Source organism: Pelobates fuscus, chromosome 3 (genome assembly GCF_036172605.1).
Source record: "Pelobates fuscus isolate aPelFus1 chromosome 3, aPelFus1.pri, whole genome shotgun sequence".
Taxonomy (NCBI): domain Eukaryota; kingdom Metazoa; phylum Chordata; class Amphibia; order Anura; family Pelobatidae; genus Pelobates; species Pelobates fuscus.
Genome location: NC_086319.1, coordinates 314,955,244 through 315,027,332, shown reverse-complemented (window position 1 = coordinate 315,027,332; position 72,089 = coordinate 314,955,244). Strand labels below are relative to the sequence as shown.

General features: G+C 42.1%; 2 protein-coding genes across 2 annotated transcripts; one reads left to right on the top strand and one right to left on the bottom strand.

Annotated features, from left to right (window-relative positions):
• Positions 1 to 16,542: 16,542 nt before the first annotated feature.
• Positions 16,543 to 54,082, bottom strand: MRPS11 (mitochondrial ribosomal protein S11). The gene is made up of 6 exons (XM_063445632.1): positions 53,979 to 54,082; positions 50,982 to 51,083; positions 49,069 to 49,167; positions 36,497 to 36,626; positions 25,543 to 25,608; positions 16,543 to 16,923 (listed from the first exon to the last, which is right to left on the bottom strand). The coding sequence occupies exons 1-6, from the start codon at positions 54,041 to 54,043 to the stop codon at positions 16,816 to 16,818; spliced, it is 570 nt and encodes a 189-aa protein (XP_063301702.1). The 5' UTR covers positions 54,044 to 54,082; the 3' UTR covers positions 16,543 to 16,815.
• A 447-nt stretch (positions 54,083 to 54,529) lies between these two features.
• On the top strand, positions 54,530 to 62,293 carry MRPL46 (mitochondrial ribosomal protein L46). Its single transcript, XM_063445631.1, has 4 exons — positions 54,530 to 54,756; positions 58,785 to 58,980; positions 60,330 to 60,503; positions 61,996 to 62,293. The coding sequence occupies exons 1-4, from the start codon at positions 54,547 to 54,549 to the stop codon at positions 62,244 to 62,246; spliced, it is 831 nt and encodes a 276-aa protein (XP_063301701.1). The 5' UTR covers positions 54,530 to 54,546; the 3' UTR covers positions 62,247 to 62,293.
• The last annotated feature ends 9,796 nt before the right edge of the window (positions 62,294 to 72,089 follow it).

Genomic DNA, 72,089 nt, shown 5'->3' with positions numbered 1-72,089 from the left:
TTAAGAGACGATAAATCATAAAGTAACTCCTTTAATCTCTCAAGGTCATGTCAGGAGGTATAATCCTTTCGCTGATCTTTGTAACAAGTCCCCTGATCGTTAGCTGAAGACAGCGTGTTATGCTATCCATTGACCTTATTTGTGAATCCTTGAAATATAGTCACAGGTTGCAGCCACCATTTTCAGAGTAACATGCTTGACTTATCTCTCTACTTGCTAATGAAGGGAAAATGACAAAGACAAAAACAAGAAAAACTACTGGTAAAAGCAATACATATAAAATGATTGCAAAAAAAATAAAATAAATACATTCGTTTTATATTTCTATAATTTGTTCTTCACTATAGTAACTTTGAAATGCCTTTAAGATTTATTTTTTAATTAAATAAATGGAATTACTTTAAGTGCTTGGATGTGCCATTCAGCTGAGTTTGTTGCCCATTAAAAAGCATAATAAATGGACCTTTTCCTAAATGATTTCACTGTGCAGTTTGGCGGCAGGAATAAAGGCGTAAAGGAAGCACGTTCAAACACTTCTCTGTTAAATATTGGTGTACCAAAACCCACACCATAGATAAAAAATACAGCATAAATGTTGCAGAAAATTTGGATTAAAATAACCAAACTGAGCGTAATATGTAATAAAGAAGCATCTGCAGATAACACGCAAGACGCCGATGTCTCTAGGACTGAGTTTCTTCCAAAGAAGGGTTCTGCCCCCTGCCAGTGAAAGAATCCATCAGACGCAGCACACCATGTCATAATCACTGATTTAGGAGGGTTAACGTAGGATATCAAAGGTTGCTTGTACTGTGATACATAACAATGAAGTGCACATAAATTAGGTCAGTTTTTTCTTACTTCCACTTGAAAAAGCCTTTTAAGGTGAAATGCATTGTGGTTTTTGTCTGGATATTTTATTATGTATGAATAGAGGTATTTTGGTTACTTCCTGTGCTATTTTACACTTTTCAATTCTACATTTTATTTTTGATACCATTTTATTATTTTTATCCTGTACTGCCTGGCACCTGATTTTATTTCCAGTGAATATCACTTCCAAGCAATATCCTCTGTGGGGATTATTCCACCCAAGCAGTTTGCCTGCTCTGGAACAAGTGAGTAAAATATTCGCTATCCATATTCTTGGTATTTTAAACTGTGAGCACTGTTTGTTGTTTATTTTTATATTTTATGGTCCTCACCCAACTGAAAAGCTATATTCACGTATCCTTTAAAGTGGGGATTGTACCACTGTACGCTATGTATACTGGAGCTAGTTCTAGCTCCATAAAACGTGAGTAGGACTATATCTATTATATATTTTATACCCTCACTGCCAGTACATACTGCACCATCATCTCCTTTCTTTTTCCATATATGGATCCACTGCTGATCCTCTTTGACATCCCCATAGAAGAATCCTTCTCAAACCTCCGGATACCACCCCTGGCTAATGTACATTTGCATCGATATTGGAATACTAGTTTTGGACTTTTCCTACCTCCGGACATTTTCGTATATATAACCATTTATTTATTTATATATTTTTTTCCTATCTAAGTTGTTTCCCACTGTACCTTAGGTACTTCTACTCTGTGGCGCTATCCCTTCTGTTGTTTTTACTTTAGTTTATCCTGCATCACCCGAAGACCATGCTTGATGCCCTTGCGAAGATCTCTGCCACTGTGAGCCATATAGGAGACCATGGTCTGATTAAAGTCCAGGGTTTGGCTTACCTTACTCTAAGAAAATTGCGGACCTCTATGCCTAGTGATTTCCTTAACCATAACTTTTGTTGCAGACATAATTAGGAGTAATTCCACTTGCCATACAGGGAGTGCAGAATTATTAGGCAAATGAGTATTTTGACCACATCATCCTCTTTATGCATGTTGTCTTACTCCAAGCTGTATAGGCTCGAAAACCTACTACCAATTAAGCATATTAGGTGATGTGCATCTCTGTAATGAGAAGGGGGTGTGGTCTAATGACATCAACACCCTATATCAGGTGTGCATAATTATTAGGCAACTTCCTTTCCTTTGGCAAAATGGGTCAAAAGAAGGACTTGACAGGCTCAGAAAAGTCAAAAATAGTGAGATATCTTGCAGAGGGTTGCAGCACTCTTAAAATTGCAAAGCTTCTGAAGCGTGATCATCGAACAATCAAGCGTTTCATTCAAAATAGTCAACAGGGTCGCAAGAAGCGTGTGGAGAAACCAAGGCGCAAACTAACTGCCCACGAACTGAGAAAAGTCAAGCGTGCAGCTGCCAAGATGCCACTTGCCACCAGTTTGGCCATATTTCAGAGCTGCAACATCACTGGAGTGCCCAAAAGCACAAGGTGTGCAATACTCAGAGACATGGCCAAGGTAAGAAAGGCTGAAAGACGACCACCACTGAACAAGACACACAAGCTGAAACGTCAAGACTGGGCCAAGAAATATCTCAAGACTGATTTTTCTAAGGTTTTATGGACTGATGAAATGAGAGTGAGTCTTGATGGGCCAGATGGATGGATTGGTAAAGGGCAGAGAGCTCCAGTCCGACTCAGACGCCAGCAAGGTGGAGGTGGAGTACTGGTTTGGGCTGGTATCATCAAAGATGCTTGTGGGGCCTTTTCGGGTTGAGGATGGAGTCAAGCTCAACTCCCAGTCCTACTGCCAGTTTCTGGAAGACACCTTCTTCAAGCAGTGGTACAGGAAGAAGTCTGCATCCTTCAAGAAAAACATGATTTTCATGCAGGACAATGCTCCATCACACGCGTCCAAGTACTCCACAGCGTGGCTGGCAAGAAAGGGTATAAAAGAAGAAAATCTAATGACATGGCCTCCTTGTTCACCTGATCTGAACCCCATTGAGAACCTGTGGTCCATCATCAAATGTGAGATTTACAAGGAGGGAAAACAGTACACCTCTCTGAACAGTGTCTGGGAGGCTGTGGTTGCTTCTGCACGCAATGTTGATGGTGAACAGATCAAAACACTGACAGAATCCATGGATGGCAGGCTTTTGAGTGTCCTTGCAAAGAAAGGTGGCTATATTGGTCACTGATTTGTTTTTGTTTTGTTTTTGAATGTCAGAAATGTATATTTGTGAATGTTGAGATGTTATATTGGTTTCACTGGTAAAAATAAATAATTGAAATGGGTATATATTTGTTTTTTGTTAAGTTGCCTAATAATCATGCACAGTAATAGTCACCTGCACCCACAGATATCCCCCTAAAATAGCTAAAACTAAAAACAAACTAAAAACTACTTCCAAAAATATTCAGCTTTGATATTAATGAGTTTTTTGGGTTCATTGAGAACATGGTTGTTGTTCAATAATAAAATTAATCCTCAAAAATACAACTTGCCTAATAATTCTGCACTGCCTGTATATCTAGTAGCACCAAGGTGGGGGGCAAGTTATCATCTCCTTCTTTCAAGGGCAATGGGTGTCTCAGGTCATTGAAACTGTTTGTTTCTTGGCCAGTATTTTTATTTTGACACAGATTTAGAATTGCCCTTCCAATGCTTGTTCCTTTTTGAGGGGCATGTGTGAGCTCTTTAAGAAGAACATCAGAGTCTTCATGACTGTCAGAGTTAAACACAATGGTGGAAATTGCTACAAAGTATCAAATGGGCTTAACAAGCTCCTGGGTGGTCTCTGGTTTGTGAGGCTGTTCGGTTCCTGAACCATATAATCCCAACTGCACGAACAGAGCCTTTTTAAGGTATATTAGCCAAGATCTATTGCAGGGGCCATAGTCCTGAGGCAGGAGGCTGGCAAGCAGGCTCCTCCAGGAGCCTGTGGCAAGATTCTGTTCGCCACATATCCTCCGCCCCCAAGGTAAGACTAACCAGGTACCTGACCTGCTGCCGGTCGGTACCGGAGTCAGTCGGGCGGCCCACTCAACAACAAGTAGCTGACTTGGTAACCTCCAGTGTCAGGCTCTGTCCTATCTGTCCCAGGTTGCTGTGTGGGTGTCCGTCACCCCCGGTCTCTCCTTTGTTCCTAGTCTTGGCGCGATCTGGGCTTAGTGGGCAGAGGACAGTGGCGCTCTGTCCCGTAGTCAGCGCTTCTGCTGCATTGGCCTGTTTGTGATCAGGCCCTTGACAATGAAGAAAGGGAGGGCAGTGGCAAACTGAGCTCTGCCCGGATGCCAGCTCTTCCACTGGAAGGGGTTTAGTAGAGACTGCCGTCCCATCCACTATCTCCAGAGCTGGGTTGGGCGTCTGCTGCTGGAGAGAGGGACCGATTATGCTGCCGTTGAGGAGTAGGACCGACTGTCCTCCCTCCTGGTACTTCCAGCTGGGGTGGGAAGGGGGACTGGTTGTCCTCCCCTCCAGTAACATTAGCTGCAGTTGGGGATCTGGGCCCTGTAGGGCCAGTGGAGAGACCTAGGTCCCATCTCCACCTGCCAATTGGGTTTCCTCCCAGGACCAGTCTAGAAGACCCCCATGTAGTTGGGACGATTGACCAGCTGTTCCCTCTTTCTGTATCTCCAGCAGCCGCTGGGGAGTAGGACAAACTGTCCACCCTCCCTGTACTTCCAGCTGTGGTTGGGAAGGGGGACCAGTTGTCCTCCCTTCCAGAGAGATTAGCTGCTGTTGGGGATCTGGGTCGGCTACCCAGCATCCCTGTAAGGCTGGTGCAGAGATCGCGGTCACATCTGCACCGGCCAACTGGCTGTCCTTCCAGAACCAGTCTATGAGGTTTTCTATTTCTGGAGTTGGTTGGGAAATAGGAGTTGCCGCAGCCAATTCTTCCCACCCGGAGTGTGCTAGGTCTGGGTCAGCCACCCAGCTATCCTGCTCCCCCTGCAGGAGATACGGTGGCCGAACCGAGCTGTGCAGGTGTTGGTAATACTGATCCAACTCCCATTCCATGGTGGCCAAATGGATCAGGTCTGGCCCTAGGTCGTCAGATCTAGGAAGATCCATCAGGGCTTCCCTGGTATTGTGGATTTCCCAGAGCCGAAATTCTGCCGAGCTGCCAAAGTCAATGTCTTTATCAAAGGCCTCCCACAATAAGCCTGGGCCATTATAGTCCTCTCCCTCTGGCATAATGTCTTCAGCCATTTACTGGTCTCGCCGAGCTGAATACTATACCAGCGCCCGGTAAGCCTCGTCTAGGAACAACTCCTTCCTGAACAGGCTCTCAAGCTCAGTCAGTCAGTCCTCCAGGGGCTGCTCTCCCAGGAGAGGCAGCTATTTGGCAACTAATACCTGGAGCCGCCGTCCTTTGCTTGAAAGGCTCTCTCTCCGCCGCTGTTGCACACCCTCCAGGGCCTCTTGCCAATGCTCCTTCCTAGTGGCATCTCACCAGTCCAGTAGGCTCTCTTCAGATACAGGGCCCCCCACTGTAGTCTCCAGAGGAACTCCTCCTCATATGGGGACGCCGTCCGGGGGCTAGCTCGCTCCATCCTCCTAAGTTCCTCTGCAGCCAGGGACGCTGAACGGATGCTAGCAGTGTCCCTCTATTTGTAATACACGATTCTGGTGCCTCCAGGATGTTTCTCCACTCACTAGGAAGCCATCCCACCGCTGCCACCAGATGTGGTGGACCGCCTGGCACCCCGACTGGGTATCTCCACCAATCGCTGCTTCCTAGTGCTCACTGAGTAGTCCAAGCACTCCACCAGACATCATAAGCACTGTAGACCCTTAGCTGCTGCAGGTTGGCTGGAGTCTCGCTGTCCTCCACCCAGCCTGGACCCAAGTCAGGGATCCAGCTTCCAGTGGGTAGACCTCTCCTACTCCAGAGAGTATAGCAGGATAGCTCTTACAAGAGCTAGTGATATAGCCTGTATAGTCTTCTCCCACAGACATGAGACAAGGCTCTATGCTGGGGATGAACTTGAACTGGTTTAATGGAAGCCACATGCGGCCTTTTATGCAACTCCCCATGCAGAAGCTTTCCTTAATCACATTCCAGAGGCATTCCCCACTAGACCTGAGAGGAGGCTAGTTAAAAGCAAACATTCCACACACTTCTTCCCGTGTGCCTGAGAGATAATTACTTGAGCACACAAACATATAATTAAATTATCTCTCAGGTACAAAAACATACAATAAAAAAAAAGGGTCCCCAAAGCACATGAGAACCCCACAAAAGTCACATCCCCTAATAGCCTCGATCTGGGTGACCAACATATCAAAAAATCACCCAGATCGGTTCAGAGGTTCGGGGTTTTCATGGAAGTCACTTATTTGACCGACCATGTACATGGTCCTATGCCAAAACAGTTCCAGGGAATCAGGGCTAACGGTTAGTCTCTTTTCGGGAGCACAAAAGTACATAAAACAGCGAACGGAATACTTAAATTTCTTGTGTAGCCTGTTCCCCTTGTTTCACCGAACAGTGCCTTTCTAAGTGGGGTAGAACTGAACGCAGGCGATGATGGAAGTACAGCGGTGTTCAAGAGTTTCTGTGTCCGATTTTAGTTCCATGAGATTCATACGCAAACACCATTACCTGCATTCATGGGAACAAGATGACCACCACCTCGTGGTCGTTCATACGAAATGCGGCCACCCAGACGAACACTTAGAACAATGTGGTGGAAATTGTTACAAAGTAATTACAAAGTATAATTTGGGCTTAAAAAGCTCCCGGGTGGTCTCTGGTTCTTGAGGCTGTTTGGTTCCTGAACGATATAATCCCAATTGCACGAACAGAGCCTTTTTTTTTTAAGTATATTAGCCAAGATATATTGCAGGGGCCATAGTCCTGGGGCAGGAGGCTGGCAAGCAGGCTCCTCCAGGAACCCGTGGCGAGGTTCTGTTCGCCACAGTAGGTATAAAGACAGAATGAGGAGACAACAATACCCTGATCAGTTTTCTGGTAGGAAGCAGCAATGAAAAAAGAGGTCCTTCCTGTGAGGAGGCATTTTATACTCTGTTTTTCTTGTTTCTGATTGACTAATGTTCTTGCTGCTTGGAGATGCAGTAAAGAGAGTAAAGCAAATATGAAGCCTCCTGTCATGTAAAATTCTTAAAAATTGATGGTTGCTTATGCTTATTTACATATTCAGTATGGCATTCTGGAAGAATCATGGCCTCTTCTTATATCTGATATTTTATTTTTTACAATCTCTATATTTTTTTTTGGTTGTCTTTATTCTGGGGGGGGGGCTACAAACATCTTTGTCCATCTGTGGCATGATCAATATTAAAATGCAGTCAGTCCATCAATGTGTGTGTAATACACTTAGCCCAGCATGTAATAATTGCTGCTATACAGCTTAATGTCAAAGCTTTGTGTGAAGTGACCTAGTCAGCTAACCAGTTTAACAATTTAACGAGAGATCATTTTTTTTTAACCTTTCTTATATTATCTAAAGTGCTTTAAAAACAAGACCAAGTATAGAAGATAATATACAATAGAATGGGGCAGAATTAGGCCAGATGATGGCAGATAAACTGCAAAAAGTCTGTTGTCATACATGTTTTTAAATAATATCATCATGTTCAACCACTAAAGAGCGTATGTCCTGAGTTTGTTTAATTTTCATCCGGCAAGGCAGGTTGCACAGAACCGAAATGCAAATATCTTGCTGACCTCTTACTTTTCTATTTAACAACAATAAAACCACTCTCTGCAGGTGAAATATTCGTCCTCAAGTATGATGCAAGATATACAGTTTGTGAACTTAAGATATAATTGAAAAATAGCTTCATATTTTTCACGTATACTAGAGCTGCAGAGCTACATTATCATATATAGACATGTTCATATGGTGAATTCAATGGCTTCACTGACAAGTTCAATGTATCAATTTGTTTTATGCACCACCTGAAATGTTTTCCATTTGGCAGTGAAGACAGACTAATTTTTCACATAAGAATACAGTGGGACCTCGGTTTACGAATTTAATGTGTTCTCTGTGACGTTTCTTATTGCGAAAAATTTGTAAACCGAAAAGCGGTTTCCCATAGGAATGCATTGAAAACCAATTAATCCGTTCTTAAAGGTCAGAAAAAAAATCAAAATGAGCTGTCATGGAAACCAACCCACAATGCAGAACACACAATAAAAGGCATGCAAACAACGAAGTTCAGCTCCCTACCTTTCCACAACTTGAGAAATGCACCAAAATGTCCCAAAACAACTGCAAACTATTTCCAGAATGGCTCCAAAACTCGATGCAAAAGTCGCTCCAACACCTCCACACTTTACACCACTTGCTACCCACAGGCTCCAGCATGCATGGGGGCGGTGCTATAAACCTCCCAGGTGCAACGCATCCTGGGGAAACTTGCTTTGTATTGCGAAAACATTTTGTAAACCGAGGCATTATTTTCAATGGATTTTCATTTGTAAACCGAAAATTATGTTAACCGAGGCGTTTGTAAACCGAGGTCCCACTGTACTCAAATTACACTCTGCTGGGCCATTCTCATAGAGTCACACTACATTTTCAGAAGAAAAAAAAGGCAGTTAGTAGTTTAAGTTACTTTCAATAGAATGGTGCAAGAATGCAAGGCCACCAGCCATTGGTTTAGGTGTTCGGGATTGAAGTCACTTATTTGACCAGGAGTAAAAGCACAAGAAAATAGCTTTAAAGTCAAACACATTAAGATTCTAATACAACGTGGATCAAAGTTAGGGGAGACCTACAGCTGCTTCTGTAAAACAAATCTCAGCCAATCCAATGCTTTCTCATACGAAAACATTGAGAGGCTATTGCGTACGTGCGGCATTATGCCTTGTTTGCCTTTATATAAATAGAAAAACACTTTGTATGAAATTATATCGTTATATTTTATGGCATTAAGAATTCTTTTTTTTTTAATGTATTTTGTTACTATTATCAGCCTTTGGGGGACTGCCTAACAACCCAGGCATGTCCTTGGTCTGCTATTGTGACTTTGGCAGAGTGATCTCATGGCCGGGGGCGGAGGGGCCTTATTTACCTGAAGGGGCTGTCGGGCAGTCACCCAGAAGTGGAGCATGGAGTAGTTAAGTAACCCAGAGCTCATGGGGCTGAAAGCTGTTACAGAGTTCTATGCCACCACCACCTTAAGGACCAAACTTCTGGAATAAAAGGGAATCGTGACATGTCACACATGTCATGTGTCCTTAAGGGGTTAAAGCTTGTTAAAATGCGGTTGACTTAGAATGCCATAACGGCATTAATCTGTAGTTGTTCTGGTGACTATAGTGTCCCTTTAAACTAGTGTTGCGTCCAACCATGTTTTATAAAAAACTGATACTGAACAGCGACCATTTTTTCTTTAACCCTTCAGAATGATCTGCAATAGATAGTTCAATCATGAATGGAGAGTCCTTTCTTTCAGAACATGCTACCATTTATTATTCTTCCTCATCTACATGGTTATATACTAAAGTGAGAATAGTCTGGAATTCAAAGTAAATTTTTAATTTTTGACGATAAAAGGCTGAACTGGAAGCTTAACTGACTTGGATACTTTATCCAATTCAGTTACTTTGTCTGAAATTAATTTGAATTCACTTAGAATACTAGACAATTCTCACTTTTATAAATAACCCTACTAGTGTTCAGCACAGTGATCAAACCTTTGGGGTTCAGAAGGTTAAAATAAAAACCACGAAATAAATTATATTATCTAAATCAGGGTTAGGTTTTATGTTTTAGAGGTCTAGAACAGTTCCCTCTCAGGCTCTAATGGCAACTCTTGAAAGCGCTACAAGCTTAACAGCAGCGAGGGCTTCATGCATAAGCATATAAAAAATCCAACTGCACTGCTGCCTATAATGAGGTCTTGAGTGAGTTAAATACAGAGTGGTTACCATGGCACCTCATCTCTCTCTTTCTCTTAAAGAGACAAAGTACAATTAGGTAATTATTAATAACAGAGCAGTGGACTAAGCCAAAGCTAATAACAGCTTACAAATATATCCGAGAGCACATGCACCAATGCTCTTCTGTTTGAGGCCACTTTTACGCACACAGAATATAATCCTAGGATTACTACAAGGGGGGGAAAAAAGGAAAGGAAAAATAAGGGTTTGTTTATTTGACAAATGCAGAGAATGACAAATATATAGACCTGTGTTACATGTATTATTGAAAACCTAATTCTTGCGATTTAAAGATTAGAGAAAGGTTTTCCATGAATTGTACACATTCTCTTTTATATACTATGGCGTTTTTATTTAGAATTGTGTTCCTAGCTGCAAATTATCCGATCCCCTTAGATACACCTTGTTTATGTGTGCATTGCTCCCCCCCCCCCCCCCCCGCTTTTGCTTTTATCTGCAATGCTGCACGACCTTTATGAGACCTTAATCTACAATCACAATATAAAAGTACTTAAGAGCTAAAATATCAAGGCAAAAAGTCCAGCTAAAAGGTTAACGCCCTCCCGATTCTTTTTTTTTTTTGGTCCCCCTCTGTAGAGGCGAGTCGCTTATTCTTGATTTTTAGATTCAGGAAAAAGTCTAAATGTTAAATATATACTTTAAAATGCATATAGAAATTTTTTTTTTTAAATAATTTTAAAAAATCTTCCATGCACTTGAAATGCATTTAGTCACATTTTGTTAAAAACTACAAAGGTACAAAGATAATTCGTATGTACAAAAATGCAGAAAATTAGTGATGAATTAAAAAGAAGGGCCCGAATATATTTTACAAAAAGAATATGCAAGGCTATAATAAATATGTAGGTGAACAGGTTGCTGATCCAAGGACAAATCTGATTGCCATTATTGAGACAAGACGGATATCTTCATTTTTTGTGGAATAATTGAAAATCACTAGTTGTTTTTTTGCCTTCTTTTTGACCAACAGCATAAAGTAACAGGTTTTAAATATTGAAGATGAACTTGAGCCTGTTTTCAACCGAGATTACTAGTTAACTTTTCTTTTGTGGTTATCATGGTTACATAGTTAGCTAGTTCTGCTACACCTGGAACTCTTATTATGGCCTTAAATTTTAAAACAGGGTTGTGATTTAACTACAATTTATTGTTTAGAGCAGTGGTTCCCAAACCTTTTAGGTTCAAGGCGCCCTTAATATTTCAATATTTTTCCAAGGCACCCCAAGTCAAAATCTCTAGGTTGTATATCTGTACAGTGTTGCGGCATTTACCAACACTATAGTGTAATGTGTGAAGGGGTGCTTGTATATTACTACTCATATTTATATAGCGACAGCATATTCCGTAGCACTTTACAATATTATCAAAGGGGGAGATTTAACAATAAATGAGACAATTACAAAAACTTCCAGGAACAATAGGTTGAAGAGGGTCCTGCTCAAACGAGCTTACAGTCTATAGTTTTAGTGTATTAATACAGGGTTTGTGTTTGTATGTAATGTTCACTTTTAAATGCGGATGTACATTAGCGTGAAGTATTTGTGTTTGAGTGAAGGGGTGTGTTTGTATATCCTTTTGGAGTTTGAACGCAGGTGTGTGATTGTATGTAATATTTGTGTTCTATATGCACATACACTACTACATACATACGTACACAGATATACATGCACACAAATTCATGTAGACACCAACATATACACACACTTAAACACACTGACCTACACAAACACTGATACATGCATACACTAGGATGCAGATACACACTGACCTAAAACACAGCCTGACACAGATGCACTCTTGATATAGGTATACATATATATACATATACAGGGAGTGCAGAATTATTAGGCAAATTAGTATTTTGACCACATCATCCTCTTTATGCATGTTGTCTTACTCCAAGCTGTATAGGCTCGAAAGCCTACTACCAATTAAGCATATTAGGTGATGTGCATCTCTGTAATGAGAAGGGGTGTGGTCTAATGACATCAACACCCTATATCAGGTGTGCATAATTATTAGGCAACTTCCTTTCCTTTGGCAAAATGGGTCAAAAGAAGGACTTGACAGGCTCAGAAAAGTCAAAAATAGTGAGATATCTTGCAGAGGGATGCAGCACTCTTAAAATTGCAAAGCTTCTGAAGCGTGATCATCGAACAATCAAGCGTTTCATTCAAAATAGTCAACAGGGTCGCAAGAAGCGTGTGGAAAAACCAAGGCGCAAAATAACTGCCCATGAACTGAGAAAAGTCAAGCGTGCAGCTGCCAAGATGCCACTTGCCACCAGTTTGGCCATATTTCAGAGCTGCAACATCACTGGAGTGCCCAAAAGCACAAGGTGTGCAATACTCAGAGACATGGCCAAGGTAAGAAAGGCTGAAAGACGACCACCACTGAACAAGACACACAAGCTGAAACGTCAAGACTGGGCCAAGAAATATCTCAAGACTGATTTTTCTAAGGTTTTATGGACTGATGAAATGAGAGTGAGTCTTGATGGGCCAGATGGATGGGCCCGTGGCTGGATTGGTAAAGGGCAGAGAGCTCCAGTCCGACTCAGACGCCAGCAAGGTGGAGGTGGAGTACTGGTTTGGGCTGGTATCATCAAAGATGAGCTTGTGGGGCCTTTTCGGGTTGAGGATGGAGTCAAGCTCAACTCCCAGTCCTACTGCCAGTTTCTGGAAGACACCTTCTTCAAGCAGTGGTACAGGAAGAAGTCTGCATCCTTCAAGAAAAACATGATTTTCATGCAGGACAATGCTCCATCACACGCGTCCAAGTACTCCACAGCGTGGCTGGCAAGAAAGGGTATAAAAGAAGAAAATCTAATGACATGGCCTCCTTGTTCACCTGATCTGAACCCCATTGAGAACCTGTGGTCCATCATCAAATGTGAGATTTACAAGGAGGGAAAACAGTACACCTCTCTGAACAGTGTCTGGGAGGCTGTGGTTGCTTCTGCACGCAATGTTGATGGTGAACAGATCAAAACACTGACAGAATCCATGGATGGCAGGCTTTTGAGTGTCCTTGCAAAGAAAGGTGCCTATATTGGTCACTGATTTGTTTTTGTTTTTGAATGTCAGAAATGTATATTTGTGAATGTTGAGATGTTATATTGGTTTCACTGGTAAAAATAAATAATTGAAATGGGTATATATTTGTTTTTTGTTAAGTTGCCTAATAATTATGCACAGTAATAGTCACCTGCACCCACAGATATCCCCCTAAAATAGCTAAAACTAAAAACAAACTAAAAACTACTTCCAAAAATATTCAGCTTTGATATTAATTAGTTTTTTGGGTTCATTGAGAACATGGTTGTTGTTCAATAATAAAATGAATCCTCAAAAATACAACTTGCCTAATAATTCTGCACTCCCTGTGTGTGTATATATATATATACACACAAAAATAGGTAAGCAAGGCACTCCTCCTGAAATTCCTCTGTAGTAAATCAAATGCCTAGGTGCAATCCCGCGTCCAAGTATACATCAATCAATAAGGGGAGCACACCAGGACTTCAATATAGTGGAAAAAAGGTATTTACTGTATCAAAAACATGGTACAAATTCTGTGCAAAAGAAATCAATTTCTTTTGCACAGAATTTGTACCATGTTTTTGATACAGTAAATACATTTTTTCCACTATATTGAAGTCCTGGTGTGCACCCCTTATTGAGATATATATATATATATATATATATATATATATATATATACACACACACACACGATATTTTTTATTATCTCCAGGAGGGTGGCTTGGAGTCCTGTTCCTGATGGTGGCAGTAAGGGGTCTGGAGCAGCTCTGGAGTGCTCCTCTCCCCTCATGCTGCTACTGCCTCTCTCTCTCCCACGCTGTCTCCCTGCACGATGCTGGGAGGAAGTGACAAGCTGACATTACAGGGGCCCAGTCGCAGTCTTAAAGGACCGCGGTACCCATCTGGGCCCCTGTTCAACAGTAATGTATGATAATAGCACTTGGGTAACATTACGCGGCACGTATTTTAGGAACCGCTGGTTTAGAGGATATACAGTGGTGTATTCCAAACTATTTCACATTGTAGCTTACACTTAAAAGCATGCCATTTTTATTTTTTCCTTAAAGCAAAGATTAAGATATCTGCACTCGCCTGCTTTACTCAAGATATATTGTTTAAGTCTACATGCAATTACCTCTCTGATAGAAAATATAGTGAGACAGTAACTCCTTATAGTCATAGAATGCTGTGTTGACTAATGTTCCAAAGTGCCGCTAATGTGGTGAATCCTTATTTAAACGTCTAAACAGCATGATTTAAGATCCATATATACTGATTTACTGAGAATCTTCTCTGAAGTCGACTTCTGTTTGGATGTTCTAGGATTTCTTGCTAAACCAAAAATTGTGCAGATTGGACAATGGAATTTTAAAGAAAATGTTGTGAAGCAAATGTAAAGAAACACTTTAGGGTTAGGAATACAAATATATATTTTTAAACACAAACCTGATTGCAGCATCTTGGCATCGGGTCGCACTCCTCCGCAGATATGGGGCCTAACCAGCATATGCGGCAAGCGCTGTGTGCACATCAGGCCTTCCCCATAAGAAAGCATTGTCTCAATGCTTTCCTAAGGGGTTTTACTTGACGCTTAATGTTCTCATGCACAGTGTGAGGACATCTAGTGTATTTCACAGAGTAAAACGGTTAAGCAGACACTAGAGGCAGTCTGAACACTGTAGTTTCTCTAAAACTGCAAGGTTTTACATTGCAGAATTAAGAGAACCAGGGACACTGCACCCAGACGACTTCTATGAGATGAAGTTGTCAGGGTGCCTTTAAACCCAAAAAGGTGAAGCAATAGAACAGCTGAGTTGGATACGTGGTTTTCGAATGAGCCACTTGTGTTGAATTGACAAATTGCAAATTTTACACCCAAGTCCTGGTTTAATGAATGAACCCTTTTGTCTTGTTAAAGAACCACTACAGACACCATGACCACTTTATCTCAATGAAATGGTCTGAATGTAGTGGCACTTTAGTTTAACATACTATATATAGGGTGAGGTAAAAAAATGCCTACAAATTGCAAGGTATAATCAAAGAAAATTAGACCTCTGCTGCAGATACTCCACACTAATGTCCCAAACATTTCGGGCAGCGGCCCTTTCTCAATGCTAACACTGCTGCCCAGAACGTATGCTGCTTTAACTTTGTCCTCAAATAAGTTGTGGTAGCACCTGGGTGTGCACACCTATACTGGATGCGCAGGACTCTGGTTTGTGTTTTTTAGTTTAAAATACTGCGATTTTGCAGAAACTGCAGTGCTTTCATTGCAAGATTAAAAACATCTCTGAACTAGAGGCTTTCTTCATGTGAGAACCGAGTCAATCTTGGCTCTCAATTACCTGACCGCTCCTAGAGCAATATTTGCTTGGCGCAACATGGTGATTTGCTGCACTTTCGCCCTAGCCTCCCACTGCTTCCATATGGAGATTGGCCATCATTGGGTCTTTCCTGCTTGTGTACAGGAAATAAAGCAGAGAAGACTATAGAGACTGTGTTTTCAAACACTATCTGACCCAACGTGCATGTATACGGCTAAAGGATCCAGTCTTATATTAAAGGTTGGGGATAGATTTTTCTCATAAAAAAAATAAATAAATCTTTTTCTCAGAAATGGCATGGTCTACATTTGGCTGAAAACATGCCTTATGGCTGTCAGCCAGGCAGCTACTGGAGCAGATTTCCCTTTAAGACCTTTGATTTTCGAATGTCTTTAGGTTTGCTGAGCAATGACGCTGAATGTGGCTAATGCTTCTCATAGGGGAACACTGCACTGGATTTGGTGAATGTGACGTATATCATGTGTGCACCATAGATATGATATGTCTCTCTATAAGAAACACCAGATTGTGGACCAGAGTTAATCAAACATGATATTCTGATCATGAGTAAATCTGGCTGCTGAGCAGAAACTCTCCGAGTGCTGGATTACAGGTAAATTTAATGGGGTCTTTTTCCCTTTTCTTACAAGGAGGTGTAAAGCTAAACTAAAAAATAAATCTACTATTTTTTTTAAAATAGATCAATTTTAATATCAGAGTTATTTTAATTCAATAATTAATTCATATTAGGAACGGGAACATTAGAAAGCTGACTAAATAACGGGTTGTATGCAGATAAACAAAAAAATATATATATTCAATCAGCTCAAAACAGGTTATCACCACATTGAGCTACACACACACACAGTATATATATATATATATATATATATATATATATATATATATATATATATATATATATACGCGCCATGTGATGGTTATTTAAAGCTGGTATTTAGAATGATAAATACTCCTGAATATTTATCACTTTCTAACATTGCTATTTTACAATGGCTTAAATACAGGATATTTCCTTGCACTTTATAAAGGTACAATGCAAAAGCTTTAAAAGGTATGCAAATTAGTAAAAATGGTAATCTGAAATACACTGAAAAGATTCGTCTTTAGTGTCGTACATTCAACTCTACTAGTCCCCCCACCCCCCCTTTCGTTCTTGCTATATTTACAATGGATTTTTCTGTAGTATGTTGCCAGGGAATAACCCATTGTTTGTAAAAGCAAAAGCAATTTGATTTATATTACCTGTAATTTTTGAAGAGAATACAATTCTTGTGTACTTTTCAAGGACATCGAAGAAAGGGAGAAATGTGTGTGAGGCGTGAACTACACAAAAGGTGAGCTCAAACATTTTCTGACATTTTCATTTTATTAAAGGCATCTTAAAAGCAAAAAAAAAAAAAAAAAAGAAAAAATCAACACAAAATTGTCTTGACAAAATCTCTTTTCGTCATTTTCATGTTAACCACTTCATGGAATGAGACTGTACCAGCAGAGCCTCTCTGAGCTGTGCACGGCAGGCTTTGTAATGGGTCTGAATGCAGAGTGGCAGCTTTCAAGGATGGAGTCTATGGATAGATTTTGTTGCCGATTCTCCGCAGCCGGGTTCCCCTGTAGTAGGCTTCACATTCTGCGTGCTTTACGTGGTCGACATCCATTGTGTGGTATGGGCGTGTTGTCTGTAATTGAAATCACTTCAAGTCCTCCCATTGTTAACCCTTTGATGGCAGACTGGAGGAAAAAAAATGTTAAAGTAGTACTATGAATGCAAGTTCAGGAACATACACAGGATTTCTTATTTTACTTCCCATAAAGAGATGTATACACTTAATTTACTCCTATTAAAGGATTACAAGTCTCTGAGTAAACATTTATAAGGAAGAGGGACTACATTCAGTTCAATCATTAACATAATATTACAGGTTTGTCAAGTCCCTTTTAATAATACTTCTTATGACATTTTACTCAATGCTAGCTTGAAGAAAGTGCATTGATTTGTTCTAAATAAAATAAAAAATACACACACATAAGCACGTTGCTTGTTAGACATTTCCTTTTCATCTGAGTGAAATCATTCATGCATACATTAAAAAATATAGCCTGCTTGGTAATCGTAAACCACCTCCATAAAACAAGCGTTTTATTTTCCCTGGCAGAGTAGCAAACCGATGTACATGAATAACAGATTAAACTGACCATACACTTTGCTCAATATGAAGAGTCAAGATGGACTAAACTTATACTTTAAAGCATTGTATTGCAGGTTACAGAGCATGCATTTCAAATGACAAAAAACTGTTGTCATTTGACAAAACTGTTCCAATTTTCTGTCTGATGTAAACAGAGCATTTAGAGAAGTTCAATTTTTCAATAGTTGTGCCATTATTATGCTTTGATGACTGTTCCGTTTAATCATTTTCCCGTGATTACATTATATATAATGCTGTATATTAATACAGCCATCTTTATTGGAATTTCTATAGTATCTGATCCTATTGCAAACACAGGGTTTAAACTGTGACTTGAAAAATCAGGTTTGCAAAATGTATGCCAAAATAGCAAAAGTCTTCAAATTCCATTTTTGCTTTCAAATCACTGCTTAATGTATAAACCCTAATGAAACCGTTTAAGGGCCAAGACATGCCATGGACAGGAGTGGAAAAATAGCCAACATACATAAACAATCTACAAGCAATATTTAAGCGATACCAGCAGACACTGATGTACAAGTTTAAATAATAAGGGAGGGGGGGGGGGGGGCATCTAAAATTAAAGTCACACTGAGCAGCAAATTAACTGAAGGTTCTTTCTTGCTTGCATGCCAATTACACTGTTATCAAGCCTGATCTATTTCTTTACAAAAGCTGTTATAGTCCAATAGTCTGTTGTGACTGTAGGTTAATGGCAGCAAAATTACATTGACTAGCCCTTGTCTGAGAATATTTGAGGTATATCACTTGTTTCAGAACACATTGAATACAATATTTCTCCCTCAAAGTTACCTCTTGTGGGATTAAGGAGAACACAGACATTTGGCCAACAGCCCTGTCTAGAGAGAACTACTGTATTTCTGGCACGATTTACAGTATGTGCTTGTCTCAAATGATAGATGAAGATATACATTTTAACTTGGTATACCTATATGTTGATTTACTATGTGTTATGCAAAACTAGTCAGAAAAGTAGCAAAACTATAACAAAACAAATCGAAGATCCTGACAGAAAACTGGTATAAATCTTTTATAGGTTTATCATCATTGCCATGTGACCGGTTTGATAAACAGTGGGCTTTATATATAAAAAGGTATAATTCTAACACAATGCATCATTCATATAAATCAAATTTAAAGGAAGGAGAGACAAGAACTGTTTTATTGTCATACAGTGCAGATAATGCCAGATACAGCATGGAATTGTAGTGCAATAAAGTAATCTAGAGCAGTGGTTCCCAAACCTTTTAGGTTTAAGGCACCCTTAATATTTCAATAATTTTCCAAGGCATCCCAAGTCAAAACAATTATCTAGGGTGTGTGTGTGTGTGTGTGTATATATATATATATATATATATATATATATATATATATATATATATATATATATATATATATATACACACATACATACATACATACACACACACACACACACATACACACACACACAGCTCTGCGGCATATATTGGGCCCCTAATCTTGGGTGGGAGTGGCACTGGTAGATTATTTAAAGAAACCATCCAGGCACAATAACCACTACATTACGTTGTAGTGGTTATGGTACCAGTAGTGCCCTCCCAGGGTAAGTAGTCAAACTGTTTAAGAACGGTTTTACAACTTACCTGGGGTCTGCTGGGATAGGGGCTGTAGTGTGTGTGTGTGGGTGGTGGGGGGGGGAGGGAGGTACAGTGTGCGTGTACAGGGTTGCAGTGTGCGTGTGTGTGTGTGTAAGATGCAGTGTGTGTGTACATTGTATTTGTGAAGGATGTAGTTTGTGTGTGTGGGGAGGCAGGTTGTGTGAGGGGTTCAGTGTGAGGGGGGCAGTGTGTGGGGGCAGTGTGTGGGGGCAGTGTGTGTGTGCGCGCGCGCATGGGGGGTCAGTGTGTGCATGGTGGGACAGTGTGTGTGTGGGGAGGGTAATTGTGCGTGTGTGGGGAGGGTAATTGTGCGTGTGTGGGGAGGGTAATTGTGCGTGTGTGGGGAGGGTAATTGTGCGTGTGTGGGGAGGGTAATTGTGCGTGTGTGGGGAGGGTAATTGTGCGTGTATGGTGGACAGTGTGTGTGTATTGAGGAGCTATTGTGTGGTGTGGGGACTGTGGGGGTAGGAGAACAAATTAATATATATACACACACACACACACACACACACACACACACACACTTTTATTTATTTTAAATATAAAAAAATAAAAATAAAAATTATGTCCCCCCTCCCTGCTTACCTTTGCCTGGGAGGGGGGACATTTCCTGCAATCCCTAGTGGCGACCTTGAAGTCTCGCAAGTTCACGAGAGGAGAACCAGGCAGAGCTGCAGGTTAGAGCTCCCCCGGGTACTTGCCAACTGTCACCAAAGTGCTAGTGGGCTGAAGGAGGTCTCTGATCTCCCCTCCGGTCCTGCAGAGCCGGCAGGGGAGAGCACAGTTTTTGGTGCCATCATCATAGCACCGGGAAAACAACTCGCGGCTCCCCTGTGTGCCCTTCACGGCACCCCAGAACCCTGTAGCACACAGTTTGAAACCGCTGATCTAGAGAATAGTTTTGCTCCTAGCATTAGCAGCACAAACCTGAGCTCTACACAGGATTACCAATGCAAATGTGCGGTTTAAATGACAGGCCAGAGAAAGGCAGACAGACTGTGTGACATCATGCAGTAATGATGCTAAATCAATTGCTCTAAAGGAACCTGCCATTCTACTACACTTTCCTAAGATTAAAGAACCACTCTAGTTTTCCTGGCACTATAGGGTCATTAGGTCCCCTCCACCCTCAGGGCCCCCTCTTGCTGGGCTGAAGGTGTTAAAACCCCTTCAGCCACTTACCTTTTTCCAGCTCCTCCCTCTGTCGATGTCAGCTCCGAATGCACATGTGCGGCAAGAGCCGCACACGCATTCAAACCGCCCATAGAAAAGTATTACTCAATGCTTCCCTATGGACGTCCAGCGTCTTCTCACTGTGATTTTCACAGTGAGAATCGCGGAAGCGCCTCTAGCGGCTGTCAGTGAAACTGCTATGTTTTCAGCTGCAGGTTTGAAACTAGATGGATCTGGCACCCAGACCACTTCATTGAGCTGAAGTGGTCTGGGTGCCTACAGTGGTCCTTTAACTTAGAAAGTTTGTATTGAAGGTTCATTCAACTTTTTTCCAAAAAAAAAAAAAAAGTCTTAAAAAAAAAAAAGCTGCAGATGATTACAAGATCCCCTCTCTTTCCCCAGCACAAACCTGCAGTCTGTGCCTGGAAAAACACCAGAGACGTCTCATTAAGAAGCCACAGTGCTGGAGCATGAGATTATGACTTTCCTAAGTGGTACAGCTTATTGAGAAGGGGCACAGGCAGGTGCATTCTAGCCCAGCACGACTGCTGCTTCTGTTAGCTACATGGTGCTGACGTATGCAGAAAAATTAAGACCTTATCGGCTGGTTGATTGACAGTCAGGGAGACGTTTCTGCTTTGAATTTATAAAAGTGCACATTTCTATTGAAATCGGCACTTTCATAAGTTGTCCCAAATATGACAGACTCCAGACACAAAGCACTTTAACTAACTGAATGTAAATGCCCAATGTAAAATCCCCTCCGTACAATGAGAAAAGGACAGAAGTCCCTAGAATCCTCTTAAGCAATTTATGAAAAAAAATAGGGTCCATATCTACTAGTCCACACATTGTGTTAGATTTTTTCATAAATCATAAACTCTAGTACAACATTTATTCAGTAAAATCGGTGATGGTAGAGGTAATGGCTGCCTTCCTTCATGCAAAAAAATAAATAAAAAATATTTTGTTACTACTGTATTTTTTTTCTCCTTCTGTTGAATGGGCATTCTAAACCCCTTAAAGCGGCACTGTCATGCCGAACTTACCTTTCCTCAATCTCTTCCTCTTCTCACCCTCTCTCGGGATCTGTTATTCATTTCTTCCATTCTTCTTTAGTTTTCTTTAAAACCATAAGACAAAGTAGGGACTCTTTGTCTTATGGGATTCCTCCGCTTGACCAGCTCTGACCAGCGGAGGAGCAAAGTGTGCTTCATTTCCGCTGGTCAGAGCAATTTTCCCATGATCCCTAGCTTTCCTCCCTGTTCCCACAATGCTTCCTGTCAGTATTGCCGAAAGTCCTGTCACTTAGACAGAACGCCGGCAAAACTGCCGAATTGCATCCTAACAGAATGAGCACTGTTTCTCCATTGGTGTTAGGATGCAATTCGGTACTTTGTTCGGATCGGAATTTCATTCAAATGAATGAAACTCCGATCCTATTCATTGCTGTGGCTGCATCTTGCAGCCGCTTAGTAGATAACTCCCTAATTCCCACGGTATCAGGGAGCTATCTACTAAAAGGCTGAAAGACCTGAATTGGTCTTTCAGCCACATTTACTAATACTAAGTAAAAATGACTTGGTATTAGTAAATAATATGCCCCTACTCGCTATACCGCGAGTAGGGGCATGTCTAGTAAGCAGTGAGCAGCCTGTGGCTGCTCACTGTAGAAAAAAAAAAAATAAATATTGCCCCCCACCCCTAAATGACGGGTGGGGGCCGTTAAGTAAAATAAGGGAGGGAGACCTATTGTCCCCCCCCCCCGGCCCCCACCCCTGAGCGGTGGGTGGGGGCCATAAAGATAATGAGGGGGGGGGGACCTACTGTCCTCCCCCCCCGGGCGGCGGGTGGGGGCCATAATGTTAATAAAGGGGGGGGGGGGACCTACTGTCCTCCCCCCCGGCCCCCACCCCTGGCCGGCGGGTGGGGGCCATAATGGTAATAAGAGGGGGGGGGACCTACTGTCCTCCCCCCCCCCCGGCCCCCACCCCTGGGCGGCGGGTGGGGGCCATAATAGTAGTAGGGGGGGGACCTACTGTCCTCCCCCCCGGCCCCCACCCCTGGGCGGCGGGTGGGGGCCATAATAGTAATAGGGGCGGGGGACCTACTGTCCTCCCCCCCCCAGGCCCCCACCCCTGGGCGGCGGGTGGGGGCCATAATAGTAGTAGGGGGGGGGACCTACTGTCCTCCCCCCCGGCCCCCACCCCTGGCCGGCGGGTGGGGGCCATAATAGTAATAGGGGGGGGGGGACCTACTGTCCTCCCGGCCCCCACCCCTGGGCGGCGGGTGGGGGCCATCATAGTAATAAGGGGGGGGGGGACCTACTGCCCCCCCCCCCCCCCCCGGCCCCCACCCCTGGGCGGCGGGTGGGGGCACTAAGTAAATCCCCCCCCCCCATCAAGGTGACTAGGGGTGCCCAAGCCCCTAGTCACCCACCCCCCACCCAAATAAAAAATGCCCCTACCTACCCCCCTCACCCTAAAAAATAGTGAGGGGGGAATAAAATTGCTAACCTGTAAAGTAAAATTAAACTTACCATTCGACGTCTTCTTTTTTCTAAAATCTTCATTTTTCAGCCCCAAAAAAGGCCAAATAAAAAACCATCATAGCCGTCGAACTAAAAATAAAATAAAAAACCCGAGCGCAAAAAAAAAAACCCGACGAAAAATAAAAAACCCGAGCGCACAAAAAAATAATCCATCTTCACCCATGGAGGGCTCCGCGCAGACTGAGCTCCGCAGGGCGGGGCAAGGCTTATAAAGCCTTGCCCCGCCCTGCAATTAGCCTAAGAACACTCTGATTGGTGGGTTTAAGCCAATCAGAGTGCTCTTTGTCATTTTACAAGCGTGGGAAAGTTCTTTGGAATTTTCCCACGCTTGTAAAATTACACAGAGCACTGTGATTGGATGGCTTGAAATCCATCCAATCACAGTGCTCTGTGTCATTTTACAAGCGTGGGAAAATTCTTTGGAACTTTCCCACGCTTGTAAAATGACACAGAGCACTGTGATTGGATGGCTTGAAATCCATCCAATCACAGTGCTCTGTGTCATTTTACAAGCGTGGGAAAATTCTTTGGAATTTTCCCACGCTTGTAAAATGACACAGAGCACTGTGATTGGATGGCTTGAAATCCATCCAATCACAGTGCTCTGTGTCATTTTACAAGCGTGGGAAAGTTCTTTGGAATTTTCCCACGCTTGTAAAATGACACAGAGCACTGTGATTGGATGGATTTCAAGCCATCCAATCACAGTGCTCTGTGTAATTTTACAAGCGTGGGAAAATTCCAAAGAACTTTCCCACGCTTGTAAAATGACAAAGAGCACTCTGATTGGCTTAAACCCACCAATCAGAGTGTTCTTAGGCTAATTGCAGGGCGGGGCAAGGCTTTATAAGCCTTGCCCAGCCCTGCGGAGCTCAGTCTGCGCGGAGCCCTCCATGGGTGAAGATGGATTATTTTTTTTGTGCGCTCGGGTTTTTTCTTTTTCGTCGGGTTTTTTTTTTTTGCGCTCGGGTTTTTTATTTTATTTTTAGTTCGACGGCTATGATGGTTTTTTATTTGGCCTTTTTTGGGGCTGAAAAATGAAGATTTTAGAAAAAAGAAGACGTCGAATGGTAAGTTTAATTTTACTTTACAGGTTAGCAATTTTATTCCCCCCTCACTATTTTTTAGGGTGAGGGGGGTAGGTAGGGGCATTTTTTTATTTGGGTGGGGGGTGGGTGACTAGGGCCTTGGGCACCCCTAGTCACCTTGATGGGGGGGGGGGGGGGAATTTACTTAGTGCCCCCACCCGCCGCCCAGGGGTGGGGGCCGGGGGGGGGGGGAGGACAGTAGATCCCCCCCCCCCCCCTTATTACTATTATGGCCCCCACCCGCCGCCCAGGGGTGGGGGCCGGGGGGGAGGACAGTAGGTCCCCCCCCCTTGTTACTGTTATGGCCCCCACCCGCCGCCCAGGGGTGGGGGCCGGGGGGGGAGGACAGTAGGTCCCGTCCCCCCCCTTATTACTATTATGGCCCCCACCCGCCGCCCAGGGGTGGGGGCCGGGGGGTGGAGGACAGTAGGTCCCCCCCCCCCATTATTACTATTATGGCCCCCACCCGCCGCCCAGGGGTGGGGGCCTGAGGGGAGGACAGTAGGTCCCCCCTCATTCCCATTATGGCCCCCACCCGCCGTCCAGGGGTGGGGGCCGGCGGGGGAGGACAGTAGGTCCCCCGTCCCCCCCTTATTACCCTTTTTTTTTTTTTTTTTACAGTGAGCAGCCACAGGCTGCTCACTGTTTAGTGGACATGCCCCTACTCGCGATATAGCGAGTAGGGGCATTGGGGAGATTTGAATCTCCCTTGTGCTATTATGGGGGTCATATTGACCCCCATAGAGTGAGGGGGGGACCTGGGGGGCTAATGAAGTGGTGGGGAGCACTGCTCCCCACCGCTTCTGTCTTTACATATTGCAAGGAGGGAGCTGCACGCCGGTAGCTCCCTCCTTGTAATAAACCGAACAAACAAACGAACACTGATACACAGTGTTAGTTTGTTCGTCTGATTTTTTCTATTCATTCATTCGTCTGTCTGATGAATGAATGAATAGGTGAAATTCCCGTTCGCATGTCCAGATGTTTCACTGGGCATGTGCGGGAATCTCACAGTCTGTGTAGTGTGGGTAGATGACGTGTCCCACAGGGACTTCTCATACCCACACAAAGATGGCGGCGCCCTGAATATAGATCGGGGCAGAAAATAAAGAATAAAAAATAGGTAATGTGGGGGGCATAGGGGCATTTGGGGATGACTAGGGGGTCGATTGGATGTAGTTGAGGCGGGAGGGGGGTTAAAAAAAAAACGGAATTCGGCATGACAGTGCCGCTTTAACCCTATGCCAATGTAATGGGTATAGTGCTAATAGGCTGTAGGCATCGTCTCCGGATTCTTGAGGTTTTTTTTTATACCAAAATTAAGAGATCTGAAACAGTGTTCCGAACCGCACTTGCAAGAATTGATAATGAGGATGTTCTCTTTCAGTATTACTGTCAATTTAATACATATTTGGAAAGCTTTGATTGGCTAAGCATGTCAGGTGATTCTCTATGCCAATCGGTGCCATTCAAATATGGATGAAATTGGAGGAATTATCAAATTGTCAATTCTGACAAGCAGGTGCAAGGCAGAAGACACCTATGGCGTAATAGTACTATAACAACTACATACATAGTGGCTATGGTGCTTAGACTGGTCATTTAATATTAAACAGAACTACAACATACAATACATATTACAAACTACGAATATAAACGGAATGATAAAAACCTTTTTATGTACTCACCAGTCTTCCGGGTCCCAAGCCTTTTACAATAACTCTCACATGAGACACACCTTTAGTAATGGCTTTCTGTAAATAATATATTGTAAAACATTAATGTAATGGAAACTCAGCATATTAAATAATACAGTTGAACGCAGAACATGCACCAATTACTACATGCGGATATATGCTTTAATGAGATTAAAAACAAGAAAAGAACAAGTGGAGCCTAGAGTTGCATACCCTCTTAGTGGGGGCTAACCCCGGTGTAAATGTCCAAAAAAGAAAGAGATGGAGGATGCAAAGGTGAACAGAAAGGAATAAAGCAATGGACAGAACCAGATCCTTAATCCTAATTGATATATATAAAACTTAACATGTAATCAGTAAGATAAAAAGTCAGTGGAATGGACTAAAAGGAACAAGACTGACCACAGACAAAATAAATAGACTTAAAAAAAAAAAAAAAAAATGTACAAAGAAAAAAAAAAAGCTACCCCTGATGCAAGTTTTTTTTTTAGCTCATCTGATGATGCTTCTATTTATCCTAAAACGGTTACCAGGCAGTTGAATGATAGAGATATTTCTGTGACGGCATCCCTAGCAGAAATCGGTTGTAGGAAACAGCCTCAGGGGAAGTTTTGCTTCTTTTAGCCATCTATCTTAAAACGAATACCAGGCAGTTAAGTAACGCTATCCTTAGCAGAAATCTGTTGCAGGGGACAAGCTCGCTCTAACCAGCATCTTGTCTACACAATACTACCGTGCGCTTATTGATTATCATCTAGTACTTGGTTTTACCGATTACATTGGCCAGTATAGGGCTAATCTTTACTGGGGTAAGAGGTGCCCTTGAAGGCACATATAGGGCGAGAAAGCAGATTTCTGGTACATTCCCCTTCTCTGCTCCCACAGACTTTCCCCCTCTTTCATCATTCCCCTAGGTTTGTAAAATTACCATTGTGACACTGCTGTGACTGTGTCAATTGCAACACAGTGTCTAGATTGTCAACATCATTCTGCAACTACTTTACCATAAGCACTGTTATTTCATTTGAAAATGCTCATTTAATGCAGCACTGCAGCAGATAGGTCAGAGATACTCGTGGTCATCCTGCACATTAGCTGGTAACTCTGCACACCTGTCCAGATATTGGGGCAGCGACATTGCGATTATTCTGCCTTGTTAGCCATCTTTCACATTTATATTTAACTGCTTGCAGGACTATTTAAACAGCAGTCCACATTTATTTACTAGTTATTAGAGTGTGCTTTTGCATTAATCTCTGCACCAAACTATTGAGATCTGACACCTCCATCCAGATACCAGGTGTCTTGTGTTTTTACAAGAGCATATGAAGGTGTCAGTCTACACCTGTTTCAGTGGGCTATTTTAGCAAATATATTTATTCTTTTGTGTATCGTTTTTTTCTTTGAACATTTTTTATTTATTTAGTCTGGGGTCAGTCTTGTTCCTTTTAGTCCATTCCATGGACTTTTCATCTTACTGATTAAATGTTAAGTTTTATATATTTCAATTAGGATTTAGGATCTGGTTCTGTCCAGTGCTTTATTCCTTTATGTTCACCTTTGCATCCTCCATCTATTTTTTGTATGCTTTAAGGAGCATATTATAATTCGAACTTTATCCCACAAAAGAGATTGCATTAAAACAGATGATAATACACATAGGAATAAACAAAATCAAGAAGACATCATTTGATTGACATATTGCCACGTAGAATCGAGGAAATACCCATCCTGGCCCATCCAGAAATAAACAATTATATAACAAATACAGAGTGGGAAGCAGAGAGAAAATTGCAAAGGAAAAATCATGGCTTACGAATTAAACCACAGGGGTATCAACTTGAATAAATGGAACAGCCAGTGCCTAATCTATAAGCAGAAAATGCTTTTTAATAGAACTCCAACTGACCAGCAAGTTGAAAAATGTATGCTCTTAAAATTACGTCTAAAAAATAAAAGGTCTGTCTCGCTCACCTCCTACGGTATGTGAAGATGAACATTTTTTTTTTTTTTACTCTTTCAAAAACCTCTCTTCCCCCATTGAAATAAACAGTCTTGGACTGCAATGCAAGGTAATGCAGGTTGATGCGAAGAATGTTGAGAGGACAAGGCTACAGTGTGACTGTTTCACTGCACATTCAGACTTTGACTACTTAGGAGGCTGCCTATATGTCAGCTCCCGTGGAGATAAAGGACTATAAAATACAGAGCTGTCAGATAGGGCAAATTTCAACACTTTGGAAAATAAGGAGAAAATAAAAATGACCATACTATTTTCAAGGATTGGCGAGCTCATAAAAAAAAACTGTCAACTCAGTTTGATTGTGACAAGGCTTGTGGTGTGTATTTTTTTCCCCCCTTCTAATGTCGATTAATAATTTCAATATGAGGTCAGATAGCGTACACATCTTTAAAATAGCATATTCCCAATTCAAGTTCATAAAACACACACATGTAGTATTTCAAAACTATAGGAAGGAGGCTGGGTGGCAAATGTCTCTGATAGACTGAATGTTGCATTTGCTATATGCAGTAATGTTTGGTGAATCTTTGCCACTATTGTTTGGTTACTTTGCAATTCGTAATTTTTTTCATCTTTTGCTGAATAAAGTTGAAGTGGTGCTCATCTTTATACTTTATAAATGCCTTTTTAAACATCAAACCATAAAGCAGATTGACTACACCAGCAGAATAGTAGGTTACAATCCCATCCGATATGAACAGAAACATATAGTTAGAGGGCATGTGTTCTCCAGAACCGGAAGACTGATAACAGTAACATTACGTGGATGGATTTTTCTCAATTTCTGTTGAAACATACAGGTAGTAGGATGAGGTTATGTAGAACGTAGATGTCCGGGCACAAAACAGGATGTGTCAATGCGCAATATACCATTCCACTTCAATAAAGTCTGGAAACTGAATATATCCTGGGTACCCATGCATTTATGTTCTTCATTTGATATACTTCAAGGGACTGGTAGTCTCCTTGGTTCATGTGACACCATAGTGGTGGTTGTTTCATAAGGTGTGTGCTGTTCTCGTTTTTGATTTTGGTAGAGTAACCAACTGCATGATTCCATCCTACCAGGTTTGAACAGAACTGGCTTGTGGTGTAATGGTTTGAGGATAGGTCTTCTTGGGGCACTTTAGGCTCCATATTTCTAACTGAGCAATATTTGATTGACATATGTACCCAAGCATTATGTTAGCCCATATTCATCCATATACAGAAATAGTCTATTTTCAAATGGATCTAAAGGGATGGCACATTCACACTTAGTCACAGTGAGCCCTAATCTCCAGTCCATTAAAAGTCTCTACTACTTTAGGAAAGCATCAATAACTATGTGTAAATCATTTGCCTACAACAATCTACTCCACAGCTACTTCTTACAACTGATACTACCATGGTATAGTACAGTAGTTTTTTGGGTTTTTTTACGTTTATGTTTGTGTAGTTAAATAGGCTGCAGAAAATCTCTCTTCCCTTTTGGGTACACTGCACTTTATCTTTAGTGTAGTCGTACCCCAGTACTTCCAGACTGACGATTCCATGAACACAATTTACTTTAGTTTAACACAGATGAATTAATTAACCTTATTGAGAGGAGAATCCTCTTAAACCCTTCAGAAAATTAGGCTTTAGAATTTGCAGCCAGTGAACTCGGTCACAGGAAAGAGCTAGATTAAAGGGACACTATAGTCACCAAAATAACTTTAGCTGAATGAAGCAGTTCAAGTATATAAATCATGCCCCTGTAATCTCAAATTCTCTGCTTTTTAGAAGTTAAGTCACCTTTGTTTCGGTTTATGCAGCCCTAGCCACACGCTCTCCTGGCAGTGACTCGCACAGCCTGCATGAAAAACAAAACAAAAACAAAACCCACACCACACGTTTCATATGTTAACTTGCTTTAGAAATTCTCTCCTGCTCTGTAAATTGAACAAATTACAAAGAGTAGGTTCCTGCAGGTTCCAAAAGGCTATTAAAAAAGTGCAGGAGACAGGCGGAGCCAAGCAGCTGCCACAGGAGGATGCTCACTGTATTGGCCTTGTAACATCTTGCTATAATTCTGACTTTGAGAGCAGTCTTCCGACCCGAAAACGGAGGTGAAGGTACACACATACAATGGGTTGTAAGACCAAAACAAACCCCAACACGCTCAGAACGGGTATGAATATCGAAGATCTGCTGAGGCAAGCGCATGGCACGTGTGGGCCCAAGATGACCGCTGACATCAACGACTTCTCTGACTCCTCAGAGGACCTACTGATTAACAGGAGAAATGCGATCTTGCCGCCTCTTACACAACCCCAAACAGCTGCTTAGGGTGATCACTCCCAACTTGTGACCACAGCCACTCTGAAATAGCTACTCTCCAACCTCCAGAAAACTATACAGAAAGATGTGGCTACTCTTCGCTCTGACCCTAAAGGACTCGTGAGTCGTCTACGGACCGTGGCATCTGTGCAGCGGTCCCAAAAGCTCACCGCAGATACCGAAGTGCAGAGCTTCCAGAAGCAGCAACACACCTTTAAACAATGCTTCGCGCTGCTTGAAGACACACGGCGCCGCAGCACCCTCAAGGTACGAGGCATACCTGATGAAATCTTACCAGCAGAGCTCCTGCATCTTGTGTGGAGACTGATAGGGGCCTTGCTGACTCCCAAACAAGAATGTCAGTATCGATGCGGCCTTCAGCGTCCATAAGCCCCTGAATCCACCACTAGGGACCTGGTGGTGCATGTTACATGTAACCGGGACAAGGTGGCAGCGGTGAAAAGAACTTTGCCTTATATTTTATGCTGATTTCATTGAGGAAACCCTACAGCTTCAGGTCCTGCAAGGATACACTTCGTCCATGATCTGGTAGAAGCGGCCACTCTACTGGAGACCCTGGCCTACCGCAAGATTCCATAGCCAGGCCTGGCCAACGCCGTACCCCCGCAACATCGCATAAATGAGAACTGGTGAAGGTCACTTCTTATGTCCCGGACACCTACAATCTGAGGCTCCCTATGACTTTCCAAGTGCCAGAGTGGTGTTGCCATACTTTATGATGTTTAATTTTATCTTCTCTTACACATTCTAAAATGTCTGACTTACACAAAAGTCTCCTGATCTTTGACGAAGGCTACAAGTGTCTATTTTTGCCAAGTTCCTCCTCCATGCCTCTGTATCAGTGGCAAATATTTGCTCTTGTTGGCTATGCCTAAAGGCGTAAACCTACATGAGGATTCCGATCCATTATCCTATGTTCCAACAGTTAGCCTCTAATTTGTCTAAGCCTGGATGATAGCCCAGCATAAACGCATAATGCACACTAGCCTGATCTCAATTAGTTTGCTTTGGATTTATTTTCAATTTTATTATTGGCCTCATTGCCTACACTCATTTGCACCGGTATACCTAGAGTAAACAGTAAGAGAATAGATCATTTTAATGCCATAAAATTGAGACGACATTTAGTTCATCCTTGCATTGGCTGCTTACAGTTTCACCTATTATACACAAGCCCAGGCATCTCTATTTAACTAAAAAAAGTCACCTCCAACTGTACGTTTCCTGTAAATATTTACTCATGAATCCTGAATTATGTTTGTATCTTTGTACCAACTTTGCATGATGGTATTTCTCTCATGTCAGTGAGATGAGCAAAAAAAAAAAGAAAAAAACAAAGCAGGAGAAAAGAAATTCTAAATTATACAGACTATGCAATAAAGGAAGTTTAAACATTAGATGACTTTTTACAGGAAGTGTTTAGGAAGGCTGTACATGTTACATGCAGTGGGGTGTAGCTATGGCTGCATAAACAAAGTGATTTAACTCCTAAATGACAGAATTGAGTAGTGGGACTGCAGGGGCATGATCTATATACCAAAATCACTTCATTAAGCATATGTTATTTTGAGAGAGAAAAAGAGTAATCACTGTGTCTTAAAATCGTGATGACACAAGGTGATATAGGGAGGCGAAAGGCCAAAATAAAGTGAGTTAGTAAGGGGAAAGTGGTCAGACAAAATTATTTTAAGAAATAAATACTTTACTTTGGGGATGGTATTTGATGGTGATAAGAAGAGCAAAGGAAATTAAAGAGAACTGAGTTTCAAAGTTAGGTAATTCAAATAAGGTGAACTAATTAGTTTGTGTGAAGGAGTAATGTAGAAGAGAACCAGCTCTACTTCCAAATCTAATGAAATAGGGAATGGAGTAGAAGTAGGTTGAAATGGATGTAAAAAAGGCAAAGGTCTTAATATCTATGTGGCATTTCGAAAATAACGGTTATGTACATGAAAGCCATGTAAATGTATTAGAAATGGTATAAGGTGAAGGTAATCACATTGCACTCTAGAGTGAGAATGACACTTAAATTGTAGTGGGTGAGTGGATGGCGAATGGATAAAGGAGATCTAGGTACTGAAAAGGTAATTGGGTAAATTAAGTTGTTGTAGCGAGCATAGTGATAATGGAGCAGTTTGTGCCTGAGAGTAAGGAGTAATTCACAGCACTGGGGAAAGTTTCAAGGGCATGATTAAAAGGGTGATTTTGAACATGCAATGGGAGGGGGACAAACTAAATAAGGGTTTATTTGGTAGAAGGTTGCAAACGTAAAGACTATTTGTGGAGGCTCACTAGGATGGTGGATTGTGTCCATCTCTGACAAACATTCTGTGCAGTGCACGACAATGGACCAACACAGAACAAGGACTTTGTCAATGTAGGGACATCATGCAAAATAGGGATGTATAAAATGTACGCTAGCATTATTATTATTTAATGGTGTCAAAAGGCAGAGTCTGGACTGTATGTGATATGGGGTTATGTATGTGATATGGGTGGCTATTCCGGGAGAAGGAGAAGAATAATTTAACAGATACATTATAATTACTTCACTTCAAAATTAAAAAAAACAGTTCTGATGAACGCGTGCCACTCCGTGTAATTCAAATCAAAGACCATTATCGGAGAAAAGATACATAAAAATAAATGTAAAAAAAACCTTGAAGTGAAGACAAAAAAAGAATTATACAATGAAAAGTACAAAAAAAAAAAAAAATTCGTTTTTTGTTGTGGTTTTGTTTGTTAGGTTTTCAGTATTTTATGGTGCCTCCTTTAGAAAGCAAAAAATAAATAAATAAAAAAAAAAACTGGGCACACTGTAAATAGAAAATGCAAAGCAAGCCCCAAATTGATCTGCGTACAAAAATCTGTACAAAAATATGCAGTCAAACAAAATTGTAAAAATTAGACTTCTATCTAGATTTTACTAATGATAAATATCAGCCATACAAAACTAGTAGGATAAAGTCTTTAATAATACAGAGAACATGGCATTAATCATTACCTTCAGTGTGTTTTTCTACTCCTTTGATAGTTACCCTTCCTTATTTAATCTTTTTTCTTGCATTGTATTGTTCATTCATTTTATGCTTACAATACATAATTGTTGTATTCTTAAGAAAGGACTTATACAACGACAATTTCTTCTGAGACTTCCTCTCATTATGATGAAGAATATTAAATGTTAATGCGATATATTAGGTTTAGTAACTGCATTAATTGGTGAAATTATTTGAGCCAGTAACTACAGTGCTCATTATCCAGATTTCATCGTCTATTCTGGAAATTATATTATGATGTTTGAAGCAGTTTTCTTTGTTACATGTTGTATGATCACTGATTATGTTACTATCGCATAGATTGTTATTTTTACGTAATCTAATTATTGTATGTTGTATTGTATCGAACTATAAAATTAAGTTGAACTTCAAGAATTTATGACCAGAGATAAAATAGTAGGTATCTCTTTATATCAAAATTGTGGGAGTGGTCCAATGATACTTCATACTGCCACATTAATATTAATAACATTGTATTTTCTAATAATTTTCACATTTTTAATGTTTAGTCCTACAATTATCCCTACAGTTGAAGTGCATAATCTGATACCAGTGAATTGAGCAAGATGCTATTCAAAAGCATCACTGAATTTCTGAATAGCAACTTGTTTAAAACCTGTAGTTTTGGAACGGTCATACAAATAAAACTATTCATTTAAATTTACCGGAGATTTTTTCTTCTTCTTAACACAGTTTTAGGATAAGGGGGTTAAAAAACAAAAAAACACCATAAACACTCTTGCAGCAAGCAAACCAGTCTTGTATATAAAAAAAAAAAAGCATAGAGAAAATAAATAAAAAAAGAATAAGTGCTATAATGCCAGCTACTGAAGGGTAAGAATGATCAAGACGTCATTTAAAGAGGTTTTATTATTATAGCAGTATGTAATGTGTATCTTTAAAGCATTTTTGTGTCCTAAGATTGAGACAAATAGGGTATTGGGGCGGAGCTTGACCACCGAACTGAACGGTCGCCTGAGCCTGAAACTCCGTGTCTAAAATGGTGAAATCAACTATTAATTTGCACACCAATACCCCCAAAAGTCAGTGGGGACTCCTTAAGTCACATGGGACGCAAGACAAAGAAAGCGGCATCGGACAAGTCTACCCCGGGGCTGATAATAGGCGACATGTGGAGGCAAGCACACGGCGCTAGTTGGTCCAAATATGGCGGCTCTCCATGGCGGCTGCTCGGATTTCTACGATGAGTTCTCTGGGGACGCCGAAGAAGAATTCTTGCCTGCTCCAGCCCTGAAGGCAAGACCCACTAAAGTGGGAACAGATTTAAAGCTGGTAACCATAGCGGTCTTAAAAACATTACTGACAGACCTGCAAAAGAACATTCTCGCGGATGTATCTGCGCTCCGAGGCGACCTATCTGGTACCTGGGATCCAGCAAGAATCACTCAGTGTCTCCCACAAGGCTCTACACCAGAACCCTACACAGCGGTCACGACCTAAGCGGAGACTTAGCAACATATACTATTCTCAAATGCTTTAATTTATGCTCCCTTTAATTCAGTTGTATAACCCTACTTGGTACCCCTAAAGTGTCCACCTCATGCCTCAATGGCTGCCAACATGACGATCACCTGGTTTAAATGTTCTTCCTCCCCACTGTTCCCAAATGGAAGGGTCCTCACTGTAGGCACTCGGCTCACTTACAGGGGTATAGAATGAGATACCCACCGGGGCCCCTATGGAGTTCCCACCTAGCACCAGCAATAGGTGCAGGGATACAGATTATCCTAGCAACCTTCGAGCACCCCGACCTACAGCGGTGTGTTCCACTACTAGAATTCTGTGTGACTAACTCCTCACGGAGTAGGAGCACACTGGGTATTCCTCTTGGCTTAGCATACTCCACAGAGAGTCTCCCACATAGGTTCCCACTATATACTACTAGAGGCTCACTTGCCCACCAAAGCCAAACCAGCTCAACCTCACAGAGCCTAGTTTAGCATGCAAATCAAGGCATATAGCTAGTCTGTGCTTTCTCCGTTGAGCCACAAATCCTTACAACTACCCACCGACAGGGCATGTATGCTTTGTAGCATTGTTTTTATCCTAATCTATAATTTATTTGTTAGTATAGAAGAACAGTGCTCTAGCCACTCTGATAAGTAGCATTCCATTGTCCACGGTTGCATGCTCCAGCTACCTAGTCCATTCTTATGTGTAACTGAGCAGAGGCCCTGTGTTTTTTCCTACCTACCCATAGCCTGGCATACCATACATTGCCTACTATACTACCCTAACTAGTCTGTTTATAAAACTTTAGTCTCTTACTCTGAAAAGAAAAATGTGCTGCCACTCATGACATTTCCTGCAAAAGTGTTAAACTTGTTTGTTTCTACTGTACCATCATGCCAAATGTCATTGCCATCCAATCAAAAATAAAGAATAATAAAAAATAAAAAAAATAGTAGGTTGTTATGTGGGGATTAGGGGGTAAAAAGTCTTCATCTCCATTTGGTTAAGTTTGTAAAAGAAACCAGTTCAAATTCTGGTTGCTGTACTGAAATATGCTATAACCACATACATAACATATCTAGCATTAAGATCTTTTTGAGGCTTAGAACATGTAAAACTATTGAATGAGCAACTCTTCGTTAGAAACTGTTGTGTAAATCGCTCTTTGTCTATTGCAAATGACAGTCATCCCTGTTATTTTTTATTTTCTTAAATACTGCTGCCAATAAAAATGCTTTGTGAAACAGTATCATCAGTAGCAGCAGATAATCATTTCAGTAACAAAGAACAACATAGAGGTCATATCAGCTTTTTATGTAATAGTGCAAAGAAAACGGTTATGGGCTTATTTTCAAAGGCTTGCCCTAATTAGTTTTATTTGCCAAACTAAAATGTAAGTGACCTATCTGTGCGCTGCTTAGTCACAGTGGGAAATCTATGCATCAGAAAAAAAAAAAACCAAAAAAAAACCTCAATATGCAGAGCTTAGCTCCAATATACATGGTGCAAACGGTTTCTTAAAATCTCAAAACGGTCACTAGGTTGGATGTGTGCTGCCACCCAGTGGATATTTGAGCCATTACTTTTAGACAAATCAGCACTTACATCATCAATAAAATTATTTGGATAGGGCATGGACTCTCACTTGTACAAAAACGTTTTTTGTGTCTGATGTGACATATAACCCCTTTTCCCTAGCATGGGACATAAGCAAACACTGGAAGTAATTCTGTGCTCTACTGAACCATTATACGTACTTTACTACAGATTTCAGGCTATTTTCTATATGTGTGCAATATTACAAAAGGTTTGTAACTGCCGCCCTTGCAGTACTCCACTTATTTTACGGTCACCTGTCCAGTCTCAAACATCCGTACATATAACAACAACGTATTTAACCAGGAAAGGAAAATTCAGATAACTCTGGTTTTCAAGTACGTCCTGGGATAGATAATAAAGGATATACAGACAGGATATTATATTTACTATTAATATTGAAACATTTACAATAATTCCATTAAAAAAAAAAAAAAAAACACAACAACAAAACCATTCAAACAGAACTTACTGCTGCTGCTGAGATCCCTGCTGTCTGAGCTGCTACGGTACTGCTCTTCTTAGCATTTCTGAAGCCCTCAGTGCCACATGATGTGCGTACTAGTGACTGGTTATCAAAACTGGTCACCTGGACATGTGTACTGAAACAGATGCAAAAACAACATTTTAAATGCAGTGAGCACATGGAAACTTCCACTATGCTCAATATAGACTTCTATCTTTACTTAGCCATAAGCCATCTGGCTGCAAGGTAGTTCATTTAGTTTCCATATTACAATTTGTGTTCAACAGGCATGTGTCAATTTACATGCATACAGAAATGCAGATATAGCAGAAACATGCAGAAAACACGTTCTAAGAACTCTCCAGTAAAAATAAAATATGCATGTAACTACCGATCAGCTACTTTGCTCCCATCATTTCTTTTTCATCTGTACACACTGTATATATTTGAAGGTCAGTTGTCTATTGCAAAGTGTAGGTGCAATTATTTTGAGATATCAAGATGGGCAATTTTAAGCCATGTCTGCATATAGAAGAATACACATGGCTTTGAAATTTACAGATAAAAAAAATTAAAAAAAGAAGACAACACCTGATGCTAGCTTGACTAAAGAAATAGACATCTTTTTGTGCTCTAAAGATATGACAACCATATATCAGTAACAGAAAGGGATATTTCAAATTAATTGCATGAGGTGGCTGTACGTCATGCACAGAAGAGGCATGCATGGTTGGATTGCATTTAAGGGTAGAACAAGCCTGATATGATCCACGAAAAGTTTTTTTCTGTAATAATTACAATGACTCTCTGGATACCTTGCCAAGTCAGTAGTTTCCCCATTTAGTTATAACCTCTTAATATATACAAATGAACACTATGAGAAACCACTCCTGCCTGCAGTTAGGCAATTGCTAACACTATTATATTGTGGAGTTAGACTCTTACTGCTTATCCACATGTACTATGCCCGAACATGAGATAATGTGGTGGAATCTCGGTAAAAATAAATTTAGTAGGCCGAGATTACCACGTGGCATGTGTACGTGCATATGCTGACGTATCGATCAGTTGGTTGCACGAGGCAAGATACGATCAGTAGTGTACGGAGCATGTGCAAGAATACAGGATATAGTATTCCCCCTCCTCCATTGTGCTGGTCAAGCCATGCGGTCAAACAGGAAGTTAATTCTTATTTGGGTTGATTGGTTAAGAGAATGTGCGGGTGGAGCTTAATATGGGAGGAGTTATATGCCTATATAAGGAGCCTGCACTATTGTCCGGGGCTCAGAACTTGTGGTATTTTGGTGACGCTAGTCCCTCTGAGTCCCGATCGGTGATCCAATAAAGAATCTCTTCCTTCCTGAAGAAACCTGTGTCCATCTCTCTGTGCTTGGCTTCCGTCAGTTTCTCCGGTATCATTTGGTGCATTGGCCGGGAAGCTCATCGTTCAACGGTAGCTGAGAGGCAGAGGCGTGAGACGGTCTATCTTTGCCCACGTTCTCTACGGCTGCACCCCTGAACTTCTGCGTGGACCTCCCTTCGTCTCGGCGCCACTGGTCTGTTGTCCAGGAGATCATCGGCCTCTACGTGAGAAGTGCTGGGGTGTCCCCGTCGATGAGTGTGAACTCAGGTTCAGGAACGAGGAGGTAAGACAACTGCTGTTTTAGACGGCAGGACCCACTAGGGGTATACCGATTGTGCGGTAGGCCCAAAGGGGTTTTGAATCTGTGTATCTGCCCCCTCTGTCGGAGGGAAGGAGCGAAGGCGCACCGCTCGATCGAACGCTCTTTAGTCAGACCGTTTGATTTGGTTAGTCAGGCGGGGCGCTCTGGTGTAAAATAAGCCCTAGCCGGACACCGGTGTCTTGTCTAGACTAGCGTTCTAGGGTGTATATTTTGTTCGCTAGGTCGGAGGGACCGGGAGACTAAGCGGCGTCTGTGTAAATCCGGTTCGCTAGTTCTCATCCTATCTGGGCTAAGTGGGAAGGCGTGTAAATTTGGAACCCACTAGACTTTTGATAGTACGACTAAGAGGCGTCTGTGTAAATTCGGTCCTCTAGCTCGTTGTATAGTGCGACTAAGAGGCGTCTGTGTAAATTCGGTTCTCTAGCTCGCTATATATGTGGTGATTGGGCAGTGTGGCTAACCAAAACGTATGTAGATTGTTTTTAGGTAGTCCATTCAAGGTACTGGCCAAATAGTTTAGTTGGGAATTGTAAATGTGTTAACGATTGTTTTAGTAAAGTGTATATCTTGTTAGATAGCGCGAGCTCAGCCGTCTAGCGAGAGTGTTAATAGTGTGTTGCTGTATTATAGTGCACGGTACCATAACCCTGTATATTTACTGATACTGTATATAAGTACTAATCATTGTCGTCAATTGCATGTTTTAACACCATAACCACTAATAATTGTATTGTGACCTTAACTTGTGCTTTGACCTATGCTAACCGTACTGTAACCGCTATTTGTAAAAGACGATGTTACTGGGGTGTGTTATAGACGGGTAATTCGTATATAGAGAATTATAGCGTGGGTGACTGTATAGTTACGCCAAAGGGCATAATATTGATTATATAGTGACTGGTGTAGCAGCTGTGTGTGTACGGGAATTCCCTGAGTGTTTATTGTTATTGTGTACGTTTCACTTGGTAACCGTACCACGTGGTGCTGTTGCCAGAGGAAACGGGTGTGACTGTTGAATAGTACGCGTGTATAGTATTCGTTGTCGACGACGTTCCATTGTTAAGTATGGGTGCGTCGCAGTCAACGATTCCGGATCCCTTAGGATGTATGGTGAAGAATTTTAAAAAGGGATTTAAAATTTGTGATTTTGGGGTAAAGATGTCTCCTGTACGTTTGGTCACTTTGTGTACTAGGGAGTGGCCTACTTTGGTTGCGGCATGGCCGCCACGTGGCAGTTTGGATCCAACTCTGGTACAGCGCTTACACGTGGCTGTATCAGGTAGGCCTGAACTTTACGGCCAGTTTCCTTATATTGACTGTTGGAGACAGGCCGTAAATGACTCGCCAAAATGGCTCCAGACATGCCACGAGGAGCAGTGTCGCCTCATGGTAGCTAGGACTTGTTCGTCCACTAGGACTGGTGTTAGGCCCATTTTGGACACGCCCCCTGAGTCCGAGATCCCTTTGCCGCCCCCTTACTTTCCGTTAAGAAGAAGTGACGCAAACGCAGGAAGTCCTGCAGCCCTCCCCTCATTACCCCCATCCACTTCCGCTTCCTCCTCCAGTACAGGATCCACCCCCCCTCGTACTAAATCTCCCCTTCCGGAACCAGAACCCACCCCCATTAGAAACGAATATCCTGATTTGGCGCCACTTCAGACTTCCGGTCAAGCTTCATCTAGCTCGACCCGAAGTGTTTTATTTACGACCTTTTCCCAAAACCAACCTCCCACATCCCCATACCCTATCTCTCCCCGACCGGAACCCATGACTGACGCCTCTCTACGTAGCCCCATCCAAACCCGACAGTTGACTGGTGCCCAACAATTAAAGCACTATCAGATGCCTCTTCGCCTAAATCCCGGGTCAGCCTATATCGATGCCGCAGGTCAAATGGCACACGCTGACCCAGTCTTCGTATATGTCCCATTTACCACAACCGACCTTTTAAACTGGAAGACCCATAATTCCTCGTATACTGAGAAACCACAAGCCATGACTGATCTGTTCACCTCAATAGTACAGACGCATAATCCGACATGGGCTGATTGCCAGCAGTTATTAATGACTTTATTTAACAATGAGGAAAGGACAAGAATAAATCAAGCAGCCATTAAAGCATTAGAAGATAGAGCCCGTGCTTTGAACCAAGCTAATCCAGCAGCATGGGCCGCAACACATTATCCCAACACTGATCCCGATTGGAACGTAAATGGTGCTGACATGGTTCAACTCAGAGCCTATAGAGACGCTATAATTGCTGGCATGAAAGCAGGAGGAAAGAAAGCCATTAACATGTCGAAGACAGTTGAGGTGATCCAGAAAAGCGATGAAGCGCCCAGTGTCTTTTATGACCGATTATTGGAGGCATACCGCTTGTATACCCCCTTTAATCCGGAAGACGCAGACAATTCCCGAATGGTTAACTCCGCCTTTGTCAGCCAAGCATACGGAGATATTAAGCGCAAGCTACAAAAGTTAGAAGGGTTTGCAGGTATGTCAATCACCCAACTAATGGAGGTAGCAAATAAGGTCTATATGAACAGGGATACAGAAAATAAGAAAGAGGAAGAGCGCAAGATGCGTAAAAAGGCTGATATGCTAGCGGTAGCGATCGCAGGCGTAGATAGACGGGGCCCAGATAGAGGCGATAGTAGATGGAATGAGGAACCTCTAAGTAAAAATCAGTGCGCTTACTGTAGGGAAGAAGGGCATTGGAGAAATGAGTGCCCGCGAAGGGAACAGTCTGAGAGAGACAGACCTAGGACAGGTTATGGAAACTTTAGAGGCAGAGCGAGAGGTAGAGGAGGCCCCGGAGGGAGTAATGGTTATAGAGGGAGTAATGGGAACAGAGGAAGTGTTAGGGAAGACAGGTATATTCCAGCAGCGCAAAGGTCCCGCGATAGAGAAGGTAGGGACTTCGTAGGATTGGCTGACACGGTCATGGAGGACTATTGATACCGACCGGGCTCCATCCCCCCCCTTGGTCGAGCGGAGCCTATGGTCGATGTATCAATAGGGGGGAAAAGGAGTGCGTTCATGATCGACACTGGTGCTGAACATTCAGTGGTGACTAATCTAGTTGCTCCTCCATCTGGAAGGACTATTACTGTGATAGGAGCAACTGGAAGAAGTGCTGAAAAACCGGTTCTTAAAAGTCGACTCTGTACATTGGGAGGCCACGTAGTAAAACACCAATTCCTTTATATGCCTGAATGTCCAGTCCAATTGCTGGGACGTGATATGCTATCAAAGTTACAAGCGCAGATTACGTTCCTACCAAATGGAACAACATCTCTAAAGTTTAATGGACCTTCAGGTATTATGACTTTATCCGTACCAAAGGAAGAAGAGTGGCGACTTTATACAGTGTTGACTAGCCAAAACCCTAGGAGTGATGAGACATTATTCAACATACCAGGAGTTTGGGCAGAGAACAACCCACCAGGACTGGCCCGCAATATTCCACCTATAAAAATTGAACTGAAACTTGGGGTTTATCCAGTGAGCCTAAGACAATACCACATCCCACAGAAGGCTAAGAAGAACATCCAATCCTATCTGGATAAGTTCATACGGTATGGTATCCTAAAATTCTGTACTTCCCCCTGGAACACCCCATTGCTGCCTGTTCAAAAGCCCGGTACAGATGAGTATCGACCTGTGCAGGACTTAAGAGCAGTCAATGATGCGGTTGTTAGCATACATCCAGTTGTACCCAATCCATATAACCTGCTTGCTTTAATTCCGGGTGGGGCTACTTACTTCACAGTCTTAGATCTCAAAGATGCCTTCTTTTGCCTCCGAATTGCCGCAGAAAGTCAATGTATTTTTGCTTTCCAATGGGAGAACGCTGTAACGGGCTCAAAACGCCAAATGACTTGGACAAGACTACCCCAAGGGTTTAAAAATTCACCTACCCTATTTGGTTCAGCGCTAAGCCAAGATCTATTGGATTTCGAGTCTATCCCAGGAGAGTGTGTATTGTTACAGTATGTAGATGACTTGTTGATAGCAGCAGTTACAAAAGAAATCTGTCAGCAAGCAACGCACGATCTACTACACATTCTCTGGAAGGCAGGATACAAGGTGTCCAGAAAGAAGGCTCAGTTGTGTTTGCCGACCGTCAAGTATCTGGGATTCCATATCTCTGAAGGTCAAAGAATTATGGGGCCAGAGAGAAAAGAAGCTGTCTGCCAAATACCAATACCCAAGAATAGAAGACAAGTGCGAGAATTCTTGGGGGCAGCGGGCTTCTGTAGGATATGGATTCCCAGCTATGCGATACTGGCAAAACCTCTGTACGCAGCCATCAAAGGTACAGAGCACGACCCCTTCTTATGGACTCAAGAACAACAAACGGCTTTTGAAGATGTGAAGAAGGCTTTGATGAGTGCCCCAGCATTAGGTCTACCTGATCACACACGACCATTCTACCTGTACGTACATGAGCAAAGAAGAATGGCTGTGGGAGTATTGACACAGTACTTGGGATCATGGCAAAGACCTGTTGCCTACATGTCTAAGCAACTGGATGCAGTGGCCAGCGGACTTCCACCTTGTCTAAGAGCCGTAGCTGCAGCCGCCCTGCTAGTAGCTGAAGCCGATAAACTCACTCTGGGTCAAGAACTTTATGTACGAGTCCCACATGCAGTACAGACGTTGTTGGATTACAAAGGAAATCATTGGTTTAGTAATAGCCGTATGACCAAGTATCAAGCAATGTTGTGTGAAAATCCAAGAGTGCATTTAGAGACTGTAAATACCTTAAATCCAGCTACCCTTTTGCCGCAACCTACTGAAAGTCAACATGATTGTTTGGAAGTAATGGATGAAGTATTTTCAAGTAGACCAGATCTTCGTGATTTTCCCATCCAGAACCCCGATGTTCAATATTACACCGACGGCAGTAGTTATGTGAAAGAAGGGATCCGCTATGCAGGATATGCAGTAACAACAATAGACAAGGTGATAGAAGCTCGGCCACTGGCAAAAGGAACATCAGCACAAAAGGCAGAATTAATAGCACTAACACGAGCGTTACAATTGGCTGAAGGTTTAAGAGTGAATATCTATACGGACTCTAAGTATGCGTTTTTAACCACTCATGCCCACGGAGCTTTGTATAAAGAAAGAGGACTACTGAATTCAGAAGGCAAAGAAATCAAGTACGCAGCTGAAATCCTACAACTATTGGAAGCAGTGTGGGAGCCGAAAGAAGTCGGTATCATACATTGTCGAGCGCATCTGAGAGGAGATGGTGATGTAACCAAGGGAAATCGGATGGCAGATAGTGCAGCTAAGCGTGCTGCTGAATCAGGAAGACAGGAGTATGTGGGGCATATAGCTGCTCTAATACCAACCCCACTGTCTCAATGGACTCCAGTTTATACAGCTCAAGAAGAAGAGTGGTTGAAGACTGAACCGGGAAAGTATTTGGAGAACAAGTGGTATCAGCTAGAAGATGGAAGAATAGTCATACCAGCATCACTAGCAGTAGAAATTGTCCAAAATTATCACAACGGGACACATTCTGGGAGAGACAGTACAGAAGAATCTCTCAGGAAACATTTCTACATACCAAGATTGTCCAACTTGACTCAGGCCATTGTACGTAGATGTGTAACATGTGCTAAAAATAATGCAAGACAAGGACCAGTAAAGCCACCAGGAGTCCAGTTTATGGGGGGACTCCCCATGTCCGATCTACAAATAGACTTTACAGTGATGCCTAAATCGGGTGGACATCGTTACCTGCTGGTAATTGTGTGCACCTATTCAGGCTGGGTAGAAGCATGTCCTACTCGTACAGAGAAAGCAGGAGAAGTTGTGAGATTCCTGCTACGAGAAATAATACCCCGATATGGACTACCCTGTTCTATAGGATCGGACAATGGTCCAGCTTTTGTTCACCAATGCCTACAACAACTGACTCATATGCTTGGTATAAAGTGGAGGCTTCATACTGCATATAGACCCCAGAGTTCTGGTAAGGTAGAGAGAATGAATAGAACTATTAAGAACCAGTTGGCTAAAATGTGTCAGGAAACCCAACTTAAGTGGAACGTTCTCTTACCTATAGCTCTATTGCGAATCCGCAGTACCCCTACCAGAAGGATGGGCCTCTCTCCTTTTGAAATTATGTATGGGCGACCACCTCCCGTACTTGGTAACTTAAGGGGGGATTTGAGTCAGTTGGGAGAAGGAATTACCCGGCAGCAGGTTGTAGAGTTGGGTAAGACTATGGAGGAGGTACAGAAATGGGTACAAGATAGATTACCTGTGAATATTTATCCCCCAGTTCATAGTTATCATCCAGGAGACCAAGTGTGGATTAAAGAGTGGAATAATGTACCGTTAGGGCCCAAGTGGAGAGGTCCTTATGTTGTTCTTTTGTCTACCCCTACAGCGATAAAAGTAGCCGAAGTGACTCCGTGGATACATCACTCCAGGGTTAAGCCAGCAGCAGTTGATTCTTGGCAAGTTACAGCAGATCCAGAGAATCCCTGCAAGATCCGGTTGAAACGCACTACTCAGTCGGAGTAACGAGGAATTATTGTGGATTACAAATTTTATTGTTACAGGTGTGAGTGAGAAGGCCATAATAAAGCCTGTCCGCTTACCATCACATAGTGTATAAGCCAGGAAAGTCTCGAAGAGACACCTGTGAAGACGAGCAGAACTCCATTCCCTGCAGCCCTCACATCCTGGAAGCTGAGGTTCCATCGCACGGACGAAGACTGAGGATGACGGCGAAAGATGTGCTTTTGATTGTGTTTATTTACATGTGTTTTTATATTCAGGAAGGTAGAGGTACCGACACTCCTAGCTGTGAGGTATGCATTAAGACTACGAGAACAGGTAACCATATTTCCCAAACCCTAATCTGGCATTCACAATACGAGTGTAAAGGAGAGGTATCAAGATGTAGATACCTAAATATAGACTATAGTGTGTGCCATTTAGGAGTAGGAGAACCTAAGTGCTTCAGTCCAGAGTATCAACCTCGTACAATTTGGTTGACTCTCAGGAATGGAGATCCTCAGGGGACTCTAATTAATAAGACGGTGTTAGAATCCGTACATTCTTCGGGTGTTCTGCTATTTGATGCGTGTAAAGCTATATCGAGTGGTAGAAAGCCGTGGAATGTATGTGGGGATCTTAGATGGGAGAGGACGTATGGGTCTAATGATAAATATATTTGTCCCAGTAGTAAAAATAAATATGTGAGTCCTAGATGCCCAAATAAAGACTATAACTTTTGCCCATATTGGTCTTGTGTGGGGTGGGCGACTTGGGGACAGACAGTAGATAAAGACATGATAGTGACTAAGTTGCCGACTAGCCCATATTGTAAGTCTATGGAATGTAATCCCATCCACATACTTATAAATAACCCCGACAAGTTCTTAGACAAATATGGCAATTTATTTGGGTTTCAGATATACGGGACGGGTTTAGATCCTGGGACATTATTGTTTATAGGAATAGAGACTGATACGGTATCCTCCCAGACTCATCAAGTATACCATTCCTTTTATGAAGAGATGAGTATAGATAATAAGATCCCCCATAATGCTAAAAACCTGTTCATCGATCTAGCTGAAAGTATTGCAGGTAGTCTTAATGTTACCAACTGCTATGTGTGTGGAGGTACTAACATGGGAGACCAATGGCCTTGGGAAGCAAAGGAGGTAATGTCCGGTTCTGAGGCAGTTGACCAACTAATATCTGCACAAGCCGATTATCATTTGAGTGTTAGAGGTAAATCTGAGTGGAGATTAAAAACCTCCATCATAGGTTATGTTTGCATAGCAAGGAAAGGAATAATGTATAATACTTCTGTAGGAGAATTAACTTGTCTAGGGCAAAAAGCTTATGATGATGATACTAAAAATACAACTTGGTGGTCGGCTTCAAATGTCTCAGAACCATCTAACCCGTTTGCTAGATACGCCAATTTAAAGGATGTGTGGTTTGATTTATCCATCACATCTACCTGGAGAGCCCCAGCAAATTTGTACTGGATCTGTGGTAAGAAGGCCTATTCGGAGTTGCCACAGGACTGGGAAGGGGCATGTGTGTTGGGTATGCTCAAACCATCCTTCTTCTTGTTACCTATTGAAACAGGTGAGACTTTAGGTGTTAAAGTGTATGATGTGAATCATAGGAAGAAAAGGGGACCCCTAGAGATAGGTACCTGGGAAGATAATGAATGGCCTCCCCAGCGTATCATAGATTATTATGGGCCAGCCACGTGGGCAGAAGATGGTACCTTTGGTTATAGAACCCCTATTTATATGCTCAACCGCATTATAAGGTTACAGGCGGTGGTTGAGATTATCACCAATGAAACATCACAAGCGCTCAATCTCCTAGTGAAACATAATACCAGGATGAGGACAGCAGTATACCAGAATAGATTAGCCTTGGATTACCTTTTGGCAGTAGAGGGAGGTGTATGTGGGAAGTTTAACCTAAGCAATTGCTGTCTTCAAATAGATGACGAAGGGCAAGCAATAGCGGAGCTTACTAGCCATATGGTTAAACTAGCGCATGTGCCTACTCAGGTATGGAAAGGGTACAATCCAAGTAGTTGGTTTGGTAGCTGGTATGAGTGGTTTGGAGGGCTTAAGGCAGTGGTAGGTGGAGTCCTACTGATCTTATTGTTGTGTCTACTCCTACCGTGTCTTATCCCCTTAGTAGTCAGGTCTGTGCAAAGCCTGATAGGAAGTATAGCAGAGAGGAAGGCTGCTGCACAGATAATGGCGATATATAAATATAGGGCTCTAGATCAGGGAGAACCAATGCAGGAAGATGAATGTTGAAGATTCACATCATAAGATAAGTCTGGTCTGGTTCAAGGTAACTTGCGGTGTAAGCAAAACTAAGGTTATGTGATGCCTCAAGTAATTGTAAAATATCAAGAGGCATCAAAGGGGGGAATGTGGTGGAATCTCGGTAAAAATAAATTTAGTAGGCCGAGATTACCACGTGGCATGTGTACGTGCATATGCTGACGTATCGATCAGTTGGTTGCACGAGGCAAGATACGATCAGTAGTGTACGGAGCATGTGCAAGAATACAGGATATAGTATTCCCCCTCCTCCATTGTGCTGGTCAAGCCATGCGGTCAAACAGGAAGTTAATTCTTATTTGGGTTGATTGGTTAAGAGAATGTGCGGGTGGAGCTTAATATGGGAGGAGTTATATGCCTATATAAGGAGCCTGCACTATTGTCCGGGGCTCAGAACTTGTGGTATTTTGGTGACGCTAGTCCCTCTGAGTCCCGATCGGTGATCCAATAAAGAATCTCTTCCTTCCTGAAGAAACCTGTGTCCATCTCTCTGTGCTTGGCTTCCGTCAGTTTCTCCGGTATCAATATCGTTTATTTTTAATATTTATTATCATTTGATTCCACAGCATGACACGTAAGGTGAGCCACATTTTGGTTTTAATTTTTGCAGGAAAAATTGCTTAGCATTGGGAAACATTTTACCACTTCTAATTTAAGCAAGAAAACCCCTTGCACCCAGCTTGTGGTTGATGACATAACTATACTTGAAGCATGTTCGCTGTAAGCATTTAAGCTATTAGTATAACTGAACCACTTCTCAAAAGTCCAGACATGGGGCACAGGCTGCATGACCCACATATTGCATACATTGTCCTTTAAATTGTGTTTTCTCTGAATATATGTGTTCATTCGCCTCCCCTGAGCTCACCTTCATTCAGCTAAAATTAGGCCCGAGAAGCACCCACAACATAACTTCCCAATGGTCTATTATATGCATTTGACATTAACAGTTCGGTTCACCACAAAAATGTATTAAAGTGTTACTACAACCCTTTAGAGGGGAGGGAGACTCTCTGTTTAATTTACCTTATTGGGCACTATAGATAAGGTGAGGGGAGGGAGGATTAAATATATATATATATATATATATATATATATATATATATATATATATATATATATGCATACACACACACACACACACACACACACACACACATATACACACACATTGTGCAATGGAGGGGGGCTGGAGGAAGGATGCTCTGCATGCAAAGGGAGTATTTTACATCTGTTGTCAGCATGCAGTGCATGACTACTACATATTTTGTTTTGCACAGAATTGACAGAATTGCATTCCTGCCTCACGTGTGCTAAGGGGGCAAAAAGCCCTAGGCACACAAAAAAATAATATATCTGTATATTTCAAGCAGACTTATTGCACATACATACTCCAGGCACCATGATGACTTCAAATCATTTAAGTCTAAATGATGGTTGGAGTAACCATTTAAAGGAACACTATAGTCACCAGAACCACTACAGTTTACTGTAGTAGTTATGGTCTATATAGCCTGTCTATGCAGGCTTTTCAATGTATTGCTGCCTAGTAACACCTCTAGTGGCAGTTATTCAGACGGTCACTAGAGGTGCTTCCTAGTCCAGTGCTGCATAGTGAGCAGCACTGAAGTTCAGCTTCTCCACACTCTGCATAGAGGTTCTGAACGTTACCTATAGAACCGCATTGATTCAATGCCTCTCTATAAAGAGATGCTGAATGAAGCCACCCAATGCTTTCCTATGTAAAACCACCTTTTCACTGCACAGACATGGGGGCAGGGGACCTAAACAGCCACACCAGCACTAAAGTGTAAGGAATACATGTTTGTATTCCTGACACAATAATGTCCCTTTTAGCTGCATCCTATGAACAGCATAAGGGTTGATTAACACCATCACTAATGAATCTATATTATGGAGAATGCTTTCTTTTATTTATGTATGTAAAATGTAAAGTACTGCACTTTGACTTAATCTGTTCATATTAAAACAAAAAAAAAAAGAATCCATTTGGAGTTCTTTAGCATTAACTGACTTGTTATAAGTTGCTTTCACGTGGACTATTGGTAATTCTTCAAACTTCTTTCCTCCCCATCGCAATGTGCTGCTTTGTCCAGGAAATGGTGGAGTTGGGCTGTAAATTAAAGCAAACAAATGAAAAGAAGAGTTCAATAAGGAAAACAAAACTATTTTTTTTTTTTTTATAAATTATAATTTCATTTTAAAGGGACATTCAAAGTAGCATATTTATTACAGCATCATCACTCCTTCTGCTTCAGGAGAAGTTCCTGCCTTGGCCAAAACAGAAATCCAGCTCCTACAGCTTTAGAAGATCAGAAGCAACATGAGCACCCGGTGGCGAGGTATGTGGCAAATCATACAGAAATGGTTTGACAGCTTATGGTGGGACATCACCAGGCAACTTTTGGCACCATAGCCACTACAGAATGTTGTAGTAGTAAAGGTGTACGGAGTGTTCCTTTACATTCTATTATTGTAAATAAACATTACAGTATTAGGAACACAAACGTGTATTCCTGATCCTATAGTGTGAACACATGTAGGATCCCTGGAAATCCATAAACAAAACTCACCTTATTTCCAGTGCTGTGCAGGTCTGCCAGTGCTGGACCTGCCCCTGATCCGCCTCCTTGGCTGACATCAGAATAGAATAGCTCTATAAGCTGATGTCAGTCAAGGAGGCGAGACGGGGGCAGAGTCAGCACAGCACTGGCCAATCAGCATCTCCTCATAGAGATGTATTGAATTAGTGCATCTCTATGAGGAGCATTCAGTGTTTCCATACAGAGCGTGGAGAAGCTGAACAGCAGTGCTGCACACTGTGCAGCAGTGACCCAGGAAGCACTTCCAGTGGTTAGCTGATGAGTGGTTACCAGAGGTGCTCCTAGGCAGCAATGTAAACACTGCCTTTTCTCTGAAAATGTTTTGTTTACATTAAAAAGCCTGCATTGACTGACTATACTCACCAGAACAAACTACAATAAGTTATAGTTGTTATGGTCACTATAGTGTCCCTTCAAATCCCTTGAAATTTTCTATTTTTTAAGGCATGTAGCCTTATCCAGTCAACAACAGCAATCCACTATCTAATGCAGTAAGGGACTCCTTGTTTTGCACAGAATCAAGAGGATCCTAAAACTTAAATGCCAGTAATGTTTCCCAACTGCCTGGAGGTCACTCTGGTAGAAAAATACAATGTGCCCAAAGAGATACATGACATTACATCATTCAGGATGCAAACAAAAAAACAGACTCTCCCCATATTAAAGAAACACTACAGCACCTTAATACACCTCGACTTGCTGAAGTGCTTTATATATGTATCCTTTTTTCCCCCCCCATTTTACAAAAATTGCACATTTCAATAGAAATCTTTTAATTAACCTTGTTACACCCCCTGGCTACCAGACAACAGGTCTTGTTACTTTCTGGTTGTTTAGCTCAGTGGAGCGAAATCCAAGAGTCAGGCAATTGTCCAATGCACGGAACCTGACAAGACTTATCATTGAGCTGCACTGAGAAGTCTGTGATTGGATAGCCACAGAAACTGTAGGCTGGGTTAGAAGAAGGGGAAGGTTTGCAAAGGCTTCAGACAGGTTCTGCAAGCTGTTTTTAGATATATCCCCAATGAAAAAAAATGCAAAATTAAATGCATGCATGTTTCCCTAGAAGTATATCTACTAACAGTGATTTTTATTTGGGCAGTGAAGTATACTTTTAAATGAGCTGAAACGATTTTAATGATATGGTTACTTTAACTACTTTTAATACGTCTGGACAGCTGAGATGAGATGAAGAACAATATTCCATACCTACTATAATATAGGTTACATTTGTCAAGTTGGGGCCTGTTTGTGGCTATTTCTCTAAAGCAAGATAATGGTGTAAATGACTTTAAAAATCTAAGTGTTCAAACACTATATTTACCTGAATTCTTTGGAACTTTGAATGCCTGCAATTTCAGCAACTTGTTGGAATCTTTTAACACCAATGTGTAACGCTCGGCACCACGATAACAATTTTAATTCTCTAAAATAAGAACAAATAATTTTGTGTTAAAAAGCATGCACGTATATTTATAACAAAATATGAAAAGCAAGAATGCAGATATAAATAGCTAAGCTCATATTTTTATTCAATAGCAGAATTATGCTAAAAATATTCCAAAGCAATTTTAATTACTTCCAGGGTTCTAAGAATCTATTCTGTGTGAAATGGTGTAGAGACAGTTGCTTGATGTAGGCAAACAACTCTTCAATTAAAGGCTCACATCATTTCTGTAGTATGTACCTCTGCTGACCCCAATTTCTAGATGCATAGCTCTGACTGCACGCATAGGCGACAGGTACACAAAAAAAAGCCTATATATATTCATACAGTTTTTTTACCTTCTGGCCGCTCTCCTATTCTGTGGGTTTAAAAAGAAATTACTACTGTAGCTAAAAGACACCCATGTCCAAATTTCCTACACCAAACAATTTATACAGTTAAATTAAATAGAGAAAATGCAGATTGGTAGAAAACAGGCCTCTAGTGGCTAACTGACAGACAGTCGCTAGAGATGTTTCCTTCCTACATCCTTGAATTTTCGAAGGACTTCATGTTATGATGGAGAATGCAGTTCAGCTTCTCTGTGACTGGCAGTTTGAGGCAATTAGTTCCATGTGTCTTCAGTGCTACTGATTGGACCAGAGATCATCATTGCGAATTGAAAGGTAGAGCCGGTCTTGGCAAAAGATTACAGGTGTGTTTTGCAACTTTTTTTGTAAACAAAGGAGGGGGCAATACCAAAAAAATAAATAAATGAACACATCTGACTTAAATACATATTTTTAACATATGGGCTATCCTTGAAAGAGACACACTATGCTCCATAACCAATGAAGTGAATATGGTTCCTGGAATCCCCTGGTGCTGTCCCACGGTTCAGTGCTCAAGTGTTTGAATGGATTTATAGCAAATGAGGGTCCCGGACGTTCAGAATCTCTCGGTTTCTGCATTAGCACAAGCCTTCGGATAACACAGAGTGTAATCTAGCCATATTCATAACCTTACCTTCAGTGTAGGATGTGGGGTCATGGGCACTTAGAGACCCTCATTTACAGAGATATTCACAAAAGTTAGAATTCAAAGTGAATTTTAATTCTCACTTTAGTGAATAACAGTGTTAAACCATTTAAAAAGGTTTTAACTTGAAGTTGTGAGACAGTGCCAAGGAACTCCAGGCACCATAATCACTCCAATGCAATAAAGGGGTCATGGCATCTACAAGTGCAGCTTTAAAGGAGCAATCCAGTCAAAATAACAACTTTATCTTAATTAAGTTGTTATGGTACCACAATATCAAAGGCACCATCTTACCATGAGGGGTTAAACAATTTGCAAATGATTTAACCCCAAACTTGGGAAGATGTTGCTCGTTTGCTCTGCTCAACCAGTTGGTCTGAGGCTTCAATCAGAAAGTTGCTGATAGTTGCAGAATTAATAAGGTCTGCTGTTGTTCTCAATCCATCACTGCTCGCTCATCACACAGTACTTACTATTTCTTTCAGTGGGCAGTCAATGTTAAGTGTCAGCAAACTTTACTAATACTGCAAGAAGGGAGGAGATTTAAAAGTGTCAGGCGCTGGGGGACCAACATAGCGGTTTTCCTGACACTATAGTGCCCTGAGGGTGTCCCCACCCGTGGCGCTGAGGGGGTTAAAACCCTTTCAGCTACTTAACTTATTCCAGTGCCAGGCTCCTTCGGCGCTGGTGACCTCTGCTCCCTTGCTGACGTCAGCGGAGCCGCATGCGTGGCAAGTGCCACGCGCGCATTCAAAGTGTCCATAGGAAAGCATTTCTCAATGCTTGCCTATGGATGCTCTGCGTGATGGAGGCATAATATGCCTCCAGCGTCGCAGATGCACCTCTAGTGGCTGTCTAGGAGACAGCCACTAGAGGTTGTCTTAACCCTGCAATGTAAAGATAGCAGTTTCTCTGAAATTGCTATGTTTGCATCTGAAGGGTTAAAACCTGGAGGGACATTACACCCAGACCACTTCATTAAGCTGAAGTGGTCTGGGTGACTATAGTGTCCCTTTAAGTGTTAAAGGGTCACTCCAACCACCATAGTCATGGTGTTAGGCATCTGGATGTGCAGTATTCAGCTTGACTCAAGCAAAAAATGACTCGTGACTTGTCTGCAGCCCTCCAGTTTCCCTTATCTAATTTTCCAATTTTTATTTGCCACTCTCCCTCCTTCTTTCATCACCTTTACCACCAGCAAAATGGTCCAACCAAAGACTTCTCTACGAGAAGCCTTTGAATGGACCCCTAAACAGCTCCCCGTGAGATCGCAGTAAAGTAAAAAGTCATTTTAAAAGATTTTCAGGGCCTTTTAAAAGGGACGGAGGGGTAAAGAATAATGCCCAATAGGGCATTATTAAAATAGAAAATAAAAAAGGATAAGATGGAAGATGGTTTAAGCTCTGAAGGAAAGACTGTGCCTGGGCACCCTTGCACCATAACAGCGGTAATGAGTTGAAGTTGATATGAGAGCGAGAGTGTTCCTTTAATTACACGGTGTCACCTTTTCTGTTCCATTCTTCCTAGCCTGCTCTAGATTGTAAGCTTAAATGCCAACTTTGTATAACAGTTCTGTAGATGTTGGGGTTTACGGTCATGGACAGGACTCCTGGTTACTGTAGCAGCTCTGCTTCACCCAGTGTAATGGAGAGATGGAGGGATAGTGGGCATTGTTAACAGGGCACCATGATTAGACACTGTTATAAATGTTATTAAAGTGACAGACACACTGGGTCACTGGTTTAATATTAAAGCCTGGCTGCACACAGGATATCCCCATGCAGGGGCTGTCACACACTCAGGTCAGGAGCCCCTGGGAGGTTGCTGTGTCTCCCCCCTATTGCCCCCCTCACATACCCCGCCGGCTGGGTGGCTCCCAGGGGAAGCAGGCAGCTCCACGCTCTCCGGAACACCGGGTTCATCCTTCCCGGGAGCAGACACAGCGTCAGGCAGCAAGGTCAAGCCGGATATACCAAGTGTGCAGCCGGGGAGGGGGCGCCTACAAAGCCAACGCGTTAATGATACACAGCGCGTACATACTCCGGTTAGGGATCCTAGAAATACAGTGGAATTATCAAACAAGGCTATTTAATCTTTTGCTGATATTTGGAAAGAAAAATGCCAAATACTTACACTCAAACGTGTGGATCACCCCCCCTAACAGCCGTAACATGGACGATTCCGACTGCTCGAATATAGTCCTGAAAGTGGGGGGGTCCGATCCGTGCTGTGTGTGGAAATACTGGGGTGTTTCGCACATGTTGATCGATATTTCGTATTATTAAACGTATTTAATGTCAATATAATGCATGAGTTATAAGTGTGTGCCTCGGCCTGCTCTCCAGACATACATTGCCCTTGCCATAGATGGTATGTTCCGCCGTACAGCCGCTGTCACTGCGCGGCGACGTCTGCCTTCCCCAAGATGGCGGCGCCGGTCCGTGTGTTCCTGTCATGTCGCTGGTTGGCATTGCGGGCTGCCAGGCTGGGCTGCCGGGCTCTGACCTCCTCCTCCTCGGCCGGCGGCGGGCGGTCTCCGTGGCAGCTGCATAGCGCCGTGTGTCTGAAGAGACCGGCTGTAGTGTCTCAGAGCAAGACTCCCATCCAGAGAGATGTGGAGGACCTTCTGCAGCAGGTAACGTGACCTCTGTGCTCCAGCCACCAGGCTTCAACTCGGCTTCATACTGATGGGCGGCACACTGATGGCCCTGCCCTGGTTATATCCAGAATTGAGATTTCGGGAAACGTTACATGCTGGGTACATCGTCATTAAAGGGACACTATAGGCACCAAAACAACTTTAGCTTAATGAAGCAGTTTTGGTGTATAGAACATGCCCCTGCAGTCTCACTGCTAAATCCTCTGCCATTTAGGAGTTAAACCGCTTTATTTATGCAGCCTCAGCCACACCTCCCTGCATGTGACTTGCACAGCTTGCCTAAACATTTCCTGTAAAGAGCCATCAAATGTTTACACTTATTGCAAATTCTGTTTTGTTTCATTTCATTTAGAATTTCTTATCTCCTGCTGTGTTAATAGCTCGCTAGACCCTGCGGGATTGGTATTGCTCTTCATGTTATAGAAGTTTGGTCCGTCTTTAAAAACCTATGCTGTAGTCATGAGTTGGCAAAGTTACTTCAGGGCTAAAAATATGAGAATAGCAACTATAGCTGTATGATGACGGAAGCCATGCTCTATCTTTGTAAACAATGGAATTACAAAATGTCCAATACATTAACAGAACCATGTGTTAAAGGGACACTATAGTCACCAGAACAACTACAGCTTATTGCATTTGTTCTGGTGAGTAGAATCATTACCTTCAGGCTTTTTACTGTAAACTCTCTTGACAGAGAATATGCAGTGTTTACATTACCGTCTAGTGATAAAATGCATCCAAACATTCAGTATATCCACCCTCTGCATGCAGACACTGAACTTTCCTCATAGAGATTCATTGATTCAATTCATCTCTATGAGGAGATGTTGATTGGCCAGGGCTATGTTTCAATCATGCTGGCTTTGCCCCTGATCTGCCTCATTGTCAGTCTCAGCCAATCCTATGGAGAAGCATTGTGATTGGATAAGGCTACCACTTCTGATGATGCCAGCAGACTGCTTGTTTTTTTAGGCAAACCGCATGCAGAGCTACAGCTTCAGGCTAGAATACAGTAAGATGTTGCTATATTTATGGAGGCATGAGGGACCCAGGGGGGCTAGATGGTGGTTTTAACACTATAATGATCCTTTAAATATATTTAAACCTTCTATGCAGATGTATAGTGCAGGGAGCTCGGTAGCCAGGCAGTAAAGCTGGGCTAGTGTTGAAGAGGCAGAGTAATAAATGTGAATAAAAGGGGGGCGGGGCTTAGCAGCCGAGACAGACGGTCGCACTATTCCGGAGCTCCGTGATCCAAACGAGAGAAAACGGACAAAATCCCGACAAATCGGCACCCGAACCACGGCAAAAGTCATAGACCTACACCCCAACGATATGGGTCGCAAAACCGGCAAGAAACTACCGGGGAAAAACAACCCGGGACTGACTATAGGGGACATGTGGCGGCAGGCCCGAGGCACAAACGAAGCAAACATGGCGGCGCTCCACGGAGGCTGCTCAGACTTCTCCGACGATCTCTCAGGTGAGGAATACCTACCGGCACACACAGCCAGACGGCCCTCACCACCGACCACTGCCTCTCCAGACTCCACTCCAGTGACAGTAGCGATCCTGACCACCACGAGGACATACACAAGGAAATCAGTGCACTGAGAGAACCGAACCGACACGAATTCCGAGGACATACGGGAGCTCAAACACACGGTGCATGAACTGCGCTTGCAACAACGCTCTCACGGCGACCGCATGGCCGACATCGAGGATGCCAGGCGCCGAAATAACCTTAAACTCAGGGGGCTCCCAGAGAACATCACAGACGCAGGCCTTCCACAGACAATCAAACGCCTGCTCGCCTTGATCCTGCCACCGGCGCTAGCTGAGCACATCCACCCAGAACACTGCTTCAGAATCCCCAAGTCACCAAAGGCCCCCACTGGGTCCACCAGAGACACCATAATAGTTCTTCGAAAAGATTCCGACAAAATGGCGATACTTGATGCCTTGCGGGGCAAGACGCCTCCACAGTTTGAAGGCAGGACCCTAAACTTTTACACAGACCTCTCCAGCGGCACCTTAGCTTGGAGACGGTCCCTCCAGCCACTCACCGCCCTACTCCGCCAAAAGGTCCTCAACTACCGCTGGCGACCAGCTCACACACTCACGGTCCGCCAGGGCCCTGACTCTCACCAGATAAGGGACTTAAGCGATGCAGCTCCACTTCTATTATCCTTGGGCCTCACCCTGGACTCCATCCAATCAAAGGCCCAGAAGAGCCAAGCATCCCCGCAACACAGCTGGGACCCATCCAAGACCATCCCGTTCATCCCGCAGGGCCTCACACCGGACCCATCCGCCACCATCACCACCTGAACAGCGATGGGCGACCACAGGGACTTTCGGTCCCGAGGACAAGCACACATAGGACAGAGGACTTATACCAGTTATCCCCTTTTTACCCTGGACTTTTTCCTGGAAACCAACACCCACACATTAGGACCCTACCCAAGGTTGGCATCGATGGTGCCGGGACTTTGGGACAGAGCATCACCAAACCCGTGTCATGCTGGCTTGGTCACCAACCCTGCTGGACCCTAATCACATGGCCTCAGCACTGCATGTCTTCACACGGTCCCAAATAAACTTGTTTCTTTTCCCTTTTTCTTTTCTTAAGCGTGCCACACTTAGAAAACTGTGACCACCCACAGTCCTAAGACTCCAAGCCAGATTGTTGAATGCTAAATGTATAACCTGTCTGTTAGCATTACTTAGCCAGGCCTCACATAACGGGTTTCTAATTGTTACATTTTTGGTATTCTTTCGATCTCTCCCACTTATAGGCATACTTCTGAGGACATACCTGCCTATTTAAAAGGCACCCTCTCTACTGCATTAGATGTACCCAGCAGTGATGGGCATAATAGTTCAACCACTAGTTAATGCCCTGTTAGCCCCCCCTGCGCCCACATCTATCCCAGGACCCAGTGACTGCACTGCCAAAATATTGCTCACAGTTCAGTGTGTTGCTTTAAATTATTATGTACCTCTATAACCAACTAAGTAAAGGTCTAAGCATACAGAATATCCTGGACTGCCCTAAGGTTTCTCTTGTTAAGCGACAATATATGCATTGGCGAGGATTAATATGCATTTATACTGTTTATTATGGGGAACCTAAAGCTACGCATGTTTAAGTTTAAGCCAGTTTAACTCCTAACCTCCTCTCAAACTAATAACTAGTCCTATTTAGGGGGACAATTTAAGCGTGTCCAAGAAGTAGCGATAACTCTGCGGATATATCTTTATAGTTAACAACACGTACACCACACCTTAACCATAAAAGCGTCCATCTACATCTATAACTACGCAACTCGATTTACCTATAATAGAATTCATGTGGTCAGACGTTATTATATAGCCTATTGTTTTTATAGCCTGAGGACGATGGAACCAATGTTGTCGGAAGCTATTGTATAACCTCTTGTTTAGAATGCACCTACCATGGTAAGAATAATGCACAGACCTGCCATGTTTTAATATTACTCAAATTAACACTCCAGCATGTAACCTAATTCTAACACTGACTTAAACAAACTCACTGTTAGTGATGTTTAGCCTGTTTGACGTGACTCACATGATCGTTGTATTAGATGGCTTCTTATCACATCCTGCTCAATATACGCTTCTGATCAGCGCCATATTAATATAAAAAATGAGGCAAGTCTTCTTCAGAACTGTAAATAGCATTGTTACAGCTGTATTAACCCTTATCTTTTGTGGAATACCTATGCATATCCTGTTCTTTATTCTGTACCCTTAATATACGCCTCAATAAAATAAAGATTGACAAAAAAAAACAAAAAACCTTCTATGCACTTTCTGCCAAGATGCACCGTTCTTCTACTAATGCACGGTGTGCAATATGCCTATATTTTCTATGTGAAGGAATACAATGTGAGCATAGTATCAGTTACATAGACTTTTTGAAACTGCTTTCTGTCAGTGCATTGTTTGACTTTGAATTCCTTTTTTGTGTTTCCTAACAGATGGAGTTGGAAGGAAGTTTGTATTCAGATCATGAGCTTCGGCTTATGGAAGATGAAGCACGTCTTAAGAGGAAACAGTCAAATACTTACGATTCTGATGAGGAAGATGAAGATAATGAAATTGTAATGGGTCAAGATCTTGAGGATATGTGGGAACAGAAAAGTAGACAATTCAAAACTGCACCACGAGTAACAGGTACCTCAATTTTGTTTGTAAATATAGTAATTTTTTTTTTTTTTTTTTTATCCATGTAAATGTACTCTTGGTTGCTTGCAATTTTGTTTTATCTCGGTCCAGTAAATACTGTAAAAAGCTTTGTGCTGCGTTAAATCACACAGAAAACATACACTTAAAGTACTAGGCCAGACACCATGACGACTTTTCTGTGAAAGATCAGACATCCTGCAGACTTAACTTTCAGGCAGTGACTGCCCAGAGCAAGGTCTTGACGTTTAGGGGCATTGTGGCAAGGGGGCAGCATGTTTGGCTTCACAGCGTCTAGAAGAAAGTTCACCTGGAAAATCAGCAGCCTATTATTCCTCTTTTTTTATGCTGTATAAAATTAGCAAATGAGTTTATGTGCAACATAACTGATGGGTCTGTCACACTAGCAGCTAGAAATATGGGGTTATCCTCTGCTTACAGAAGAGACATCTGGTTGAAGTTGTGGTCAGTGAAAACGACATCTAAGAATTCACTCTGTGAACTTCCTTTCAAGAAGTGTAAGGACTTCAGTAGAACTCTGAAAGAATTGCCAAAACAGATGTCAGAAGGAAAGAAAGTTCTGCCACAAGACAGATAATCTTCCAGATGAGATTTACTTAAGAGATGAGATTTTTCCCCTACTGCAGATGGAACACAGACTATTATTATTAAATTGTTATAGCGCCAACAAATTCCATAGCGCTTTACACTGGGTGGACTAACAAACATGTTATTGTAACCAGACAAGTTTGTCGCACAGAAACAGAGGGGTTGAAGGCCCTGCTCAATGAACTTACATGCTAGAGGGAGTGGGGTAAAGTGACACAAAAGCTAAGGTAAGTATTAGGAAGTAGAATAGTATTCAAGAAGACTTAGTGTTTAACAGTTTAATTGATATGCTTTTGTGAAACCGAGAGAGTACCCAGGATTACAAACTAGACAAGGAGTAAGGTCTGGTGGGAGGATGACATATCTATACACTATTGCAAGACTACATGGAGATTTTGCGGGTTTGTAATAAATTGAGAATGGAATGCCTTTACACAAGTAAAGGCTCATCCTTTTGACCCCTCATCAGCCCCAAGATTTTCCAGATTTTTTGCAGCATTACCTTTATTCCTTACGTATTTATGAAATATTATATCTTTAGTTTGGTGTGTAAGGAGGGAAGTTATTATGTAGGTTAATTTGGGTAAGAATGGGACCTAGTTTTTCTACCTGTCCAGAGTGCAGGGGGAGTACTGTCATTAATACTTATTTAGTGAATAAACCCAATGCGGTAAACATGTTTAATCTCTGTTTATTTGTGAGTAGTAATCTGTAGCATTTCTCTATTACAGAAACTAATGTGAAAAATGACAAGTCTTCGTTGAATAGGAAACTCGAAAATAATCTCGTTCTTTTGGTAAAAGAAAAAATTGGCAATGAAGAAATCTGGATGTTCCCCCAGGTGGCATGGGAGTGTGGAGAAACTATGAGGCAGACTGCCGAAAGAGCCATAGCTAATTTATCAGGTAGTTTTTTAGTTGTTGTTTTTTTTGTTTCCTGTTAGTGTGAACATATTTATTTTGTGTAATGTTTGTTAAATGGATGCTATAATGTAAGGAATGCAAGCATGTATTCCTAACACTATAGCTCCCTCTGATAATGTGTAAAAGGCCAACTAGAGGAGTGCAAAGTTGTAATAATTGTCAAGAGTGTACTGGGTTGAAAAAGGTCTGTAGCCGTTATGGTACTTTAGGTGTTCCTTTAGCATGCAGCTTGTGGTGAGATCGGACTGAGATATGATAAAGATAGTGCAGAAAATATACTTCTATTCACTAGAATGTAAATAGTTTGAAATCCAAAGTCCGATTCATATTCTAGGCCTAAGTAACAGAATTGAACAGGTTTTCAAAATCTGTTAAGTACAACCGCTTAGACTTAAATTATGAAATTTGCTTTGGCTATCCAACAATTCACAATAACTCTCTAAATGGTATAGTTTGTCACTTCTGACACAGTGAAGGCTAAATCTCACAGAAAGGTTGAATGTAAGCATCTTGGTATATTTTAAATCACTTACTAAATTTAGACACTTTTGTGCCAAGGTTCATTTTCAGTTACATGTCAATAACTAAAGAGAAACTGCCACTTCCAGATTTTTTTTAACATTATGTTTATCTCTATTGTTTAGTAAGTATGTTTTGTGTGGTGTGTAAAAAAAAAAAAAAATTAGAAGTGGTATTCTAGCTGAATTTCACATTTAAGGCAAAAGTGGCAGAGCTGGAAAAATGGCTGACTTAGAAAATGTTTTTAGTTTGGCTATTTGACCTTAAATTTGAAATGTACTTTGTGAAAATCCCTGTAATTGTAGAAATCCACACCTCTTTATCCTGCAACTGGACACCTGCATCTTTGTTTAGTTATGAGCTCTTAATATCATTGTAAACAAGGTTAAAGGTTTACTCCAACTCTTTTTGAAGACCTGGCCGCCTTCTGTGCAAAATTCCCTTTTGACTACTATAAATAAGGTACTGCCCCCATCTGTTTGCCCTGTAACCTTCTCCCGGTGCTGACTTCCACGCCCATTCTTGACGTGACGTCAGCCAGAAGCCTGTGATTAGACCATTTTGCAGGCTCAGAGCATATGTGCGAAATCTCCTTCAGGGAGGGTAATTTTATTGGGTTGAAGGGGTGGGAGGAAAAAGGCTTCCATTTGCATGAAAGGGAAAGCTTAATGCATCCATTGCCAATGTGCTGTGCGTGCTGACGGATGATGTACTTTATGCGCAGAATTTACATAAGTAGCCTGGAACTCCGACTATGTCTTAAAATTACTGAAATGGTCATGATGGTTGGAATAATCCTTTAACAAAAGTAATAGGTGATTTTCAATGTTTTACTCAATGGTGTACATTCCAGAGAAGTTGCAATTCCCCATAAAGCATATTGTTTTTTAGAAACTTACTATTACATATATTAACAGTGCTATTGTATTTTTATTTATTTTTTCCTTCTTCTTAGATAACAGTATTAAGGCACACTTCTTGGGAAATGCTCCATGTGGTTTTTACAAATACAAATTCCCAAAGTCTGTCAGGACAGAAGATAATACAGGAGCCAAAGTATTTTTCTTCAAAGCTTTACATAAAAGTGGAGATTTGTCTGCAATAAAGAAAGGAGGAGACTATGTTTGGGTTAGCAAGGACGAACTCAAAGATTATTTAAAACCAGCCTATCTATCTGAAGTTCAGAGATTTGTAATAGAATTATAACACATACTTCTATGTATAATTGTATTAAATGTATTGTTCATCTGTTATTGCATGATTTTTTTCTACCTCCTTGGTGGTTGCTACAAATATAACATTCTTCCTATTTTTTCGCAAATATTAAAACAGGTTCAATGTTTTGATTAAAAGAAAATGCCTCCAATTACTGACATTCTACTTTGGTGCCAATTAGCATCAATTGCACTAGTCCACACTTGAATGTTCATGTGTGTTGTGTTTATTTATTTATTTATTTTTAAGCCAACACAACTTTTCTTTATTAGTGAGTTTGGGACACTTTTCTAAATGTAACTAAATGCCATTCCTCATTCTTTGGATTGCAATTTGCCCCTGGGCTACTGCAATTTATAGAAAGAAATGAATGGTCCAACACAAACTTATCATCAAAGGTACTCCCTTTATTTACCTATAATGTGGCTAAAGCATTTTCTGTGTGGTTTTTTTTTTTTTAGTTTTTTTTTTTTTTTTTAGTTTTTTTTTTTTTTTTTTAAACACAATTTTCAAACCTGCAAATTAACTAAGATTCTGATATAAATAATATATCTAATATAAAGATGTGGTCAACTGTAAATATTTTAAGCTAATTTGTTACAAAACATTTTATTTTAAAGGGGCACACTAAACACCATAACCAGTACAGATCACTCAAATGGTTTTGGTGGCATGAATCCCCTGGTGCCATCACCTTGTGTTTTTGTATATAGTTTGACACTTACTTGGGTCTACCTGGCCTCATGTCCTTTTGGTTTTCTTCACCAGGCTAAAATGATTTTTCCTTCCACTTTAACTATATCAGCTTTCTACAACTTTTCATAGCATTTTCTTTTGAGTATCCGCTCATGTAATTTGTAGCTGTATAGAGAAGACCAGAATGACCACATGTGCCTCTGTCCTACCAATTGTATATTTTCCAAGACAGGATTGTTTTACAAACAACCAGGGGGCAGCTGATACTCTAAGCCAGTTGGTCCTCCCTATTTATTTAAAAAAAAGAAAAAGTACAGTTTAACCGCTTAATGTAAGAAATGCCCAGGGGCCTCCTAGCACAATAACAACTTAATTGAGATGAAGTTGTAATTGTGACCAGAGTGTTCCTTCAAAGGGACACTAGTTACCAAAACAACTTTGGCTTAATGAAGCAGTTTTGGTGTATTGATCATGCCCCTGCAGTCTCACTGCTCAATCCTCTGTGTTTTTCTTCATTTAGGAGTTAACTCACTTTGTTAATGCTGCCCTACTCACACCTCCTTGCATGTGACTTACACAGTCTTCCTAAACACTTCCTGTAAAATTTAATGTTTACTCTTCCTTTATTGCAAATTCTGTTTAATTTAGAATTTCTTATCTCCTGCTTTGTTAATAGCATGGTAGACTCTGCAGGAGCCTCCTGTATGCGATACAAGTGTTGCCCCTGCTCCCCTTAGGCATGCGACTGTCATACCCATCCTAAAAAACCCATCCCTAGACCAGTCTTCTCCTTCCAACTATCGTCCCATATCCCTACTTCCTTTTTCCTCAAAGCTTCTAGAAAGACTTGTCTTTACTCGTATGACTCACTTCCTAAATTCCAACTCCCTCCTCGATCCTCTTCAATCTATCTTTCGCCCCCTCCACTCTGACACTGCTCTTAAGAAAGTTACAAATTGCCTAATCACAGCTAATTCTTCTTGACCTCTCTGCTGCCTTTGACACTGTTGATCATGTCCTCCTTCTCCAAACTCTTCAATCACTCGGTCTCTGTGACACTGTCCTCTCGTGGTTCTCCTATCTCTCCCAGTGTTCGTTCAGTGTCTCCTTTTGCAATTAAACCTCCTCCCCTTGCCCTGTCTCGGTGGGAGTCCCCCAAGGATCTGTTCTTGGTCCCCTTCTGTTCTCTCTTTATACTGCCTTTCTTGGCAAACTCATTAACTCCTTTGGATTCGCTACCATCTGTATGCCGACGACACCCAGATATCTCTCCCCCCTGATCTCTTCCCCGCGGCCCTACAACGTGTCACTGCTTGCCTTTCTTCAACCTCTGATTAGATGTCCTCCCGCTTTCTAAAACTCTATCTCTCTAAAACTGACCTTATTTTTCCTCTCATCATGCTGATCCTCCTCCTTCGCTTTCCCTGCAAGTTGATGGTACTTGCATCAGTCTGTCCTTGCAAGCACGTTGTCTTGGTGTTATCTTTGATCCTGGCTTCACCTTTGCGCCACATATCCAGTATGTTGCTAAAACCTGTTGATTACACGTTAAAAACATTGCCCGCATACAACCCTTTCTCATGCAAGATGCTACCAAGGAGCTTGTTCATGCACTGGTATTCTCTCGCATGGATTACAGTAATTCTCTCCTAGTTGGTCTCCCCAAAAGACTAACTGCCCTGCTACAATCAGCAATGAATGCTGCTGCCAAGCTGATCTTTCTCACCCGTCGCTTCTCCCATACCTCGCCCCTCTGTAGATCCTTACACTGGATTCCTGTATCCTGTAGGTATCAATTTAAAGTACTAAGCCTTGCCTATAAAGCTCTAACCAACTCTAGCCCCTGTTACATTTCTTCCCTGATTCATAGATATGCCCCTTCTCGTTCTCTCTGTTCTGCCGGTGACCACCTCCTGTCCGCTGCTCGCACCCTTACTGCTAACCCGTGCTTGCAGGAATTCTCGCGGGCTGCTGCCTACCCCCATCAGACTCTCCCCTAGTCTTCAATTGTTTTAGGAAGTCCCTCAAAACACATCTGTTCCGAAATGCTTATGGACTCCCAGAGTAACTTATCTATACTTATCCAAATCTGTCTCTTGCTCTCATTAAGACCCGTTGTCCACTCTCACCTCCAGTTCTTCTACTTTTCTGCCTTGTTTGGTGGCTGTCATCCTTGCTGCCCTGTTATGTATTTGTACCCCACCTCCTCTAGACTGTAAGCTCATTTGAGCAGGGTCCACATCTACCTATTGTTCCTGTGTCACTGTGTAACTGTCTCATTTATTGTAAATTTCCCCCCATTCATAATATTGTAAAGCACTGCGAAAGTAGTTGGCGCTATATAAATACCAATAATAATTTAGAGAATAGGAGAAAAAAAACACTTTTTTATGCATGGTGTGTAAGTAATTTCTAGGGAAGGTTTGCCTGGGGCTGCATGGACTGAATCAAAAATGATCTAACTCCTAAATGGCAGAGAATGAAGCACTGAGACTTCAGAGGCATGTTCTATATACCACAACTGCTTCATTAAGCTGTTTTGGTGACTACTGTCCAGGGCCGGACTGGCCCACCGGGATACCGGGAAATTTCCCGGTGGGCCGTCGGCACCTGGGGCCGGGCAGACATGTGGGTATGCTGGCGGCCGCTGGCAGAGATCTCCATCTCCTGTTTGCTGGCCGCCGGCAGGGGAGGGAGAGAGAGAGGACCCAGGGGAGCTCATTCTGCAGCTCCTCCAGGTCCTTCTCTCGCGAGCACGGAGCGTTGCCATGGCAACGCTCCGGATCTCGCGAGAGTGGACTCTAGCCCTGGAGACCGGGGCTAGAGTTCACTCTCACCACATGGACCACCAGGGATTCCCCACCGGACCACCAGGGATCGAGAAATGTCCCCCCTCCTCCCTAAACAAAGGTAAGAAGGGAGGGGGGACATTATGTATATTTTTTAAAAAAAATCATTTTATCAAATTAAAAAAAAACCAAAAAAAAAAGCCCCACATCCTTATCACACACATACCCTACAAACACATACACTGCCCCCCCACACACACATTGTCCCCCAACTACATAGACTGCCCCCATACACACACATTGCCCCACATACATACACTGCCCCATACACACATTGCCCACCATACACATACAGTACTGATCCCACACACATACACTGCACACATACACTTCCCCCATGCACACACATTGCCCACATACACTGCGCCCAATACACACACACACCCTACACACACATTGACCCCCCACACACATACACTGCCTCATACACACAAACTTCCCCCCATACACACATTGCCCCCCACTCACACTGCAACGCACACACACACACTGCCCCCCTAACACACACAGCCATCCTCACGTACACACTGCAACTTTCACACACACTGCTCACACAGTCCTTCTTACACAAACACACACACACTGCACTGTATCATGGAGTGTGTGTGTCTGTCTGTGTCATGGTCTGTCTGTTGTGGTATGTGTGTCTGTCGTGGTGTGTGTGTTTTAAAAAGTGTTTTTACTCACATTCCCCCCCCCCCCCCCCCGACTGGCCCTGCCTCTATGGCTGAGATCATCAAGCTTGCCATATGATTGGCTGCAAAACGCTACACCAATCAGCATCTTCTCATAGAGATGCATTGAATCAATGTATCTCTATGGGGAACCTTCAGCGTCTCCAAAGCGTGGAGGACCTGAATGTAGGTGCTGCACACTGTGCAGCACTGACACAGGAAGCACCTCTAGTGACCGTCTGAGTGGCTGTCACTAGAGGTGTCACTTGGAAGCAATGTAAACACTGCCTTTTCTCTGAAAAGTCAGTGTTTACATTGAAAAGCCTGCAGGAACAGGCTATAGACACCAGAACCACTACATTAAGGTGTGTGTGTGTGTGTGTGTGTGCTAGTGAGCTTGCTTGCTTGCATGTGTGTGTGTGTCTGCTACTGAGTGAGCATGTGTTTTTATGTCAATGAGCTTATGTATATCAGTGAGATTGTTTGTCTATGAGGCTGTGTATCAATGAACTTGTGTGTGTCAGTGACATTGTCTGTGTCTGCATGTGAGTATGCTTACTGTATAATTAAACGTTTTACTATGAAAGGACCAATATTTTATATTAGAAAAAGCAATATATATATATATTTACTCAATCATCTGGGGTGGCAAGACATAGCCTTACATATTACATGCGACAATAAATGGCGCAATGACTTATGGGGCTGGCATATATTTTTTTTCCAGGGCTGCTTTGTATCCCCAGTCCGGCCCTGCTACTGTCTCATTAAGCTCCATCCTTTGTCTAGATTGCTAAGTGTAGGAACAATACACAAGACAAAAGTAGTCCATACTTTGTCCCATGTTTTAAAAAGAGAAATAGGAGGAAGAAACTATAGGAGAAAGGTAAGTTTAATGTGACAGAGCAACTTTAAGTAGAATGGACTTATGGCAGAGACATTTGTTCCTCTATAGGTAATCATTCTTGGAATAAAAATAAAGGTGAGTGGTGCCTTTTTATAGACTAAACTTTGTTTTGAAAAGTAAAAATATTTGTACACATTTGTTAAAACCAAATGCTTTTAAATATATTAAAAGTGCACTGGGCCATCTCTAAATCCAATATTCCCTAAGCCTAAATATTTAATCATGTAAATTTTATGAATAATGGTTTCCTTTGTACTGCTGCTACAAGTGAGCTTAAAGTAATTTGAGGCCTCCTTAGTGGTGATTACTAATAGAACAAGCTGTTAAATATTTTTTTCTGTTGTGAGTGCGTTACACTGTCAGGTGGGGATCAAGTAGGATGTTAATTCAGCATCACAGGACATTGTTTGATTTTTCACTTTATGGCAGGAGCCATTACATCTCCTGCCGTGTGCTTTTATTTATAGGTTATCAACCAGAGGTGATTGTAATATGATTAAAGAGGCACTGTAGGCTTGATTCAATAATTTCTTTATAATTGCATCATGTAGTTAATGCCCCCAAAAATGCATAAATTAAAAGTAATAAGATTTACTAAGACTTTTATTTACTGCCAAACCCTGAGTTCTGCGGCTTACTCAGAAAGCTCTCACTGAACCAAGACCCCTCCCTAGTGTACTGCAGCATGGGGCTGAAACCAAAAGTGTGGACTGAATCATGCTCCCTTGCCCACATTCAGTGTCTCCACCCTCTGCATGAAGACACTGAACTTTCCTTATAGAGATGCATTAAAACAATTCATCTCTATGAGGAGATGCTGATTGGTCAGCTCAGCGTTTGACTCCACCCCCCAGTCAAACTTCTTGACTGAGATCATCAGAGTTGACAATTTCAGTCATTCCAATGCTTTTCCATGGGGAGCATTGTGATTGACTGAGATCATCACTTCTGATGCAGATCAAGGGCAGAGCCAGCACTAGCAGATTGGAATTAAGGTAAGATTCCCTGCCCGATAGTGTGCACGCGCGGTGTATCCTGCTGTGTGAGGCCGACGGGAGTACTTTGCCGCGTGTGCGCACTGGCCTGTTGTTTTCCCCTACGTGCGCGGCCTGCACGCTGAGCATGCGCAGTGTCTCCTGGTGGTCAGCTTTGCGCATGCGCATTAGGTGGCCGCTTCTCTCGCAGCTCTGTCTGCAAATATCCCCTACCCCATGGTTCTGCGCTTGAGCAGCGCCGCACACCACGTCTTCTAGCTGATCCACATCACTTCCTGTGCGGCCGCGTCACTGGAAGTGACGTAGGTATATCAATCTGATATGGTATAGTTTTCTGACAGAACACCGGCAGCACTTCTGCAGGCCCAGACCATGACACTCCCACCACAATGCTTTACTATAGGCAAGACACACTTATTTTTGTACTCCTCACCTGCTTGCCGCCACACAAACTTGACACTATCTGAACAAAATAAGTTTATATTGGTCTCATCGGACCACAGGACATGGTTCCAGTAATCCATGTCCTTAGTCTGCTTGTCTTCAGCAAACTGTTTGCGGGCTTTCTTGAGCACCATCTTTAAAAGAGGGTTCCTTCTGGGATTACAGCCATGCAGACCAATTTGATGCAGTGTGCGGCGTATGGTCTGAGCACTGACAGGCTGACCCCTCACCCATTCAACCTCTGCAGCAATGCTGGCAGCACTCATACGTCTATTTCCCAAAGACAACCTGTGGATATGATGCTGAGCACGTGCACTAAACTTCTTTGGTCGACCATGACGAGGCCTGTCTTGAGTGGAGCCTGTCCTGTGAAACCGCTGTATGGTCTTACCCACCGTGCTGCAGTTCAGTTTCAGGGCTTTTGAAATCTACTTATAGTCTAGGCCATCTTCATGTAGTGCAATAATTCTTATTTTCAGATCCTCAGAGAGTTCTTTGCCATGAGGTGCCATGTTGAACTTCCACTGTCCAGCATGAGAGAGTGTGAAAGCGATAACACCAAATTTAACACACCTGCTCCCCATTCACACCTGAGACCTTGTAACACTAAATAGTCACATGACACCAGGGAGGGAAAATGGCTAATTGGGCCCAATTTGGACATTGACACTTAGGGGTGTACTCACTTTTGTTGCCAACAGTTTAGACATTAAAGGATCACTATAGGGTCAGGAACACAAACATGTATTCCTAACCCTATAGTGGTAAAACCACCATCTAACCCCCCCCCCCCCCCCCCCGGACCTCTCATGCCTCCATAAATATAGCAAAATCTTACTGTATTCAAGCCTGAAGCTGTAACTCTTCATGCTGTTTGACTCAGAAAAACAAGCAGTCTGCTGACATCATCAGAAGTGGTAGCCTGATCCAATCACAGTGCTTCCCCATAGGATTGGCCGAGACAAAGAGGCAGCATGATTCAAACACAGCCCTGGCCAATCAGCATCTCCTCCTGGATTTAATCAATCTCTATGAGGAAAGTTCAGTGTCTGCACGCAGAGGGAGGAGATACTGAATGTTTGGATGCATTTTAGGCAGCAATGACCCAGGAAGGATCTCTAACAGCTATCTGAGGAGTGGCCAGTGAAGTTATCACTAGGCTGTAATGTAAACACTGCATTTTCTATGAAAAGACAGTGCTTACAGCAAAAAGCCTGAAGGTGATGATTCTACTCACCAGAACAAATGCAATAAGCTGTATTTGTTCTGGTGACTATAGTGTCGCTTTAATGGTTGTGTGCTGAGCTATTTTGAGGGGACAGCTAATTTACACTGTTATACAGGCTGTACACTTACTACTTTACATTGTAGCAGAGTGTCATTTATTCAGTGTTGTCACATGAAAAAATATAAAAAAATATATTTACACAAATGTGAGGGGTGTACTCACTTTTGTGAGATACTATATATATATATATATATATATATATATATATATATATTTGTTTTAATTGTTTTAAATTTTGTTCTGTCATAATCTGAGGCATATGATCTGAAGGGTATATTTGCATGCTTTATACTATATATTTTTACCTTGTTTTTATGGTCTTCTGAATTCATCACCTACAATAGGCATATACCTAGGAAGGAGAATACTTAATGAGGTAAAGCAGCAAAAAAAAAATCTTAAAAAACATTTGTTTGGGTGATAGCATTTTCTTGCTAAAATCAAGCTTAATGCAGACTGCTTTACCTGTCCTAAGTAAAATAACGGATATCTAGCACAAAATATGATCATAGATTACATAAGCCTGCCAATGCTCAAAAGTACCACATTGCTGGTAAATCCTAACCTTATGAGATATCTACTTGTGTGATGCTCAGCAATCTAAAATGTAAAAGGGCCACGTAAAAAGGCTTCTTTAACAGGGAAGCGTGCTTTTAAAGTTTTGCTTTTCACAATACATCATATGCAAGAGGGGATTTTTACATTTAGTATTCTATAAAGTTGGATAATGTATGAGTTCGTCCTACAACACCCTTTCGATCTATTTATGTCTAGGAGAGCTCTGCCTTTCTTGTCCGTTCTTATGTCCATCAATCCATCTATATTAGCATACATTCTGATCAGTGGAATATAAACCTGAATAATAGTTACATAGTTACAGAGCTGAAAAGAGATGTGCGTCCATCAACATCAGGTTTTTATCACATATGTTTTTGCTGTTGATCCAAAAACAGTCAAAAAAACAGTCTGAAATGCTTCAGATGTTGCAACAAACTAGGAAAAATGTCCTGCTTGACGCCGAAATGGCAGTCAGATATCTCCTTGGATCAAGAAGCTATTACCCCACTAATTAAAAATGATATCCCTGTATATTATGTTTTTGCAAGTATTCATCCAATCGCTGTTTAAACATCTGTATGGACTCTGAGAAAACCACCTCTTCAGGCTGGGAATTTCATATCCTCATTGTTCTTACTGTCAAAAAAACTTTTTCTTTTGCCTGAGACTAAATCTCATTTCTTCCAGCCTGAATGCGTGACCTTGTGTCCTATGTATAGCCCTGTTTATGAATAAATTTCCAGATAATGGTTTGTACTGGCCGCGAATATATTCGTATAATGTTATCAAATCCCCTCTGAGGTGCCGCTTTTCCAAACTAAAGCGATTATCATTGTGGCGAAACCGACCTCGCCACGTGTCCTTGGAGGGGGCTGATTGCCCGCCTCTTGCCTTTGGACTATGGACCAGACTTTATGGGAATGTGATACCCCAGATAGCCATACCATGGAGCCTATTCATATAATGAAAGACTATGGGAAAGACTTTAGCTCCATGGCAATTGTACTGTGTGAGTAGGATCTGCGCGCTATTCGGTAGTTTTGTGCGTGCAGATCCCAGCTATCTGGGGATAGGTGAAATGTCTGTGTGTTATGTGTAAATGTGACTTTATGTATTTTAAAGTGTTTTATGTCGTTTTGCAACCATGTGGTTAATGGAGTCTGCCTTTAGTCCTGGGTAATTGGATTACTTCTCCAATTAACTCCAGGGCAGAAGGGAGGAAACCAGGGTGCATTGTGGGGATGTTTTTCTGCCAGCCAGAAAGGAACAAAAGATACTTTTAGTAACTTTTGAACCCCTGGTTGGATTCATGCCATTTTTTAAATATGTTGTTCCCCTGAATGGATTGATTGTGGATATGTATTTTTATGTGAATGTGATGTATGGTTTTAAAGTTATGAAAGTTGTGTAAAAGTATATTTTA

Coding starts and splice junctions, on each gene's coding strand:
- MRPS11 (XM_063445632.1), bottom strand. CDS start 54,043: ATGAACCCGGTGTTCCGGAGAGCGTGGAGCTGCCTGCTTCCCCTGGGA. Junction 49,168..50,981: donor CAAAGTTCCAAAGAATTCAG/GTAAATATAGTG, acceptor TTTAATTTACAG/CCCAACTCCACCATTTCCTG. Junction 36,627..49,068: donor GTGAAAGCAACTTATAACAA/GTCAGTTAATGC, acceptor CATCTGTTTCAG/TACACATGTCCAGGTGACCA.
- MRPL46 (XM_063445631.1), top strand. CDS start 54,547: ATGGCGGCGCCGGTCCGTGTGTTCCTGTCATGTCGCTGGTTGGCATTG. Junction 54,757..58,784: donor TGGAGGACCTTCTGCAGCAG/GTAACGTGACCT, acceptor GTTTCCTAACAG/ATGGAGTTGGAAGGAAGTTT. Junction 58,981..60,329: donor AACTGCACCACGAGTAACAG/GTACCTCAATTT, acceptor TCTCTATTACAG/AAACTAATGTGAAAAATGAC.